The 72089-nt window shown below is 43.9% G+C and overlaps 2 protein-coding genes across 2 annotated transcripts; one reads left to right on the plus strand and one right to left on the minus strand.

Annotated features, from left to right (window-relative positions):
- Positions 1–7693: 7693 nt before the first annotated feature.
- LOC144479525 (phospholipid hydroperoxide glutathione peroxidase-like) lies at positions 7694–30252 on the minus strand. The gene is made up of 8 exons (XM_078198307.1): positions 30179–30252; positions 24992–25082; positions 15926–16020; positions 12731–12875; positions 11577–11728; positions 11289–11313; positions 10635–10694; positions 7694–8049 (listed from the first exon to the last, which is right to left on the minus strand). The coding sequence occupies exons 2-8, from the start codon at positions 25076–25078 to the stop codon at positions 8017–8019; spliced, it is 597 nt and encodes a 198-aa protein (XP_078054433.1). The 5' UTR covers positions 25079–25082; positions 30179–30252; the 3' UTR covers positions 7694–8016.
- A 22199-nt stretch (positions 30253–52451) lies between these two features.
- On the plus strand, positions 52452–66233 carry LOC144479524 (DNA-directed RNA polymerases I, II, and III subunit RPABC1). Its single transcript, XM_078198306.1, has 8 exons — positions 52452–52617; positions 55083–55257; positions 55995–56110; positions 59715–59795; positions 61247–61305; positions 63928–64006; positions 64101–64174; positions 66093–66233. Exons 1-7 carry the CDS (start codon positions 52561–52563, stop codon positions 64164–64166), a joined length of 633 nt encoding a protein of 210 aa, XP_078054432.1. The 5' UTR covers positions 52452–52560; the 3' UTR covers positions 64167–64174; positions 66093–66233.
- Positions 66234–72089: the final 5856 nt, after the last annotated feature.

A 72089-nucleotide genomic window follows, 5' to 3' on the forward strand; every position in this document is an offset into this window, starting at 1 on the left:
TCTCTTTTCCATTTGGTGGAGCAATTGAGCTAGCTCAATACCAGCAACAGTCCAACCTCAGCTACTTGTCCACACGTCAGAACAAAGTGAGTAAAACCATGAGAAACAGGAGGAGGGAAATTTAATGTCCTCTCCCATTTTTAGTTTGATGGTGGGGATAATTTAATCAGGTAGAAAGATGTGGCGATTCTGCCGCTTTCCTACCTCTGTCCCAATTAAATATGTGGTGGTAAGACCAATGGATAGCCTCCCTGCCTCGCTATTAATTGATGCCCATAATTGGGCAATGGTATTAACCCAGCAGGCAGGGGACTTGCTATGTGGGAAGCCAGAAAACGGTGTTGCCTTTGCTCACGTCCTTCTTTCAAAGGCACTGAGTGCCTGATCGAGGGACCTGGCATTAGGAAGGTTGTGCTCACTGCGAACCATCCTCTGCCCTTGCTGCCAATCCCCTTCCCCCTGCAAGCCCCACTTCACAATCCCACTCGCATCATCACTCATCCATGGCCTGGGTCTCTGGTGGATGTAGTTCTCACAGCTACCTTTCTCATTAGTGGCATTGCCAAACAGTGAAGAAGCTGGTAACTCTCAGTAGTTAAAGTTTGTTTATTAGTGTCACAAGTCAACTTACATTAACACTGCAATCAAGTTACTGTGAAAATCCCCTAGTCGCCATACTCTGCCGCCTGTTTGGGTACACTGGGGGAGAATTTAGCATGGCCAGTACATCTAACCAGCACATCTTTCAGACTGTGGGAGGAAACTGGAGCACCCGGAGGAAACCCACGCAGATGTGAGGAGAATGTGCAGACTCCATATGGACAGTGACCTAAGCAGGGAATCGAACCCAGGTCCCTGGCACTGTGAGGCAGCAGTGCTAACCACAATGCCAGTGTACTGTGCCACCATGCGGCCCCTCTCTGAGACTTCCTTCTGATTGGTACTTAATGAGGCAAACTTCCCCAAAAAACAGATGACGAGGCTCTTGCCAACAAGGCAGCCAAGACCCCAACGTCACCATTAAGGACCACCCAATGTATGATGAGTAACATTGGGTGCAGCATCCACTGACAGTTACTAAGGGGGCATTCACAGGAGTGCCATTGTTCTGAAGTAAATTGGAAATTTAGTGTGGCGATTGCGGCTAGGTAAACTAGCAAAAGCCACCTCAATTTTAAAATGTATTTCTGAAGTTTTGTTTTATTGAAGCACTTGAACCAAAAAACGAGATTAGTATTTGCGGATCCATCTTTAGGAACTCCTGACCAATTTATTATTTGTCATTTGTTTTACCAAGTCAGACAAAGGAACTAGGTATTATCAAACAATTCCCATTGGAATGTCACAGAACTCTCTCTCTCTCTAGATGCTGCCAGATCTGGTGAGTATTTCCAGCATTTTCTGTTTTCATACTCGAGCAGCTTCCACCCTGTCCCCCGTCGGAAATGCTGCCCTGTTTGCGTTAGTGATTATTTATCAAAACTCGTTGCATTCTGGGGTAGTGCCGGTTGATTGGAAAACGGCTAATGTTACGCCGCTGTTTAAAAAAGGAAGGAGACAAAAGGCGGGTAACTATAGGCCGGTCAGCTTAACGTCTGTAGTAGGGAAAATGCTGGAATCCATTATTAAAGAGGAGATAGCAGGGCATCTGGATAGAAATGGTTCGATCAATCAGACGCAGCATGGATTCATGAGGGGAAAGTCGTGCTTGACGAACATGTTGGATTTTTATGAAGATGTGACTAGGGCGGTTGATGGAGGAGAACCGGTGGATGCGGTGTTTTTGGATTTCCAAAAGGCGTTTGATAAGGTGCCCCATAAAAGGCTGCTGAAGAAGATTAGGGCACACGGAGTTGGGGGTAGTGTGTTAAAGTGGATTGGGGACTGGCTATCCGACAGGAAGCAAAGAGTCGGAATAAATGGGTGTTTTTCCGGTTGGAGGAAGGTAACTAGTGGCGTGTCGCAGGGATCAGTACTCGGGCCGCAACTGTTTACCATTTATATAGATGATCTGGAGGAGGGGACGGAGTGTAGGGTAACGAAGTTTGCAGACGACACAAAGATAAGTGGAAAAGTGAATCGTGTGGAGGACGGAGAAGATCTGCAGAGAGATTTGGACAGGCTGAGTGAGTGGGCGAGGATATGGCAAATGGAGTATAACGTTGATAAATGCGAGGTTATACACTTTGGAGGAAATAATAACAAATGGGATTACTATCTCAATGGAAACAAATTAAAACATGCTACCGTGCAAAGGGACCTGGGGGTCCTTGTGCATGAGACGCAAAAGCCCAGTCTGCAGGTACAACAGGTGATCAAGAAGGCAAATGGGATGTTGGCCTATATTGCGAGGGGGATAGAATATAAAAGCAGGGATGTCTTGATGCACCTGTACAGGGCATTGGTGAGGCCGCAGCTGGAATACTGTGTGCAGTATTGGTCCCCTTATATGAGGAAGGATATATTGGCATTGGAGGGAGTGCAGAGAAGGTTCACCAGGTTGATACCGGAGATGAGGGGTTTGGATTATGAGGAGAGGCTGAGGAGATTGGGTTTGTACTCGTTGGAGTTTAGAAGGATGAGGGGGGATCTTATGGAGACTTATAAGATAATGCGGGGGCTGGATAGGGTGGAGGCGGAGAGATTCTTTCCACTTAGTAAGGAAGTTAAAACTAGAGGACACAGCCTCAAAATAAAGGGGGGTCGGTTTAAGACAGAGTTGAGGAGGAACTTCTTCTCCCAGAGGGTGGTGAATCTCTGGAATTCTCTGCCCACTGAGGTGGTGGAGGCTACCTCGCTGAATATGTTTAAAGCGCGGATGGATGGATTCCTGAGCAGTAAGGGAATTAAGGGTTATGGGGATCAGGCGGGTAAGTGGTACTGATCCACGTCAGATCAGCCATGATCTTATTGAATGGCGGGGCAGGCTCGAGGGGCTAGATGGCCTACTCCTGCTCCTATTTCTTATGTTCTTATGTTCTTATGTTTCTGGCAGATTTTGTTTTTGCTCATAAGAGAATGAGATGTGAGAGGGATGGACAGTGAAGCACACAGGCAGGGATTGGAAATTTGTTGGACCATTTTAAACTCAGTGCTCAGGACAGGCGGATCCGATTTTCAATCCAGGAACAGCCATGGCCTGATGCGTGTTCCACAACTTTATGGTGGGGCATACTTGCTTGTGAAGAGTAGTGTGTAGAACAGTCAAAAGATCAAGTCACGTTACATAAAAAGATAAAATGCTGTCTGAGAATTGAACACAATCTGTTCCAACTGTTTCAATAGTTTGTTAACATAACCCTAAGTGCTATCTTTATAACATTATTAGTACTTGACTGCTTTCTACAAATTATCGTTATCAAGTTCTGTTTGATTGACAGCTCAAAGAGGTCAGTAAAGGATTAGCTGCATTTGATATGGAATTGTGATAAAAGTATGTGAGAGGATCAAAATGTAGTGAATGGGCTTTCATGAATGGAACTTTTTTTTAATATAGTGAACTCTCTAATATTTAAAATTTCTGTTTTATTTCATGTCAGTATGCCTCCTGAGCTATGCCTATGGTGATTACTCGGTTGGCACAAAGGGCATCAGGGCAAAAGGCAGAGGGCATAGGGTTGGCATAGGGTCTATAAGTAGTCATGATTTTTAAATTAATTTATGGGATGTGGGTGTCACTGGCTGGAGCAGCATTTATTTCCCATCCCTGATTGTCCACAATAAGGTAATGGTGAGCTGCCTTCTTGAACCGCTGTATTCCCTGTGCTGTAGGTACACCCACAGTGCTATTAAAGAGGGTGTCCCAGGCTTTTGACCTGTTGACAATGAAAGAACAGCAATATATTTCCAAGTCAGGATGGTATGTGATTGCCTCTCTCTGTAGGTGGTTGGGGTGCCAATCAAGCGGGCTGCTTTGTCCTGGATGGTGTCAGGCTTCTTGAATGTTGGAGCTGCGCTCCTGATTCATTTCTTGTAGATGGTGGTCAGGCTTTAGGAAGTCAGGAAGTGAGTTACTCGCAACAGGATTCCTAGCCTCTGACCTGCTCCTTAGCTCGGTATTTGCCCGGCTAGTCTAAGTTTCTGGCCATTGGTACCCCCAAGGATGTTGATAGTGGGGGATGGTTAGATCCTCTCTTGCTGGAGATAGTCATTGCTGGCACTTGTGTGGTGCAAATATTGCTTGTCAGCCCAAGCCATGTCTTGTTGCATTTGTAAGAAGTCTCACAACACCAGGTTAAAGTCCAACAGGTTTATTTGGTAGCAAAAGCCACTAGCTTTCGCAGCGCTGCTCCTTCATCAAGTAAGGAGCAGCGCTCCGAAAGCTTGTGTGGCTTTTGTTACCAAATAAATCTGTTGGACTTTAACCTGGTGTTGTGAGACTTCTTACTGTGTTTACCCCAGTCCAACGCCGGCATCGCCACATCATTGTTGCATTTGGACATGGACTACTTCAGAATCTGAGGAATTGCAAATGGCATTGAACATTGTGCAGTCATCAGCAAACATCCCACTTCTGACTTATGATGGAAAGAAGTACATTGATGAAGCAGCTGAAGATGGTTGGGCCTAAGACACTACCCTGAGCAACTCCGCAGCGATGCCCTGGAACTGAGATGACTGACCCCCAACAACCACAACCATCTTCCTTTGTGCTAGGTACGAGTCCGACCAGTAGAGAATTTTCCATCTCATTTCCTTGACTCCAGTGATGCCACACTTGGCCAAATCTTGCCTTGAAGTCCAGGGCAGTCACTCTCACCTTTGGAGTTCACCTCCTTTGTTCACGTTTGAACAAAGGGTGTAATGAAGTCAGAAGCTGAGTGATGCAGCACAACCCAAACTGAGCATTAGTGAGCAGATTATTGCTAAGCAGGTGCAATTGGATAGCATTATTGATGACCCCATCCATCACTGCACTGATGACCAAGAATTGACTGAAGGGGCAGTAATTGGCTGGCTTGAATTTGTTCTGCTTTTGTGCACAGGACATATCTGGGTAATTTTCCAATTTGCTGGATAGGTGCCAATGTTGTAGCTCTACTGGAACAACTTGGCAGTGAGCATAGCACGTTCTGGAGCATGAGTCTTCAGTACTATTTCTGGAATATTGCCAGGGTCCATACCTTTGCAGTGTCCAGTGCCTTCAGTCATTTTTTGATAGCTGGTGAAATGCATCAAATTGGCTGAAGACTGTCATCTATGATGCTGGGACCGCAAGAGGAGGCCAGGATGGATCATCCACTCAGCACTTCTGGCTGATGATTATTGCAAATGTTTATATATTGCACTGACATGCTGAGCTTCTCTATCATTGAGGATGGGGATATTTGTTAAGTCTCCTTCACCAATGCATTGTCCACCATCATTCATGACTGCAGTCCTGCCACATCCAGCACTCCGATCCAATCCAGTGGTTGTGGATCGCTTGGCTCTATCACTTGCTATTTGGCACACAAGTAGTCCTACATTGTAGCTTTACCAAGGTGATGAATGTGCGGGGGTGCGCAACAATCATGAGCTGACACTCTGCATCAGCGCCAGAAGAGAAGAACGTGGAGATTTAGAGGGAGGTGATGGCCTAGTAGTATTATCACTAGACTCTTAATCCAGAAACTCAGCTAATGTTCTGGGGACCTGGGTTCGAATCCTGCCATGGCAGATGGTGGAATTTGCATTTGATTTAAAGGTGGCATGGTGGCACAGTTGTTAGCACTGCTGCCTCACAGTGCCAGGGCCCCTGGGGTTTGCACATTCTCGTGTCTGCGTGGGTTTCTTCTAGTTTCCTCCCACAGTCCAAAAGATGTGCAGGTTAGATGGATTGGCCATGTTAAATTGACCCTTCGTGTGAGAGGGACTAACAGGATAAATACTTGGGTGGGATTGTTGTTGGTGTAGGTTTGATGGGTCGACTAGCCTCCTTCTGCACTGTAGGGAATCCTATGATTAGTGGGGAGCATGAGTTGGGTGGAGCATAAGAGGGTAGGCATGACAAAGAATGAAGGTGTGCCTTGCTATGTTGCAACACCTATATGCATGTCTGATCTGTACATGTTGTTGGATCTGACTTCAGCTGACACCCAAAGTGTCACGCTGCAATGTTGATATTTCCACCTTGGTTGGATGTCATCCTGTGCTGTCCCTTATGACATTTGTTTGAAAGGACTAGGTTATGACCCTCAACATGATGTAAACTGAAGGTGGACCTCAAGGAAGTTGAACAGGGAGGGTGGCATCACCGAGAGATTGGATACCTGTCCTGAATCCATTGGTCAGAAAGGTTTGAATATTACTGACACTGGGTAAGCTGCTAGCCTTCCCCCCCACAGAAAAGGGGTTTATTAAGAAGGGCTCAAGCACAAGGTGCTGGTGAGGTGGCAGTGCCAATTGGTGCCTAAAGGAGGAAGATAATGATCATGGGAAGAGTTTTCTGGCACTCGAGAGCAAAATTGCTTATTTGTTTGCCTATTTGGGCTCATGGGCTACAGGTACCTCAGGAAATCTTACACAAAGTGCAGCAAACTAAGTGGATGGAGAACAGCAGCAATTTGTTGGAGTAATTGTACCCCTCCCGACATTGAGATATCCCAAATCCTCCACCTACTAACTATGTAACTTATGTCAGAATTCTCACCCATTGGCTCTTTTTGGATGGATAGAACTCTAGAGTAAGAAACTAGTTGCAGTTTTAGTGGGCATGGAGCTGGAAAAAGAGACAGTGGTAACCAGTGTAAAGAGAAAGAAAAGCACTTGTGCTTCCCTGGACTCCCTTGCCTTTTAACACAAAGCTGCTGCTGCCTCCCTGGTGTGTTTCCCATTGCCAGATAAACCTGGCCATCCAGGATTAAAAAGTGAAGCAGTTTCAATGTACCTATTTGCTGGGAGAAAGTTGTCCCAGCTCCATTAAGCTCAGCCCGCGTGGGTCAAAGTCAGGTTGGAGATAGGTCAGTCTCACCTGACCCAAATATCTATTTTTAGGGATAACCACAGAACTGAAAATTGACTTTCTCAAAGCACCAAAACAGGGCTAAGCTGAGTTTGCAAAGCATTTGCTTGAGTGGTTTTCAAATGATCCACTTTAACCAAATTGTTCAGCCATGTGACCCCAGGCCATTCACTGGAGGCCTTGGCACTGTTTGTAGCTGGTATTACTGCTGCTCTACCTTGTCATGGCAAATTCAGATGCAAGATCCTGGCTGGTAGGGTTATTGGCTTTTGATGTCTTAGGCCCTCACTCTGATGACTGATTATGGGTTACATGCAACTTTTCAACTGACTAGAAAGGGAGAGCAAATTGGCACCAATGGGGCACACTGACTGATTTGTCTTGTGGTCATACTGTATACTGCAGAAGAGAACAGGGTCAGGAAATATTTGCAAAAGAATTTAACACCCACTTTGAAATGTTTGCAGCAGGAGGAGCAAAAGTTAAAGCTTTTCCCACTAATTCATCCAAAACTAGACAAAGAGTCTAAAGGTGACAGGATATGGTTGAGTGTTAGCAGCAGAGTTTGTAGGCTGCCCACAGCATCACCAAAGGCCAAAAATAGATTGTGAAAATTCATGGTATATATGATGCAAGGGTGGGAAGAGAAACCATGCTGGAAGTACTTTGACCAGAATGCAATTGACTGGAGAAATGTTTTTTGTACTTCTTCGGATTATTTGTGTAGCAGTTGAAACTTATTTAACAAGATTCAAAGCAATAGAAATACAATTTTTAATTTCATAGCCAAACCAAGAAACATAATCTGGCAAGAATATTTTAATTGCCATAAAACAAGAGAACAAAGTGATTCTATACAATTAGGGTTAATGGAATATACAGCAACAATTCGGCCAAGAAACTCAATGTACAATCTATAAATCAGAATTTCCTCCAGGTATGCACATTGCATTTGTCAGATCCACTTCTCCACATGTTAACAGGTTTAAAAGCAGACCGTCATTGTCCTGTACTGAAAAACTGATAAATCAGTAGATAGAGTTTAATTTCCACCAGCTGCTTGTATTAGTTGTTTATAGGTATGTCAAGATATCCTTTTCAGCCACCTGTTTGAAATAAAGAAACTGTAAATATAAAATGCATCAGAAGCCTTTATCAATGCTTGGCTGAGCTCCAACAAGACTGACTAAGCATTCAACCCTATGGGCAATGCTTGCACAGCTAATGGGGAAAGAATTGCTGTGGAGATTGATTTTTCTTTTTGGCCCAAAAAGCTTAAGAGGACTAAATCAATGGATACAAAAGGATGCACAAGTGAAATGAGGTGCACCAACCTGGGTTGTGCCAGTATAGATAGGCCTTCTTACCATTCACCCAACTTGGGGAGGTAGTAGCCATGATCAAGTCCAAATTATCAGGCAGAAAGTCAGTTCTATGTGGACAAGAAAATGGCCCAATTTGCAGTTCTCAAATGGAGGGTGAAAATCTGACCCCATCAGACAGCGCAGACATGAAATGGGCAAAATGTGGAAATTGACTTTCTGTAGAAATACTGACAAAAAAAAATGCATGATGTATTACTACCCTAACCCCTCAAACAAAAGCACATCACGCAAATGTTGGCTTCCAATTTAAATGGAAAAACTCCCAAGATACATTCAAATGAAATCAAAGTCAACCTCAGTACCTCCTTCAGCCAATAGTAACCAAAGCTATTGTCCATCAATATGGACATGGAATGTTCCCTCCACCGAGGGAAGCAGCTGTTTGCTGAAAACGTCCCCACAAAGGCTGCTGTCAAGACCTAGCGCCATCTTCAAAACAGATTATAATCCCCATCTAAAAGTGGGATTATACTGAACCAGTGTCTAGGTTTTATTACAGTCAAGATATTCATTAGATCTCAAGCCATGTACTGTTCACAATACCTGATCTTCAAGGTCCTTTTGTTCTTTCTAGTTATTTGTTCTGGCCCTTTGCCTGTTGCTCTTTGTCCCTCACTGCACTAAGATCCTCAAAGAAAATTTCCTACTTGAGATAAAGCCAAAGCTATGATATCTAACATATACACTAGTGTATCTCTGGAAGTGATATAGAAAAGTTTCAAATGCATATGCTACTCTGTAAACACTAGAAAGGAATTTAGTGCCAATTCAGAGATGAGTAACACTGCAAAGGTCCTCAATGCCTCCTAATGGGGAAATGGACATAAATAGTTTCCACATTAAATTACACTCCCATATATGGAGAAGTAGTTCAAAATCTAAGAATGCACCACAACTGATAATGGAGTATTGACACACCATGGCTGTCACTCTTCAGTATCAGATGCTGTTCATTAGAAAGCCTTGGGTGGTTTCATTGGCAATGTAGGGAATTTAGAGAGATGTCCCAGGTCCATTGTGATGAATCTTGATTATTAGGGGGAATACTTTGGGGGGGGGGGGGGGGCGGGGAACAACTGGGAAGCTGCAGTTGGCTTTAGTGCTTTGGAGTGGAATTGAGGGAATGACAAAGCAAAAAACCACATGCAAGAATTGCTCCATCACAGTTCCTGTTGGAGAGGGGAAGAACTGGTGCAGGAACAGCTATCAGGTGATGCAGCTACATCAGTCACTGGACTCCTACATGGATGACCATTTGTGGTTAGCCAATGCCCATAAAACTACATACTTAGCATAAAACATTGGGTACAAAAGGCAGAACCATCCCAATTTAGCAACACTGAATTACACAAGATGCCATTGTCCCAGTTTTAAAAATTGCTGCAGCAGCAGCATTGTGGGCACTGCTGATATAGCAATGGAGGCTTGGTGTTCAGTGATGAATTAGAACTTTGTAGGTGTTGGGGGAAATAGATGGTACCTGGGGGTCAGCGAAGGAGGCTGCCCCCAGCCAGTGGCATGGGCACTTTGCCTCTCCACTGCTGCCCACCCCCCACCAAAACCAGTAAAATTAGGTCACCTGCACCAGCAAGGAAATGTTAAATCCAGCTCAGCATTTCTGTTTTGCTGATTAAAAAGGAACAGGAGCATAGCATGTTCAACACTGTCGATCCCAAACAGGCTAGGCATTCTAATTGAAAGCATCAGCCGTATAGATATGGATTATTCTGCTTCAGCTGACAACACAGGATTAAATATTGTTCTGCAAATGTTTTTTTTTAAATAAAGAGACCACTTTAGATAAGCATCTAAACCACTTGGCAATACACAATTATGCTTCTTGCAAAAGATAAGCATGCTAAAAGTAATTGGGAACACAAACATGGCAGCCATTTTAAAATGGAGTACTAGTCAGAGGCTTCAGCATTCACATTCCTATTGAACAACAAGCAAGGTGGACAGCACAGTGGGTTAGCACTGCTGTCGCACAGCACCAGGGACCCAGGTTCGATTCCCAGCTTGGGCCACTATCTGCGTGGAGTCTGCACATTCTCCCCATGTCTGCATGGGCTAGGTGGATCAGCCATGCTAAATTGCCCCTTGGTGTCAGGGGGACAAGCAAGGCAAATGCATGGGGTTATGGGGATAGGGCCTGGGTGGAATGTGGTTGGTGCAGATCCGATGGGCCAAATGGCCTCCATCTGCACTGTAGGATTTTATAATTTAGTTGCTCTTTCAGACCAGCTGTACAGATTTGGTCTGACACCCTTTCCTACAAGTCATAGAAATTGGTTCAATGAACTTACCATAGGGTCATCCATGGGAGAATACCTTTTGACAACCTGACCTTCTTTGTTGATCAGAAACTAGAAGGGGAGGAAAAAAATGAAATTATGTGATCATATGCAAATTCTGCCTCACAGACAGTCAGTACATGTGGAAACAGAGCTCCACCTCACTATATCTTGTGCTCCTCCCACGTTGACGTCAGCCATCTTGTCCTGGATAAGCAGAGGTTTCTCCTCTCCTCCACAAACTCCACTCACTGGCCTGGCAAATCAGATGATCCTTCAACCACATGTTGTCACCAAGACAACCTATTTCAACCTCCATAATATCACTTGATCCCCGTCTAAGCTTTTGATGTAAAGCTCTTATGGATGCTAATGTTACTTCCAGCACATGTCCTATCTTCTATCAAACCCCATTCACCCACTCTGCTTGCTGATTAGCTATATTGGCTCCTGGTTAAACAATGGATGAAAATTTTAAATCCTTCCGTGGTGTGTAATCGTGTCCACCCATTGGAGGTCTCTGTTGAGCATTCAGTTTTGGTTGGTCTTTGGTGACTGCCAGGCCCCATGCTTTGGAACTTCCATCTGACCTATACGTTTTGGATTTTTATTGCAAGTTCTATACAGAAAGATGTACATGCTGACAAGAGTAATTAGTGTCCATACCTTGGTGAAGTTCCACTTAATGGCACTGGGAAAGAAAAAAAAAAGTTTTAGCTTCTTTGAAGACACTGCTCAGAATTTGATATTAGTGATAAAATATCCAAGAACTGGATATCTCAAATCTCAAGGGACTCGAGATGTCACTTAAAGTTCAGTGTCAATTTTATGCTACAACTATCCTGTCAAGGTATCCAAAGTTGACAGGCCTAAGAATGACACTGTCCTGAAGTGTTGGTGGGGGGGTGGGTATTTATAATTTGTCACCTCCCCATGCAAGAAAGTGATTCATACTTTCCCAAGAGCCCTTTTCCTTTGGGCTGCTCCTTCATCCATTTCCAGAGGGGATGAGCATTGTTTCCATTTACATCGATTTTACTGAACATGTCAAACTTCACATTGTAACCTTCTGCAAATGCTTTAATGTCTGCTTCACTTCCAGGTTCCTGAAAATAAAAAAAAGACATTTCTAGATGCATTTGTTCAGTGACAAATCCAAACTTTTTTTTTAAATAAAAAAAAGATCAGTGCCCCAAATGTATTGGTTAAATTAAAGCTTTAGGTTCATGCCAAGTATTTGCGAGTGTATGCAGATAATGGCCGTGAATCTCCATCCCACTATACTAACTTTTTAGCACAGTGGGCTGGAAGGTTCTTGCATGTGTTCGCACCCCGCTAGCTGGATTTCCAGCAGTGTCAGCTCCACACCGGAGATTGGCTGGGGAGGCACAAAAACCATTTAAATAGTCATTTTAAATATCATTTGAATGTGATTAGTGGGCCCGGGACTGAAATCTCTGCCCCCTACGGGATTACAGTAGGTCCCCACTTTTGGGGATCCAGCAAGAAAGACCCTGTTAGAGTGAACTGGGGGAGGGAAGGAGGGTTGCGATTTGGGGTCCCCAAGAGGGTACTCTGGGCAGTACCAGCATGTGCTGCCTGGCACTGCCCATCAGGCATGTGTGCCACTGCCACTGAGTAGGGATTGGAGGGGGAGGGGTTTGGGGCTGGCAGCAATCAGGCTGTTGGGGGGGTGCCCCTCGGAAAGCTGGCAATGTGGGGCCACTGCGCATGCGCTGACAGATCGGCGCGTGCAGAGGCCTGCTCAGTGCGATGTTGCCGGCCTTGCCAGCAGGAACAGGCCTTGCCCTATAAAGGATATTCATGCTAGTGACCTCTGCAGTGCAAAGTGTGGGAGATTCATCTTGGCTCCCCCTCTGAATAAAAAAACAGCATGAATTACTCCAGTTTTCACACAAATTCGAATTTGTTTGGGAGCATTCTGGCCAATATGCCAGCATGTGTGGATAATTTTTTCACTTCAACAAAACATGAAAGCACAAGCTAATGAAATCCATCCATTATTGGGAAATTCCCCACTCAAAACTGGTTGCAAACACACAAGAGCTCTGCAAATATTACACGTTCAACATTTTCCCATAGCTTACCTGCTTGCCAAACTGATTGCAGGGGAAAGCCAAAATCCGTAAACCTTTCTCAGCATACTGGGTATACAGTTCAGTAAGCTGTGTGTAGTTTACGGCTGTCTTTCCTCATTTGGAGGCCACGTTTGTGATGATGCAGACAAAATCCCTAAAAACAAAAACATGAACATACAAGACTGTGGCTGATTTGTTTGGGAGTGTACAGGCGATCATAAAATTACAAGCACGAAAATACAGCCGTTATTGGTATTTGCACAGCATCAAAACACTTGGGACCTTGACTGAAGTACAAGGAGCAGATTTTAAACAGCCAGGACTTGCATCATAAACTGCAATTTTGCAATGCAAGAGGATTTTGCAGTGCAGGATTTCTTATCTGCCATGAAAAACAAATGACCACAGTATTTGCAATAAAGCTCTACAGATCTACACCAGAAGCAATCTTTTTATCTTCAAAAAATTGCAAATTTTACAGAAATCTAGTTTCATGACCAAGTAAAATGTGAGAAATAGTTTGAGATAAGGTCATGTGCAGCAAAAGGCTGACAACTCATGCTTTGCTATAGACCAATTTCACCACTTGTGCCCAATGCATTAAATTTCCAAGATGGCGCCGGAGTGAGGTGACTTCTTGCGAGCTGTGCCCAGCATATCTAATTCTTTTACTTACGTTCTATGCTTCTAAAACTTCTAACTCTTAAACTCTGCACTCGTTTTTCCTCTATGAATGGTATGTTGTCTGTATAGCGCACAAGAAACAATACTTTTCATTGTATGTTAATACATGTGACAATAATAAATCAAATCAAAAATTTGGATGCTAAATGTTAAAGCTTTACACTCTTGGGTTTAATCAAGGTTGATCAAATGCCTGTGTTTTGATTTTTGAAATCCGGTCTTTGTCAGTAGGTATAGAACAATTTCTTGGAGGCGATTGAGGTCCACTATTTAATTAATCCAGTCTCCTGCAAATTTCTTTGCAATACAAATCCTTTTCAGTTACTATAGAATCTCTTTCGATCACCATTTCAGGTCATACATTGAAACACCCCAGTTCTTCTGCCAATTATCTTAGGATTCCCAAAGTGTGGTGCTCAGAGCCAAGGCCTTAGCAAAAAACTTTTGCCAAGTACGTATGCCTGTCAAACAGCACTTGTACTGCCACTGTCATAGATTAGCATGCGAATCCCACTTCATGGCAATTGCATTTGCCATGGTTCTGCCCTAGTTCACCAGTCTAGTCCTCCTGAAGTCTGCTACCACCCTCCTCATTGCCAGTAATATTATACAGAATGCTGCCTGCTCAGGGACTGCAGTGGATAATGGATATCTGATGTATTTCTGACTGCAATACCTCCAAGAGTCTTGTGGATGAGGAATGGTTTGAAAGTCTAGGACAGCACGGTGGCAAGTACTACTGCCCCTCAGCACCAACGACCAGGTTAAATTCCGACCTCAGATGACTGTCTGTGCAGAGTTTGCACGTTTGCCTAGTGGGCTTCATCCCACAATCCAAAGATGTGTGGGTTAGGTGAATTGGCCATTGTTAATTACCCCTTAGTGTCCAAAGATGTGTAGGTTACAGGGATAGGGCCTGGGTTGGATTGTTGTCAGTGCAGACTTGATGGGCCGAGGGGCCTCCTTCTGCACTGTACGAATTGTAGGATACATTAGCTCACACCCGAAATAAAAGAGAATACCTCAGTCAGAAAAAGCCCAAATCTGTGGTTGAAATCCAAAAACAGACCAATGTCAATTGAAGACTGCAACTTCATTGAGAGTTTTCAGTTAAACCCAATAGCACTGTTGCATTCATAATAAGATGGAGAAGCACAAGGTCTACCACAGGAACTGTAGAGTTAGACTTCAAAAAGGCACAGGAGCAAAATAACTGACCTATAATGACTTAAAAGGATTGTCTCTTATATTCAAGCCTGATGAGTTCAATTAAATAACCCACAAGTAGGTGGCTAGTGGTACAATTTGTCAGGATCTATATTAGATGTAGATTTGAGTGAGTTTTGTGCAAGGGTTAAGTTAGATTCACGTTAACATGCATGCATGGGGATTTGGGTTTCAGTTCAAACTGCCTGCATTGCGCTTTTGAGTTTGGTGTGAAAAGCAATCAGAGCTTAATGACTAAGTTAGAAAAGACCTTTGCAGTGTAGTTGCAAGCTGGACTCATGACCTGTGATAAGGGCACTGCAAAAAAGCTGACCTCCCAAAATAACCAAAGTCTAGGAACCAGGGAGTTGAGACAAAGAAATAGAACGAGAAAGTGAACACAGTCCTCAAGGAGAATTGAAGACAAGGAAAATGCTCTTGCTGAAAGAAGGTAATGTTTGAAGACATATTACATACAGTCTGTGAAGCAGTAGTGTTCGATTGGTGTGGCTGAGCACCCGAGGGTTTGCACGGAAACTTGAATACACATGGCACTCCAAGGCAGAGGAATACTGAGAGTTGGAAATCCTGGAAATGGATCCTTGCTAAAAACATTTGGAAGATTCTAAAGCATGTGTGGAAAGCCAGAGGGCACAGTGTAATAATCATCTTGGGGGCGCAGGGGGGGGGGGGGGGGTCAGGGAATTTGAACATAAGTTTGACTGGATGGCATTAGCCACTTAATTTCAAAGTGGGATGCGTCTGACCACAGTTGGCCTCTAGGGACAGTGTGTTTACTGACATTAAAGCACAAGATATATTTTGTAACTGGTTATCCTCAAATCTGCATACATTCGAGAAGGAGTAGTTTATCCATTGTTAAAAGCTAATCAGCAGTCCAGAGATATTGTTCATCCAGGTTTTCAAAAAAAAGTCTTAAGACAGGGTTCCATTCTGGGACCTTCCTGTCCAATCAACTGGGATCCCAAATAGTTTTGATTTAGTTCTTCATAGGAAAATGAAATATTTGTTCTGGCAGCTGCGGGTTGCATTAACCTTCATAGTGTCCATAGAACCCCCAACAGTGCAGGAGGAGGCCATTCAGCCCATAAAGTCTGCACCATCCCCTTGTGTTTGACATGGCCAATCCACCTAGCCTGCACACCTTTGGACTGTGGGAGGAAACCAGAGGCTAACCACTGCCAGATCTTTTATACAAAGGGGTTTGAAATTTTAACATGTGAGCAAGCTTTTAAAGCAGGTAAGTATTTAGTGAAAAGAAATGAGTTGGAACAGTACACTTGTCCACTTTACCTGTATTTTTCCAGAGATACCTCATTGCCATCTATGTCCTTGGCACTAAACTCATAAATGGATGTGGCTTTATGCCAGTCTTCTGGTTGTGCACTCTGAAAGAAATGATAAATAAAAACATGACAAATACCAGCTAAGAGAAGAATATGAATATCAGATACATTTGTTCCCACAAGCATTAATGCATCAGCCAGCTGAATCGGGTAAGTGATGTGGTTGTTGCATTTTGATAAACATGTTCAGCATTCCCCAATGTATTTCCTCAGTGATAAATGGATCTATTGTTCAGGCAATAGATACCCCAACAGTTTTAAATCAAAAAGCTTAAAGACCTATTTTTGGGGGATTTTGAAGGTAGTAAATTTCTGGCTATAGTATTTCTCCAGGGCCTTGAGGTGGCACCTGTATGTTGTCCAACTTTGAACTGTTCAGAGTTGGGGGGACAACTGCCTTGTAAGAGGGTCTGTCGCAATTGTCAAAGATTCTTGTCCTGAGATGTCCGAAGGTGGCGTTTGCGTATTGGATATATTATGGACCTCAGTGGTCAATGTCAGCCTTCAATGAGGTGTGGCTCCCCAGGTAGGGGAGGGAGGGTTACTCAGTTGATCCTGATTTTGGAGTGGGGGTGGGGAGAGAGTTTGGGTAAAAGGACTTAAATCTTGAGGTGGAGGCCAATACAGATTCTTCAGTATGCTTCTGCGAAAGGTGTCAAGCAGGACTTGGGAGATTCTCAGTACAGAGATGGCAATGGAGCAATATTAGTGTAGTTTTCTTGGAAGTTCATTGATCCTGCAGATGATGTCCGCTCCACTAGGAAGCTTATTTTTGACAAGCTAAAGGATGGTGGCAAAGAAGATGGAGAAAAGAGTGAGTGCGAGGACTGTTAGGAGGACATTGATGAATTGCTCTTGGACATCAGGCCTTCGACAGGGTCTGCCATAGCATTTCCTGAATAGTGAAAATCATGTCCGCTGTTCAGTTTCGGGAAGGATTACTTCAGAGCGAGTGGGAGAAGGCGGCTAATGAGGAATCGGGTGATTCCTGGTAATGGAGAGTAGGGATATTACTTGGTAGTTCCAATCTACTTTGGTCTCCCTTTCTTGAAGCTGGTGACAATGACAGCAGAATGTCTTCTTTCCCAGATTGTCAGGAACAGCTGATGGATTGAAAGTGATTTCCCATTTCAGAAGCATTATAAAGAAATTTCTCAGAGGGTCTAAGAGTATTTGACACTTCTTCACTAGAGAGCAGTGGGGACAGGGTCATTGAATATTTATAAAGGGAGGGGTAGGATAATTCTTGACTAACAAGGGAATCAAAGGTCAATGGGGGACACGGGAGGAAAGAAGAGGTAGACAGAATGGAGTTGGCCACAATTTTGCTGCATGGCAGAGCAGGATGAGGGGCTAAATGATCTGCCATATGTTCACTTCAGGTTCAGATATGATAAGAGGAGATAAATCATCATGGTTCATACCTTCTCCAAATTGCTGGAGGGGACTTCGCAACTTGACATACAAATTTATAGAATATCCCAGCCAATTCCACTCACTACCTAGTTCAATTGTAGCAAGATCAATGAATTCAGAATCAAGCCTTTGGGACTTGGTGGCCATTAATAGATAGCTATTGCTTTCACTGTTATGCGAATGAAGACTTAATGTTTACTGCAAAAATTTTTAGTGACAACTGCTCAAATCTGCCTTCCTGATTCTGCTGAAAGAGGGTTGAAACCAAAACAGGAAGGTTTTGCCGAGTTACAGGAACTGCACATTTTAGATGGAATTATTTCCTCCCACACTGAAGTAACAGAAAGATCACTCATTTCAGTCTGCAGACATCTGCAAAGGAAGATCACCCCAGAAAGAATCCTAGCTGCAGCCTTCAGTAAGTTTCCTGCAATCTTTAATCATTACAACAATTTTCAGACTCCTTGTCATTGAAGAGTGGATCAGCTACTTCAGAAGAGGAGCACATATAATATTTGTATCAAGAGAGATGGAGGCTTTGTATTTAACTTGAGGATAACCCATCATTACCAAAGGATACAAGCTCATTTGCAAGTCTGAAACTCATTACAAGGAATCAACTCCATTCCTCCAATGCAAAATTAGACAAATTAAAAGCTAGCCGATCACCCACAACATTGCCCACAGAAGATCACCACAAACACTCTTCGAATGCACTAGCGACACTGGGAATGGAGATCGGCAGCTTAGGGTCATGTTGTGACCATGTTAGAAAGGTACATCGAGTGTCTTTAAGACAGAGATAGATAGGTTCTTGATTAATAAGCAGATCAGGGGTTATGGGGAAAAGGCAGGAGAATGGAGATGAGAAAAATATCAGCCACGGTTGAATGGCAGAGCAGACTCGATGGGCCGAGTGGTCTAATTCTGCTCCTATGTCTTATGGTACCCAATCATTTATTTGAACCAAAATCAGATTCCACAGTAAGCACTGCTACTTTAAAAAGCCTGCCCATGAATGTCAAAAATCCTATTATACAGCAAGCATGTTCTCAACTTCATATCTAGATAGCTACCCAGGAAAATCCTAGTTTAACTATAGAGCTGACACCCCCACCCACATCTGAGAAGCTTGGGAACTTTTTAGGATACTATAGCACTCAGCTAGTGCTGTTAAAAAAAGGAGCATGGCTTCTGTGCAGTTTTGCAGGATCCTCCATTGAAGTTAGAGCATTTTCAACATATTCAGCTAAGTGGGGAGTTCTCCCAGTCAATTTATAGGTTTCACTGGTAGATCTCAGTCAGGGCTCGAGACTGGCCCAAGAACACCCAGCTCCTCCCTTCACCACCCAAGGGCAGTTTGAGTTCCTTCTCTAGTAGACTGTCCTGTTGGAAGTATATGTGGAAAGGTGAGCAAAGTCAAATCTGGTAATTGCTTTTCAATAGTTTACTATAAAGCAGAGCTAGTGTGCAAAATAGATCTGCTTGGACCGATATTGCATGAATTCTGAAACCTGAAGTGTCCCAGTCAAACTGCCTTTCATGGTAACTAACCCAAAATCACAAGAGAGAAAATAAAAGTTAAGGGTCAGAGTCACCCAGTAGAAACAGGCACTCAAAAACAAGCAAAACCTGCCAGTCCACAAGGAACAGCAAGGTGGATATTACACAAATATCTTTAACAAACAGACCACATTAGATTCAGTAATAAATCATTAAGATATGAAATTTCAAGGTGATGAGAAATATGTTTAATGCCTTTAAGGCAAAGTAGTTAGGGCAGCAGGTTGACAAATAGGGATGCCTGGTCACACCTGAACATGTACGCTCCGAAAGCTAATGGCATTTGCTACCAAATAAACCTGTTGGACTTTAACCTGGTGTTGTTAAAACTCTTACACCTGAACATAAAATGTTTCAGTTTATAAAATGAGTAATTTTTGCATGCCTTGCAAAAAGAACAAAGGAAAACCAAGCACTCAGTCAGGCAGAGGCCTCAGGCAAATGGTGATGCCATTGATAGAATGCAGATATTAGGTTCATGACCGAGCATGCTTTACCATTTATGTTATGACTATTGCGATTAGCAAGAACATGCTAAAGTCAACAAAAACTATCCACTTGCCAAGCTCCGACAAAGAATACTATGTGGGCAATGAAGATATCATCCAGTTGCACTGTTTATGCCCAAGCACGCTTTAAAATCACATTAGACTGTATTGTGATCAGTGTGAACAAGAGTCCAATGGCCAAGCTCTGACAAAGAACACTGGGCAAGAAAGATTAAATCACATCCATAAATATTTGCACAAAAAGAATGGCTCGTGAGCCACAAGAACATTTGCAGGAGACTCCTGTGCTTTTGAGTGACTCCTGAAGTGAAGACAGCATCAGGAATGGTACAGTGGACAATTCCAGTGTTCAGCTTTATCCACAGCTCCTTTAAAAATGAAGCTCATGCCTATAGCAGGACACCCACCATTAGACAGACAAGCAGTGGGCAAGATTCACATCACACAACATTTCAAGAAGCTCAGCCATTTAACACCACCATTGTCAAGTTCCATCAACATTTTTTTTGGGTGACACCATCTTAGAGAACTAGACCAGATATCACTTTCTAGAAGACTGGAATGGAAACTAGAAACTCTTCAGCAAGTAGTTCCTATGTTAACTCGGGCAACTATGACAGAACAAAAAAGAACAACAAGTATTGACCATATTCCATGAACATTTATTGTTGCACAAAAGGCTCAAGTTATGTTCACTGGTACAAAAATAAAATAAGTCTCACAACACCAGGTTAAAGGCCAACAGGTTTATTTGGTAAAGCCACTAGCTTTTGGAGCGCTGCTCCTTCATCAGGTAAGTGGGAGTTCTGTTCACAAACAGGGCATATAAAGACACAAACTCAATTTACAAAATAATGGTTGGAATGCACATCTTTACAGGTAATCAAGTCCTAAAGGTACAGACAATGTGAGTGGAGAGAGGGTTAAGCACAGGTTAAAGAGGTGTATTGTCTCCAGCCAGGACAGTTAGATTTTTGCAAGCCCAGGCAAGTCGTGGGGGGTTACAGATAGTGTGACATGAACCCAAGATCCTGGTTGAGGCCGTCCTCATGTGTGCAGAACTTGGTTATCAGTGGAGAGAGGGTTAAGCACAGAAGGACAGCCTTAAGTCACACTATCTACAACCCCCACGACTTGCCTGGGCTTGCAAAAATCTAACTGTCCTGGCTGGAGACAATACACATCTCTTTAACCCATGCTTAACCCTCTCTCCACTCACCTTTAAGACTTGATTAACTGTAAAGACTCGCATTCCAACCATTATTTTGTAAATTGAGTTTGTGTCTTTATATGCCTTGTTTGTGAACAGAACTCCCACTTACCTGATGAAGGAGCAGCGCTCCGAAAGCTAGTGGCTTGTGCTACCAAAATGAACCTGTTGGACTTTAACCTGGTGTTGAGAGACTTCTTACTGTTTACCCCAGTCCAACACCAGCATCTCCACATCAAAAATAATAAACAGGCTGGATTGGGGAAGTAAACTGAGCCATATGACAAAGGGTCAGCTGTGGTTCACTTTCCTTACTGTTAAAGCTACTGCTACCATCAATTCTATATTCATCCACCACAGTTGGAATTAGAGTGGTTCTCAAACTGGATGCAAATAGCAGTGGCTACTCGTGCATTATCTATTAGAATTGAAGAACAAAAATTCTAAACAGCCACACCTCATCACTGGCACAACAGCTCCCAGTAAAGTTAGTACAGGACAACCACAAAATCAGAAGAATCACAAGGAAATCATGCAACAACATTCCATGCTGAACAGCAATGATGCCTTTCTTGCAAATCCTCAATACTTCAGTGAAGCTGGCTATCATATAATTCAGAACTTTGGTCCAGAAATTTTTGTTAAAACCTTTGCAATGAAAGCTGGCCTAGATTTGATTTAGGAGGATTGGGATTGCCTTTGGACCATTTTGAGAGACTTTAAAAAAACACCTGTATCCAGCCAACAAGGACAAGCTGCCATTTTGTCCTAACACCATCTGAAAGAATTCATTGTGCGATTTGAATTCCTGATGCCAACTATGCAACATTAGTACGTTAACCACTAGCATTGTAAAGTAGCCACTTACAGAAGTATCTCATGGGTGGTTTTGGGAAGCAAATGCATCATTTTGCCAAAACCCCCTTCCAAAACAAACTGTCCTTGACCAAGTATAGTACTGGGATTAATCCTGCTCGAAATATACTCAAGGCAAATGTGCAAATGGACAAATCCAATGAAATTAGAGCCGAAATTACTGACCATTTGACTGTTAACAATGGTGGATCAAGGTACGGGGATGCCAGAATTAGGTACAGAGGCTATCAGTAGCCATTTTGTACATCAAGTGAAGGGAAACTGGTTGTATTGTGTACTCCTGCCAGCACTAGAGTGGCTAGTGTAGCACTGGGCTCAGGCACAAAGGCAGAAATGCTACTGGCGTGGACCCTGGATGATGCCGTTTCCATCTGGAACAGGCAGAATTCCTGCTGGAAGGAAGGATAGAGGTTGTTTTCCCATTCCCCCTGGACTGGCCATCCATTTGAAGTCAGAAATCTGTAGTATTTTGATACCTTATGTTCTTTTGAACGCTTTGTTCTCTAAACAGTAAACATCAATTAACTAAGAAAATTACAGCAGAGGAACAGGCCCTTCAAGCCTGCACCAACCATACTGCCCGATCGAACTAAAACCCCCCTACCCTTCTGGGGACCATATTCCTCCATTCCCATCCTATTCACATATTTGCCCAAACACCCCTTAAAACTCACTATTGTATCTGCTTCCACTACCTCCCCTAGCAGCGAGTTCCAGGTACCCACCACCCTCTAGAAAAACTTGTCTCATACATCTCCTAAAGAACAAATTAAAGATTTTCCTCCAGCTCTTTCTTTACCCCTATCCAACTTGTGGACAGTTCTTACTCAGTGTTATTTCTCCCAAGCTGTTATATTATCCATTTTACTTTAATTTTCCTCACTTTGTGAGGATGTGCAGTGTGTTTACACTGGGAATCGAACCCAGGTCCCTGGCACTGAAGCAGCAGTGCTAACCACGGTGCCACCATGCTGTGTGTTGTTTTATTTTAGAGTAAACTTTGACATTCGCCAATTTAGTATCGGAGTTATGATGTGGAGATGCCGGCGTTGGACTGGGGTGGGCACAGTAAGTAGTCTCAACACCAGATTAAAGTCAAATAGGTTTATTTGGAATCACGAGCTTTCAGAGAGCTGCCCCTTCATTAGGGGAGTGGCTCGTGATTCCAAATAAGCCTTCAGACTTCTATCCGAGTTATCTCCATTCAATCCAAAGGTTGTCCCCCTGCTTGCTATCTACACTGGCCAATACTCAATTTTAAAATACTCAAAGTCTTCCAGAGCTTCACCTCTTATTGCTAACCTTTATGAGCCCTGCAATCTTGGGCTGCTAATTCAAGCTTCTTATACATCCAAATTAGGGACAGCACGGTAGCACAGTGGGTAGCACTGCTGCTTCACAGCTAATAGTCTCACAACACCAGGTTAAAGTCCAACAGGTTTATTTGGTAGCACAAGCTTTCGGAGCGCTGTCCCTTCATCAGGTGAGTGCAGGATTTGGTTCATAAATAGAGCATTACTCATTTATAAAATAATGGTTGGTATGCACGTCTAAACAGGTAATCAAGTCTTTACAGGTGCAGATAATGAGAGTGGAGAGAGGGTTAAGCACAGGTTAAAGAGATGTGAATTGCCTCCAGCCAGGACAGTTAGTGAGATTTTGCAAGCCCAGGCAAGATAGTGTGACATGAACCCAAGATCCTTTTGGCTAAGATAAAGTGTAGTATCAACATGCTGTGCTTGGTTGAAGTCATTAGGTTACATTTAAGCTTCATTTGAAGTAATTTTTAAAAGCGGCATCTCAGCCTTTTGGCTAAGATGCAAATGAGATCAAGCCTTGGAGGAGGAGTTATTCCTCCTCCAATCAGCTTGGATCATGTAGATCAAGCACAAGACAGGAGGAGAGAGCCCTGTCTTGTCAGCTTGGTGTGGAGATGCCGGCATTGGAAGCAGTCTAACAACACCAGGTCAAAGTCCAACAGGTTCACCCGGCAGCAAAAGCCACACAAGCCCTCGGAGCCCCAACCTGAAGGGGCTTGGGGCTCCGAAAGCCTGCGTGGCCTCCGCCACCAAACAAACCCGCTGGACCCCAACCTGGTGTTGTCAAACCCCTTACTGTTGTCAGCTTGGATCAGGAATGTCTCAACTTGTTGGGACGCTGAATTGGACTAAAAATACAAAAACTATCTACCTACTACCCACCCCAGTAGTGGAGCATCAATTTATCTCCTTTCATCTTGAAAGTAATTTTAAATTTGGCAGTTTTAAAACAATTCAGTTTAAACTATATAACTTCCAAGTTTACCAGCCAGAAATAGCCACTAACCACAAAATTAAATGCTTAACTTCAATTTCATTTTAATAGATGGGGAAAGAGGATAAGCCCTGAACAAGTAATATCACTGCAACAATTCAAAATTTAAGAATTTGAAATGCTAGTCGCAGTAGTTTTGGAAAACAATTTACACACATGGAAAGGGACCTTTAAAGTGATGTGGGCGAGATATATTTTTCCTCGGATGGTGATGGCTAACACGAGGGGACATAGCTTTAAATTGGGGGGTGATAGATATAGGACAGATGTTAGAGATAGGTTCTTTACTCAGAGTAGTAAGGGCGTGGAATGCCCTGCCTGCAGCAGTAGTGGACTCGTCAACATTAAGAGCATTCAAATGGTTATTGGATAAACATATGGATGATATTGGAAGAGTGTAGGTTCGAGGGGCTTTAGATCGGTTTCACTGGTCGGCGCAACATCGAGGGCCGAAGGGCCTGTACTGCGCTGTAATGTTCTATAACTCAGGTTTACATGTCACAATATAAAAATCTACTATTGTGTTGGACCAAACTGCTGATAGCATTGCAAAAAAAAAAAGCAGCGTTTGTCCGTCAGCTTCACAGCACTGTTCCGGTTAGAAACCGGCAAGAGCTTTAATATAATGAATGAAAACGGAACAAAAAGGAGACTTGGATCCAAGGACGGTCCGGTCATTGTGATTGAGAGAGTGTAACCCATAATTTATTAAACCTGGGACTACCATACTGAAGTATGCGATTTCTATAGCCGTCGTTAAGTCATGTTAGTTAATTTATGCTGCAGTTTTAAATGCATTCGGCATGAAAGTGAATCAAGTGCAGCAGTGGCGGTGGGTGTGATGGTATTTTTGGAGGTGACTGGGCAGCATTAACAGGGCCCCGGGGTTGGTGGATATGCAGCTTTCGCAATGCGCCAAGATTTGGGGGAAATCATGCTTGGAGGAGGGGGAGGGTACAGGAGAAAAGGTGGGGGGGGAAAAAGATATTCTCCCAAATATCAATACCACCCAGACAGGCTGCTGGGCGAAGCCGCCTTTCACAAAGATTCTTTCTGCCGCTCGATACAATTCTTGCCACCCGCAGTGATTTCAAACATGGCTACATCATGTCGCATAAAGACTCACCATCGCTACTATCCGCCTCTGCTCCTTGATCGTCGCGAAACTCAAGAGAAAGACCCGCTTTATGAAGCCGCAGCTGGAATTGATCATGGCCCTGTAACAACACGAGAGAGTGAGTCACTGCGGGGAGGGACCAGAGACACTTCAACACGCCTCCACTGTCAGTCTGCTGCCTCCTGGGCTTGCAGAATCTCACTAGCAGTCCTGTCTGGAGACAATACACATCTCTTTAACCTGTGTTTAATGCTCCCAGTAAGAAGTTTAACAACACCAGGTTAAAGTCCAACAGGTTTATTTGGTCGCAAAAGCCACACAAGCTTTCGGAGCTCTAATAATTGGTAGCAAATAGCTTGTGTTTACCCCAGTCCAACGCCGGCATCTCCACTTTAATGCTCCCTCCACCCACATTGTCTGTACCTTTAAGACCTGGCTGGCTGGAGGATTCGCATTCTAATCAGTATTCTGTAACTTGACCCACAGCAATGCTACCGCGGCACGGTAGCGCAGTGGTTAGCACTGCTGCTTCACAGCTCCAGGGACCTGGGTTCGATTCCCGGCTTGGGTCACTGTCTGTGTGGAGTTTGCACATTCTCCTCGTGTCTGCGTGGGTTTCCTCCGGGTGCTCTGGTTTCCTCCCACAGTCCAAAGATGTGCGGGTTAGGTTGATTGGCCATGCTAAAAATTGCCCTTAGTGTCCTGAGATGCATAGGTTAGAGGGATTAGTAGGTAAATATGTAGGGATATGGGAGTAGGGCCTGGGTGGGATTGTGGTCAGTGCAGACTCGATGGGCCGAATGGCCTCTTTCTGTACTGTAGGGTTTCTATGATTTCTATGATGTTGTGCCTCTGTGCCCTGTTTGAGAGCAGATTTCCACTCCATCTGACGAAGGAGCAGCGCTCCGAAAGCTTATGGTATTTGCTACCAAATAAACCTGTTGGACTTTAACCTGGTGTTGTGAGACTTCTTACTGTGTTCACCCCAGTCCAACGCCGGCATCTCCACATCAAGTCTGCTGGCCCACAGTCATCGGCACAACTTGTTTCCCCAGCTAACAAAAGGCTTTTTTCAAATTATAACATCTGAAAGCAGATGCTATATGTGGCGTTGGCAGAGACTTTTTACAAATGTTTAACCACCTGTTTCAGATTATGCCATTAATTTTTGGCATGGATTATATTCCGCAAGATAAGAAATAGGAGCAGGAGTAGATCACACAGTGGACATGACGGAGGGTGCTCCGTTATTCAATAAAATCATTATCCAAAATAAAGGCAAAATACTGCAGATTTTTAAAAAACCAATTCATGGGACATGGGCAGGGCCAGCATTTATTGCCATTTCAGAGGGGCATTTGAGAGTCAACCACATTGCTGTGGGTCTGGAGTCACATTGTAGACATGATGTGGAGATGCCGACGTTGGACTGGGGTGAACACAGTAAGAAGTCTCACAACACCAGGTTAAAGTCCAACAGGTTTATTTGGTAGCAAATAGCTTATGGTATTTGCTACCAAATAAACCTGTTGGACTTTAACCTGGTGTTGTGAGACTTCTTACTGTGGTCACATTGTAGGTCAGACCAGGTATCTCTTTTAGGGTACGAACTTAATGAACTAACTCAAATTAACTGAGGGACAAATTAAAAGGGGGCAGACCAGGTAAGGACAGCAGATTTCTTTCCCAAAAGGACATTAGTAATGGGCAATGGCTTCCTGGACATCATTAGACTTTTAATTCCAGATCTTTATTGAATTCAAATTTCACCATCTGCCCTGGTGGGATTCAAACCTGGGTCCCCAGAGCATTACCCTGGGTCTCTGGGTGACTAGTCTAGTAACAATACCACTATGTCACTGTCTGAATGCTGGAATCTGAAACGAAAACAGAAAATGCTGGAAAATCTCAGCAGGTCTGACAGCACCTGTAGGGAAAGAATAGAACCAATGTTTCGAGTCAGGATAACATTCAAAACCCCAGGCCTGTTACATAACATTGAGTGGGGGTCAGTTCCAAAATCATTCTGTTCCCACCACAAAGGTTAGGTTAAAATCGGGGTTACAGTGAGGGCTGTAAAGGGGAGATTTTATTTGTTCTAATTGCCTTCTTTAAGAATATATTGCTCATCCCATGACTTCTCATAGTTTATAGCAAAGCCATTGCTCGGCAAATCACATTGCTAAATATATTGCAAGCACAAACCAGATAACGTTTTGCTTTCAATCATTCATTATGCTATGTTCAAGTCTATAGTTGAGCAGCAATTTAGTGATTATTCTGGGTTATTATTTTGCTCTGCTGTCTTTTATTATGTTTGTTCCCTTAGAGGACAGGCCAGCACTCTGAATTAGCTCAGTTCTTGTGGCCTGAGTTTATACAGGAGCCAGACAGTGGTTAAAAAGCTTCAATCTCTGCTGACTAAAAGATTTACATCAATTAATTCGGCTGGTTCCATCTTGAAGCCTAATGGATACAGTGTACAGAACAAAGCAAATCCTGCTGCAGAAATTATCAACAAATTGCATGCAAATCCAGAAAAACCAAAGGGTTAATTGTATAATTAATAAAAATAACTGCTCCTGTGGGACCTTGAAAATGTATCATTAATACAATAGGAAGTGCTTTTCTGATGTTGCAGATAAGGCAAAAAATTTGCTTTGTTCTGCAGATGGAGATGGTGGCGTAGTGGTAATGTCACTGGGCTAGTGATTCATGGGTTCAGATGAGGGAGGGATTTAAATTCAATCCAGTCTCACTAATGGTGAACTTGAAACTACTGTTGATTCTCGTAAAAACACATTTTGTCCACTAATCTCCCTTTAGGGAAGAAAATCCGTCATATTTACCTGGTCTGGCCTACATGCGACTCCATACCTACAACAATATGACTCTTAACAGTCACCTGAAATGAGTTAGCAAACCATTCAGTTCCAGGGCAATCGGGGATGGGGAACAGATGCGGGCCTTACCAGTGACAGACACTCCCCGTGAAAGAATAAATTTAACAAAAAGGAGTGTTTTTGTGAAACCTGTTTAGTTTTTATAAACAATTAAGTTAGATTAGATAGCTTTATCTAAAGGGGAGGGGGAGGGGGAGAGAGAGAAGAGAGGAGGAAAACTTAGTCAGGATTAATTAAAGGACTCTTAAGGGGCCTGTCCATTTGGGATTGCAATCGTCCCATTTTTTTCTGGAGAGCCTGAACATGTACATATTAGTGCACAGATGTTGGGCTTCCTGTGGGGCCCAAGTAAATTTCTTTGAGTTGTTTTCATACCAAATTTGTGGGGGTCAACCAGGATGGCATGGCCGCTGTTCCTAACCTTGTCATCCATGGTCACTTTCCATCACATTGGATCTCCTAGCCTTCCAAAGAACTGCCTGCTGTCTTCAGTAAGACTGCGGCAGTGTCCAACATGGCCGCCACCTGTGGCTCCAGGCAGGTAACTCCTGCCTCCTGGAGATGGACGGCTCCTCTGATTTGGATATTTGCATTCATATATCGTGTTGTGACAGCAATGCAACTGAAGCGCAGGGTATAGACAAATCTAAGCTAACACTCCGGCGTAGCGCTGAGGAAATGCTGCACTGTCAGAGGTTTCACCCATCTTCTTACTCAGATGAACATAAAAAGATATTTAATGCACGACTTTGAAGAAGAGAAAAGGACTATTCTATGGCCTGGCCAATATTTATCTTTCAATCAACATCACAAATACAGAATATCTGGTCATTATCATGTTACTGTTTGTTGGATTACAAGGTGTATAAATTGCCTGCCACATTTCCGACATTACAACAATAACAAGGCTTCAAAAGTGCTTTATGGGTTGTAATATGCGTTGGGATGTCAGTCGGTGGTGAAATGCAAGTCAGTCTTTCTTTATGGCACAAGCACGCCTATGTGAAGGGTAAAAATGCAAAATGCTGACTCTAGAGAAAAGAACTGAAGTAATCCATTCGGTTCATGGAGTCCGCACCAACTCTCTGAAAGAGCATCTTACCCAGGCCCATCTCCTGCCCTATCCCCATGCATTTACCCCACTAATCACCCTAACTTACCCATCCTGGGACGCTAAGGAACAATTTCGCATTGTCCATCCACCTAACCTGCACATTTTTGGACTGTGGGAAGAAGCCGGGGCACCCAGAGGAAAACCACGCAGGCATGGGGAGAACGTGCAAAAGCTTCACGCAGACAATCACCATAGGCTGGAATCGAACCCAGCTCCCTGGTGCTGTGAGGCAGCCGTGCGAACCACTGTGCCACCGTATTGGGAAAAAAAAACAAAAAAGATCCATCATTTTGTCCAAAGATCCATCATTTTGTCCAACGTGTGAACGTTCAAAGACTATTTCCTCGGGTGGATGGAGCTATTACAAGGTGGCATAACTATAGGGTTCGTGGTGGGAGATATAGGAAGGATATCAGAGGTAGGTTCTTTACGCAGAGAGTGGTTGGGGTGTGGAATGGGTTGCCTGCAATGATAGTGGAGTCAGACACTTTAGGAACATTTAAGCGGTTATTGGATAGGCACATGGAGCACACCAGGATGATAGGGAGTGGGATAGCTTGATCTTGGTTTCAGATAAAGCTCGGCACAACATCGTGGGCCGAAGGGCCTGTTCTGTGCTGTACTGTTCTATGTTCTATATATCACACTAACACTGCAAGTGTAGGGAAGATTACAGACAAACTTGATGCAATCTTCTCCTGATGCGTGCGCTCTCTCAGCAGAAGTTGCTGGATAGCAATCAGGATGGAATCACTGGCTTTCTCCACATTCCACCCCCTCCACCAACCATAATCCAGGGGCATAGAGGTGAATGGCATCAATCCTTTTTACCTTCATTGAACAGCACAGACCTCAGAATACCCTGGGCTTTCCTTAATTTGTGTGGCTCACTTAATCCCCAGATAAACTTACTGATCCATTAGAGCAATTGATGCATCTACAAACTTCAGCAACAATAATATTGTAGTCAGAATAAGTACGCATGAGTCTTACAATCATTTCTAATTTTTTCCAGTTGCTCATTAGTGATGAAGGAACTGGTGATAGCTTGTGGATAACTCCCCTGGCCTTCTTCGAAATAGGGCCATGGGATCTTTTAAATCCAACTTAAAGAGCAGATGGACTCAGTTTAGCATCTCATTTGAAAGGCTAAAATTAAGAATGTGAAAAAATACTTGCCAATGATCTCCTCGGTAGTAGCTCACAGAGAAAAAATACTTATTTGTATAATTTTATCTGTCACTCTGAAGCATATTATTAAGGGACAGTTGTTATCCATGAGATAAGCTTAAACCAGTAATCTAAGGCAGACAGCTTGTTGTACAACCAAAACAGCTGCTACTTTTGGTGCAAGAGATTTTTATGGTGATAATAATTTTACAAAGGTGATGTTAATGCAATTGGAACCCTCAGCACAGACTACCATTTAATAATGCAATATTGCAATTTTATGAGGCTGTCACTCCTACTGTACACCTTGCCAGTGACGAGCGAAGCCCAGACAATCTGGACTAATATGTTGTAGCCCTGTATCAACTGCTCGCAACTAACTGGATTCAGCAAAGACATCAAGCTTCTTAAAATTACCCCCAATGTCCGGGTTCCCTTAAACCCCATTAAAGGGGGCGGCACGGTGGCACACTGGTTAGCACCGCTGCCTCATAGCGCCAGGGAGCTGGGATTGATTCCCAGCTTGGGTCACTGTCTGTGTGGAGTTTGCACGTTCTCACCGTGTCTGCGTGGGTTTCCCCCCACGGTCTGAAAGATGTGCTGGTTAGGTGCATTGACCTGTACAGGCGCCGGAGTGTGGCGACTAGGGGAATTTCACAGTAACTTCATTGTAGTGTTAATGTAAGCCTTACTTGTGACTAATAAATATATAAACTTTTTTAAAGACTAAAGTTTCAGTCACACTTTACAGTTTGGCAGTTTTGATCCAAACTGTTCTAACCTAATAAAGGTAGGATATGTAGCTAAGCTATTTAATTAACACTAACTAAATCAATTTGCCCTAATTTTGCTTAATTCTTATGTATCTAAAACCTGGTATTCAAGTCACAGACAAAGCCAATAGAGATCTGGAATGAAACAAACCAAGCGACGGTGATATATTTCCAAATCAGGATGGTGAGTGACTTGGAGGGGAATCTCGAGGTGTTCCCATGTATCTGCTGTCCCTGTCCTTCTGGATGATAGTGGCTGTGGGTTTGGAAGGAGCTGTCTAAGGAGCCTTGTCAAGTTGCTGCAGTGCATCTTGTTGATGGTACGCACTGCTGCCACTATTGGTTTGTGTTGGAATGAGTGAATGTTTGTGAAAGGGGATGAAATCAAACAGGCTGCATGTCCTGGATGGTGTCCAATTTCTTGGGTGTTGTTGGAGTTGCACTTATCCAGGTAAGTGTTCCATCACATTCCTGACTTTTGTGCCTTGTAGATGGTGGACAGGTTTTGGGGAGTCAGGAGCTACTCACCACATGATTCCTAGTCTTTGACCTGCCCTTGTAGCCACAGTATTTATATGGCTAGTCCAGTTCAATTTCTGGTGAATGGTAACCCCCCGAATGCTGACAGTGTTGGTTTCAGCTATGTCGATGCCATAGAATGTCAAGGGGCAATGGTTACATTCTCTCTTACTGGAAATGATCATTGCCTGGCACTTGTGTGGAGTTAATGTTACCTGCCACATGTCAACCCAAGTTTGGGTATTGTTCATGTTTTGCTGCATTTGGACATAGACTGTTTCAGTATCTGAGGAGCCACAAATGATGCTGAACATTGTGTGATCATCAGTGAACATCCCAACTTGTGACCTTATGATGGAAGGAAGGTCATTGATGAAGCAGCTGAAGATGGTTGAGGCTAGGATGCTACCCTGAGGAACTCTTACAGTGATGTCTTGAAACTGAGATGATTGAGCTCTGACAACCACAACCATCTTCCTTTGTGCTAGTAATGATTTCAACCAGCGGAGAATTTTCTGCCTGATTCCCATTGATTCTATTTTTGCTTGGGTTCCTTGATGTCACACTTGGTCAATGCTGCCTTGATGTCAAGGGCAGTCCCTCTCACCTCACCTCTGAGTGAATTTATAGAGCAACATTTGATTACTGAGGTCACAGTCTCAATGTTTGAATACTCCAGTAAGTGCTTTAAAATCAGCACTGGATACAGAAACTGGAAAAACAACAACAGCAACAAGTTGCATCTATTTTTAACACCTGACATAGTGAAACATCAACAAGGTACTTTACAGAAGCAGGATCATTGAAAAATCGGCACAGAGTCAAAGGAGATATTCAGGCAGCTTCCTCAAAGCACTTTAAGCAGCGTCTTCAAATAGAAAGTGATGGAGAGGCACAGAATTTCTGGGAGGTAATTCCAGAGCTTGGGGCCTGCAGGTAGAGTCACCAATGGCGAAGCAAATTAAGTCAGGAGTTCACAGGGTGTCAGAATTGGAGATGTGCAGACCATGGAGGATTGTGGAGGTGGAGGAGGTTACAGAGATGGGTTGGAGTGAGATCATGAAGGAATTTGAACAAAAAAATGGGAATTTTGAAGTCAAGATGGTGAACCCGAAGCCAATATGATCAGTAGCAAGGGTAATAGCTCAGCATGGTTTTGTGCAAGTTAGGATATGAGCAGTAGAGTGTTGGAGGAGCTCAAATTTATGGACGGTGGAAGATGAGAGGTTAGCAGAAAAACATTGGAATAGTTGAATCTGGAGGTACAAAATTGTGGATGAGTGACTTAAAAGCAAATGATTTGATTTATTATTGTCACATGTATTAACATAGTGAAAAGTATTGTTTTTTGTGCGCTATACAGACAAATCATACCGTTCATAGAGAAGGAAACGAGAGAGTGCAGAATGTAGTGTTACAGTCATAGCTCGGGTGTAGAGAAAGATTAACTTAATGCAAGGTAAGTCCACTCGAAAGTCTGACAGCAGGAGGGAAGAAGCTGATCTTGAGTTGGTTGGTACGTGACCTCAGACTTTTGTATCTTTTTCCGAACGAAGAAAGTGGAAGAGAGAATGTCCGGGATGTGTGGGGTCCTTAATTATGCTGGCTGCTTTGCCGAGGCAGCGGGAAGTGTAGACAGAGTCAATGGATGGGAGGCTGGTTTGCGTGATGGATTGGGCTACATTCACGACCTTTAGTAGTTTCTTGCGGTCTTGGGCAGAGCAAGAGCATACCAAGCTGTGATACAACCAGAAAGAATGCTTTCTATGGTGCATCTGTAAAAGTTGCTGAGAGTCATAGCTGACATGCCCAATTTCCTTAGTCTTCTGAGAAAGTAGAGGCGTTGGTGGGCTTTCTTAACTATAGTGTCGGCACAGGGGGACCAGGACAGGTTTTTGGTGATCTGGACACCTAAAAACCTGAAGCTCTTGACCCTTTCTACTTTGTCTCCATTGATTTAGACAGGGGCATGTTCTCCTTTACGCTTCCTGAAGTCCATGACAATCTCCTTCATTTTGATGACATTGAGGGAGAGATTATTGTTGTCACACCAGTTCACCAGATTCTCTATCTCATTCCTGTACTCTGTCTCGTCATTGTTTGAGATCCGACCCACTATAGTGGTGTCATCAGCAAACTTGACAATCGAATTGGAGGGGAATTTGGCCGCACAGTCATAGGTGTACAAGGAGTATAGTAGGGGGCTGAGAACACAGCCTTGTGCTGAGAATTATCATGGAGGTAGTGTTGTTGCCTATCCTTACTGATTGTGGTCTGTGAGTTAGGAAGTTCTACAAAATGATTTGAGGCAGGAAGGAGATGGGCAATATTAGAAAAATGAATGTAAGCGAGAGGATATGGGGTAGGAAGCTCAGCAAAAGATTAAAAAACCTGAGGTTGCAAACTGTTGATTCAGCCCGATAAAGCGACCAGGGATGGAAATTATCGAATGTTTAACTGATGGAAAAAGGTCTGTTCACACAGTCCTAGATGCTGGCCTAGAAATCTAACATTAAAGTAGAAAGGTTAAGAGGAAGTGGTTTGCTATTGTAATGCCTGTGCAGTCAGGGGAATACTTCTGTCCCATGTTTACAAACAATATTTAGACTTCTCTGGAAAGAAGGTCTGGAGTGAGATGCAGTGGTATTTGTCGCGGTTCGTCCCGAGCAGCTCAGTGACGCAGGACTCTGTGCTCTACGGGCTGTTTCTGGGGACGCACACCGAGACAAACATCAACTGCTGCTGGAGGGTCATCAACTCGGTGAAGGACGCGCTTTGGTCCGCCCGAAACTTGCTGATCTTCCAGCTGAAAGAATTGTCCTCAACCGAGTGTTGCAGACTGGCACATTCCAAGGTCCAGGACTACGTGCTCAGGGACGCGCTCAAGCTTGGGGCAGCCGCCGCCAAGGCACAATGGGGAAAGGCCACCGTGTAAAGCGTCTCAACCGAGGCAGACCGAGGGCCGGGTAACTGCAGAATACCCTCGGCCTGCGTAACTGTGTGCCAATCTGAAAAATAACAGCACACAGTAAACTCTGATGATGTACATAGTTTTAAGGAATGAAATGTAATGAATGTAATGTTCTGTAAATAAGCAGTGTGTTGTAGGGTAAAAATGATTCATTTTTTGCACTGTTTGTAACTTTTGGATCTGTCGTTTGCATTTGTCTTATTTGAAAGTTTTTTTTTTAATAAAGTATATTTTTGAAATTAAAAAAAATTTAGACTTCTCGGCCTTTTGGCTAAGATCAAGTGTAGTATGGATTGGATGCTGCACTTGGTTGAGGTCATTAGGTTACATTTAAGCTTCATATTCATATGAAGCAATTTTTAAAAGCGGCATCTCGGCCTTTTGGCTAAGATGTGTGAGAAACGAAGCTCACTTTGCAAATAATTTACTCCAAGTCCAATTCTGAAGTAGCAGACACTTTTATTTAAACGTTCTTGCAAGAGCGGGTGACCAGCAAGTAGGCACACCCTTTGAGTATATCTCATATATTTTTATACAGTTTCTTTGTATCTCTCAATCCCTCCCCTCCCCACAATTGGTGGTCTTGTTATCTTATACCACCTATCATAAGCCCTAGGTTTACTCCGCCTTTGTTTACTGCCCCTGCTACTCAAGTCTTTCAGCCCCCGTTCATATTTACTTTGTCCCTTATTTGGTTGTTCCCTCCCATCCTTATCTCCCATTTTCGCGCCACTTTTTGTGTGAACGCCCAGTGTACGTGACAAGCTGCAGCACTCGGTTCAGCCAGTTGAACTATGACCTTGTTCAACAGAATTCAGTCTGTCCATACCTTATCAGTCGTCTTGTGATTCTCCTGCAGAAGCAACATTCTTATCTGTTTTTCACAGATGCAAATGAGATCAAGCCTTGGAGGCGGAATCCTCCCCCTCCTCCAATCAGCTTGGCTCATGTAGGTCAGGCCCAAGACAGGGTAGAGGATTGCATGCCCTGTCTTGTCAGCCTGGATTGGAAATGTCTCAACTTGTTGAGACTCTGAATTGGACTTGATTTGATTGAATTGGAAAAGTATTTTTTTTAAATTTAGACTTGTCTTTTGCTGGTAGGCATAGGTACATTGAAGAGTCCTTAACGGGACAGGCCTGAGCCACTCAAAGAACAAAGAACAAAGAACAAAGAACAATACAGCACAGGAACAGGCCCTTCGGCCCTCCAAGCCCGCGCCGCTCCCCGGTCCAGGATTGAATCCTGAATCCAGGATCCCCGCCCAATTTTCCAGCCTATCTACATACCAATATCCTATCCACCGAGCTGTCCCTCACAGCTACGATGCTTTGTTCATTACAACCTATTAACTTACCCCCACCCCCCCATTCCAGACCATGTGATCTCCAGGGAGAGGCGAAAACCCAGAGTGAAAAACCCCAGGGCCAGTATGGGGAAAAAAAAATCTGGGAAATTCCTCTCCGACCCCCTGAGGCGATCGAAACGAGTCCAGGAGATCACAATGGCCCCGATCGGAAAATGCTTCCCAACCCTAGTCATTTCCACTTCCACGAACACCATATGAATTCCCTGCCCCCGAGACAGGTTCCCAACTATCCGCAGTCTCACTCTGTACTGGCACCAGCAAGATGATCGTAGAATGAAGCCTTGAAACGAGAAACCAGGAACAATTAGCCCGCGCCGCTCCCTGGTCCAAACTAGACCACTCTTTTGTATCCCTCCATTCCCACTCCGTTCCACTCATCAGGAACCAATTTTGAAAAGAGGTCCTTCAACAGACTTTCGACCCACTGACATATTCAGTGGGTGGCGGCATCTATCAGCATATCTACAAAATGAGCACCAGAATTTTGCAATAATTCTAACAGCTGCACACTACTAAAATGTTACATTTTGTGCTCACTTTACAGTCAAAACACTTACAAATTATACTGCTCTGTATCTGGCCTGGTGCCTGTTTCATTTCATGACAGCAATGATAAGTACTATGGGGAGACTTAGTCCTCTGAGGGATCAGTACAATTAGGCTTGTTAGTGCTTCAAGGACAGAACATAACACATGTTAAAACAAATTGGTGAAACATATTTATTTGAGTTAAGCTTTGTGATCAAAAATATATTGACAGGAAATGTGAATGTTTCCTTCAGTTTGTACAACATCAACAGCCTATATTCTTCCACCCTGGGAAGATCCAGTTTGCCTGCAGGAAATTGATAAGGGGTTGTACATGCTGAATCACAGATTGGTTGTCAATTTGTTCCATTGCTTGCAGACTTTCTCTGCAACAAGGGTGGTTATCAGAGTGAAGCAGGACTTGCCCCTCCAGGCAGTTATAGACCAGTGGATTACAAGAGGAACCTACACAGGGGGGGTCCATAAGAGGAGGTTCTTGAGTGCTAAGGGGATCAAAGGTTACGGGCAGAATGGAGGTTGAGAAATTTATTGGGCATGATTGAATGGCAGAGCAGACTCGATGGGCCAAATGGCCTAATTCTGCTTCTACAGCTTAGGTGTTATGGTCTGTCAGACGCCTTCAGGTGGAGAACTTGGAAGCCCATGTAGCATTGTTACCTCTGCTGCATGCTGAGCATGCTAGGAGGATTCTGCATCTTTTAAGGGAGAATCTTGAGGAAGAAGCTAAAATTATGAAGGATGTTCCAGGCTGGAAGGTTAGCGAGAGTGTTTACAACACTGATCGCTGGTCCCGCCATTGGTGTAGGAGCTGTATAACCTACGACCTGAGGAAGAATTCCTTCAAGCAAAGATCGGATTCCAGTGGTACGTGTGAGGACTTTGACCAAGGATCTGATGTTTGCCTCTCTAAAGGTCATCTTTGCAAGAACTCTTGTTTCAAGTGTGGTATTGTTAATAAAACTGATGTATGCATTTGGGGGGAAGAAAGGATAATATGAGTGGATGATTTACAAGCTTTTAAGATAATTGTTGTAGGTAAAAATACCTCCGAGTCTATTCGTCAGTCAAAATATAGTGGTTTATTTGCACAATTGTGGGAGACCATCCGATGTCTAACATGGCCTCAGACTTCTCAGCAAATACAGGTTAAAAACATATATTTATACCCCCCCCCCTGTCACGTTCAGTTTCCCAGGCCTCACAGGTTCCCAGGCTGTGGCTTGTCTTCCATCGTGTGAACCTTGCTGCCTTGGCGGTTTCTTCACGGTTGTCTCAAGGCCGTGACTGTTGTCCTCTGAACACAGGTGGGGTATCTTACTAACGTACAAGGTTACAGTCTCGTACAAACAAGTTAACTGGCATACAACAATTTATATATGTTCGTCAGTACTTGTATAATGTATATTGGTACAGGTTATGATGAATATATATGAATGTATCATTATACAATCACAGAAGGCCTCCGTGTAGGCTTCTACTGTTACATAGCGGTACGTATTAAAGAATACAAAATGGCGGGGTTAGCCACATTCTGGAACAGATTAGCCGGGCACAACATATTCTTGTATACCACAGCTGCTACCCTTATCTGTTCTTGGATACATGAGCATGAAAACACCCTAATGTAAATATGAGTTCTACAGTGTTTCTCACACCATCTCTAAATAGCACAGAATTCACTTTGACACTTTGATTATTAGAATTCATTGACCCATTCCCGTCTTCACTCCCCCCCTTTTGGTCGGGTGCCAGGTGGTCCGCACATGGCCCCATGACCAATTCAGAACCAAAGGTTACCAGCATATGGGCCCAGCTCCTTTGTCAGGAGGTCCGCCCCCTCTGCCTGTACACTTGCACCCGGCATAATTCGGGCTGTTGCCGTTTTACAGCAGGTGTTCAATAATGCCATACAAACACAGCAAGCAATTACAATTACAATTAATACAATCAATCCATGCATCAGGTACACCCCCCACGACCCGAACCATTGCCCCAACCATCCCGGAGGGTTATAATTGTGATACTGGCTCCCCTCGTCCTGTATTGTTTTCACCACGTGTTTAATATGATCTGCTAAGCGAGTTATATTCTCCGAAGCATTGGAAATATACGTACAGCATTCCGAGCCAACTATGGCACATGTTCCTCCCTGGGAGGCGAGCACGTAATCGAGTGCCAATCGGTTCTGTAACGCCACAGTCCGAATAGCTACGACCTCTGCTGATATCTCTGAGACGGCCGTGCTCACCTCCTCGAACCCGTCCTTAGTCTCATTCGCAATTCTCTCTAGGGTTGAGGCCATCTGTATAAGTTCTTGTGCTGCCTTTGCCGTCCCATGAAGTGGGTAGGCTCTCATGAAGAACCGTTCTGTCTCACTAATGGCTCGCTTAGCCCTGAGCAGGTGTATCTCGGGGTGGTCCCGTAAGTCAGTGTAATGGTGAATATAAGGCACCACATATGCCAAATAACACGATCCTGCCCAATTCCAGGGAAGCCATGGATAGACATTGCTTCCACAGATAAAATAGGTACCATTATATGCGGTCATCTCGCTTACATAAGCGGCGGAGAGGCTAACCGGGACGGTGGCTTTGGGGCACTGGATGGTTACCTGTATCATGGCCCAAGCGTCATTAGTGATATCAATCTGCTGTATACAGTAGCTACGGCCAACAGGTATGGTTCCATTTCTTATCAGGCAGATAGATCCCCTTTGTTGATTTTTCACAACGAAGTAGGGTGGGGAACCTGATCTGTCGTAGCTGGGTTGGTAATGTTTCTTAAAGGACGATAAAGTCACACAACATCATTGTTGCTAATATTAAACGTACCCTGCATAGTGGTACCCAATGGGGTTTTGAATGTCAGTTTCCTTGTCCCTTTCTGGGTTCCATTCTGATTTAAAGCCCATTCAATTACTTCCGGAACTGATAAAGGGATAGGGAATAAAGGTATTCCTCCCTTTCCTCCGTGCGTGGGAACGTATGAACAGACCCAGCACTTGCTCAGATTCGATTGTGATGCATACAGATAAGACATATACACAAAGGTGTTCATACAATAGACAGAGCCATCGTTACAGAGATGTTCACTGTGTCCCATCCCTAAATTCTCATAGTTCCATCTATACTTTCCCGCTATGGCTAACAGGGCCAGGGTTGTGAGAAGCAGCATGAAAAGCATCTTATCTCTTACTAATAACCCGCACGACCGTTATACAATGGTCCAAAGGCTATACCGCCTGCGCGCAACTGTCTGCGAATCTGTTCAGCTTGCTTGGAGGTCAGTCATTGCCTGTACATTCCTGCAATGGGAGTATATCACATATTTGCCCAATTAGTTTCAGCATATTCTTTCAGCTGAGTTTAATGCTTAATATTGCCATATACATTTCCCTCTTATGTCTATACAGGCACAGGTATCTCCACTAATTATAACTTCATACGGCCCATCCCATTTCAGTACAAACCCTGATTTGTCAGGTAGTGTTTTCACTAGGACGTCCTGCTGTTGGGACGTCAGGGAGCATTTCAAGCTCTCTCTCCGTCTGTTATTTCCTGATTGTCTTTTACCAATTTGCGCATCCATTTTAGTTGGGTGCTTAGTTCCAAAACATATCTCCTGATTTTATCTTTTAGTGAACCTACATCAGTCCCATCTGTTATGATGCTTTCTGGTAATTGCATCACCTGTCCTGTTATTAGCTCATAAGGGATTCATCCGGTTGTCCGGTTTGTGGTAACCCTTAATCTCATTAGTATGGTGGGCAATACCTTTGGCCACAAAAGCCAGTGCATTATACATTTAACGACATACCCTCCCTTGCATAGAAAGCTCAGTGTAAATCAAATTACACTTTGCACATCCATTCATTTGGATATAATTCTATCAAAAGACATCGCTTTCCTCATTACAATCACATGCCATACAGCTCCGATCTTTATATGATGCATTCTTACATTATATCTAATTTGATCATTTGTTTGTCCACATTTGAAAGTGCGCTGTTAAAGCAGAAATGACCCTTCTATAGACAGATTGTCTCATAAGGTAAACAACAGTGTTTCGTGGTCACAGATGTGTATGCTGCCAGACACAGCTCTTTAAAAACACAGATAACCGAATGAGCTATCTGTTGTGTTCAGTCGAATGCTGCAAGATTTTTGAGTCTGGCTGCAAAGCCAGTCTCCAACTCTTTCTCCATCTCTCTCTCAAGTAATCCGGTTTCACTTCCTGTCATGTTAATGTTAATTGTGCAAGTTATTACAAATTATGGCGAAGAATGGCTGGATGTTTGGAATAAATAGCCTTTTCTCCTACAGAATTATGTTTTATCAATACGCAATATATATAAATATATAAAATTGGTTAAGGCTCTTCAGGATTTGATTTTCTCGGGTATATCCAAACACTCTTAATTTAAGCCGGTTCCATTTTTAAACTGCTCCAGATCAGAATCCCTGCATTTTAGAACAATAACAAGCACAATACATATAACAATAACAATAGTTACTTGATTAGAAATGTTTTGGTTTGATTCCTAGCTGGCTAGGTGCTAAAACCTTGAACAATATGCAATCCCAACGGTAATATATAATTTGAACATCATACAAGCCTTGAATGCCATATTATTATCATGTTATTTAGAACTAACTGGCAACACAAGTTCCAACAATTCATGGTGTTCGATGGTTAGCAACTAATGCAGATTAAAAATGCTCAAGGACAACATCTGTATCTGTATTAACAACTGAGGTTTTAACTGATTAATCTCTGCTGTAACTTGGAGTAATCAGAACTACGATTTACTAATTTGATAGACTTTAAACTGACTCATAGACAGTATATACACCTCATTCTGTTGTTCCTGCTTTTCTATTTCATTTTCACAAAATTACTTACTTTTAACTTCTCGACTATACTCGTATACTTTCAACTTCAAGGCAAGGAAAGAGCACATGGTCCTTCCAAGGTCTAACTCCTTTCTTAACATTGAAACAGTGAAGCGAACAATAACGCAACCACTTTGTTAAACACACAGATATACATGGAAGCTTCCAACATTTATTCAGACTTAACATCTTAAACTGGGATGAAAGTAAAACGCTTGAGAATACAGAACGTTGATTAACAGTCGGTTTCATTCTGCTGTTTTCCAAACTGTAAATTCTGTAAAACTAAATTTTTGTAAAACAGTAAGTAAATTCAAGAAATCGTATCACTTTAATCTCTAACAATTTGTAACGAACACTTCCCCAGCCTTTTCTTATCTCATTTATTCCACTGCATTATTTCCCTCCTCTCTAATTATATTGATTTGTCAATTTGGTATTATAGGTGGGCACTCCCTTTTAGCCCGTCTGGCATTTAATACAGTTTCATGGTTGATCCATGTAACACATTTTAATTAGAATGCATTATGGCAGTCAGTATAATAATTCCCAGCATGACACACGCACTCCCATTCTACCTTATGTAACTCCCTTCTCTGTTAAATTTTGACTCTATATCTTAAAATTACTGCAAATCTTATAACACGAAGACCCATCTTGTCAGCAGAGAGGCGGAGGGGTAAGTTCACTCAGCTGAACATAAACAAGTGATTAATCATCACTTCAAATACGCAGAATAATTCTTTCTATTTATCTTTTCAGTTTCAGTTTTATCAAGAATACATTTTCAAATTTAACAAAAACCTGATCCAAATAATCCATTTATTTTTATCACTTTTAAATATCCCTACTAAATTAAGACATTTACACTTTCTTACAGACTCTCCGGTCTAAACTCAAAAGGTGCATAATTAATTATTTCTACAGCTCTGCCTTTGTAATCAACACAGGCAGATACAAGATAGAATCTACTGTGTGCTTAAATGGTTAACTCTCCTTACGGCTCTTCAGATGTAATGTAATGCTATTTTTCCCACATTCCCCAAATCTCTGTCCGATGCACTATCGTAAAATTTCAACTTTGATCTGCTATACCCTATTCCATCACATGAGGCTCTCGATCGCACACTTTCACCTCTCTCTCTCTCTTTTCCTTTGTCAAGAGAGGGAGAGAAACTTACAGCCTGCTGATGTTTAACCCTTTACTATCACGCTTCAAACTAACCAAGTGAGCCTGATTTGAGTTCCTTCTGTCTTTGCAGCGGCACCGGCGCTGGTGTCTGTCATATTTATCGGGGCAATGACGGCTACCTTAGATTTCTGGTGATTATCTACACTGGGTTGAGTCCACCACTCCTGTCCACCCGTATCGATATTGTGGAACAATATTGGCAAGCCAGATACCTCTTTATCTTTTCTGTGTTCGGCTTGCCATACTAATCCTTTCCTCTCGGTCTCATCTTTCCTTTGCAGTCTTTCTTGTTCAGCTCTGTCTCTTTTCTCTTTCTCATACCTCTCACATTCCCACTTCAACCTTACCCAAGTCTTAGGGTTGCCCTCATTAGCACATACACTGATCCCTCTTCTGTGTGCATTCTTCCCCCTCTTAATTGTTTTGTTATGGTAATTCTGCTCCAATAAGTGGGAGCATTCCCTAATACTCTCTGAATCTCCCCTCTGAATCTCTGTTTTACACCGGGTGAAGGGTTTATAATTAGCTTTTGGCCGCGCACCAGTTCCCCTCTGGGTTACTGGCGCTAAGTAGTATTCCAGTGCTTCCCACTCCTCTGGAGGAGCGGTTTGTCCCTGTTGTGTGGACTCATTCAGAGGTAGAGGAACAGTTTCCCCTCCCCATTGTTTTTCTTCTAAGACTTGGTTTCGTTTCTCCAATTCTCTTATCCTGGATTCTAACTCTCTAATTTTTTTGTTATCTTGCTCAATTAGTCCAGCTAACTGATGTATTAACACTACTCCTATCTTCTTTGTCTTGGTTTCTCTTTTCTTTATCTATCCACGTTTTCTGCTGCTCTAAGGTCTGGGACGTATCCCAGCCATCCTTTTGCATCCACTTCATTAATGTTTTTTTCTTTGTCATGTACAGTTTAATGAGAGAATCTGCAAATTCCCTCATTACTTCATTATCTGCCATTTCGCAGACTTCACTACCCCCCTTTGGAGCCCTACAGTGCCTGACAAAGTGACCCAGTTTCCCACAATTATGGCACACACCTTTTGGTTTAGCTCCTCCACTGTTTGCACTAACATTTTCCTGTTTTATTTGTAGATATGGTTTGTCATCTGGTCCGTCTCTAATTCCAGATGCCCATTCTACTAATTCATCATAAGTCTGGGTATGGAGAACTCCTATTTTAAGGATTTTCTGGTGAGCTGGAGACAGCCCGTCTTTAAATGCTTGTAAAAAGGCTCTATCTGTTCGGGCAGTTTTGGGTATTCCCCAACATTCTTGGTATACTCTAAAGAGTCGCTCCCCAAATTCGGAGGCTCTCTCACCCTTTGTTGTTTAATATTGGTAATTCTGGACCAATTGGTTGGCGCATTACCCGCTCCGTCACTCATTAGTCTCCACTTATCCTGTGGGCAAGTGGCTCGTACCAACTGGCGCATATCCCACAAATATAAATGGAGCCTTCCCAGGGATGCCAAAACTTGTTGTCTTTCTCCTGGGGTGAAGGGTTTATATCGGGCAGTGGGATTCTGTACTGCCCCGTCCCGAGTTATGGGAGCGAGATCATGGATCTCTTCCTCATCGGGGTCTCCCACTGGTGCCGTGGCGCCAGGGTCCTCTAAAAGTTGGTTGCACTTGTCTAATTCTTTTTTCGCTTTGACATCAGCCCATTTCTTACCCAGGACTGAGACCTGTTCAATTAAACAGGCCAATTGGTGAACTAAGAGAACTCCAATTTTCTTAGTTCAGTTTGTCTCTTCTTTTTCCAACCATTTCCATTGTTGGTCTAGTGGGTGGTCTAAATTCCACCCCCCTTTGTTCATCTGTTTAATGAGTTTGTCCCTCTTAGCCATATATTCATGTATCAGGGACCCCGGGCCCCACTGTCCTTGTCCCGCCATATCATTGATAAGGTTATACTCACCACCTTGGAGTCTTCTAATCTCCTTTCTTGCTCTCCCCCTCCTAGGTTTCTCTTATCCGAGTTTGGTGATACCTGTCAGGGGTGATCAGATCCCTCCGCACCACCACTTACACAATATTTTTATTAAGCCGGCTTTCACATGAAGGCTTGTCCTTCAACTCCGGCGATCACTCAGACAGTCTCTATCTATCACTCACGTCTGAACATCACACCTCAGGCAACCCTGACACCCATTTCAAGTTCCTAATATCAGCGTGGGAGATTTCGCCTCTTAACAGTCAGTTTAAGGCAGGGTGCCAGAGTCAATTGCCTCCTTGTCCGTATGTGCTCAGTTCAGACACTCTCTCATCACAGATGATTACCCACTATATTTTGACCCACTTCATCAAGTTCAGTAATCTATTCCGGTGTCCCAGTCGTGACCATTCGACCGGACCCGCAATCAGATTTCCCGGGTGTCGGCACCATTTGTTGTAGGTAAAAATACCTCTGAGTCTATTCGTCGGTCAAAATATAGTGGTTTATTTGCACATTCGTGGGAGACCGTCCGATGTCTAACATGGCCTCAGACTTCTCAGCAAATACAGGTTAAAAACATATATTTATACCCCCCCTGTCACGTTCAGTTTCCCAGGCCTCACAGGTTCCCAGACTGTGGCTTGTCTTCCATCGTGGGAATCTTGCTGCCTTGGCGGTTTCTTCACGGTTGTCTCAAGGCCGTGACTGTTGTTCTCTGAACACAGGTGGGGTATCTTACTAACGTACAAGGTTACAGTCTCGTACAAACAAGTTAACTGGCATACAACAATTTTTTTATAGAACAAACAAAGAACAAAGAACAATACAGCACAGGAATAGGCCCTTCGGCCCTCCAAGCCCGTGCCGCTCCCTGGTCCAAACTAGACCATTCTTTTGTATCCCTCCATTCCCACTCCGTTCATATGGCTAGCTAGATAAGTCTTAAATGTTCCCAGTGTGTCCGCCTCCACCACCTTGCCTGGCAGCGCATTCCAGGCCCCCACCACCCTCTGTGTAAAATATGTCCTTCTGATATCTGTGTTAAACTTCCCCCCCTTCACCTTGAACCTATGACCCCTCGTGAACGTCACCACCGGCCTGGGGAAAAGCTTCCCACCGTTCACCCTATCTATGCCTTTCATAATTTTATACACCTCTATTAAGTCTCCCCTCATCCTCCGTCTGTCCAGGGAGAACAACCCCAGTTTACCCAATCTCTCCTCATAACTAAGCCCCTACATACCAGGCAACATCCTGGTAAACCTCCTCTGTACTCTCTCCAAAGCCTCCACATCCTTTTGGTAGTGTGGCGACCAGAACTGGACGCAGTATTCCAAATGCGGCCGAACCAACGTTCTATACATCTGCAACATCAGACCTCAACTTTTATACTCTATGCCCCATCCTAGAAAGGCAAGCATGCCATATGCCTTCTTCACCACCTTCTCCACCTGTGACGTCACCTTCAAGGATCTGTGGACTTGCACACCCAGGTCCCTCTGCGTATCTACACCCTTTATGGTTCTGCCATTTATCGTATAGCTCCTCCCTCCCTACATTATTTCTACCAAAATGCATCACTTCGCATTTATCAGGATTGAACTCCATCTGCCATTTCTTTGCCCAAATTTCCAGCCTATCTATATCCTTCTGTAGCTCCTGACAATGCTCCTCACTATCTGCAAGTCCTGCCAATTTTGTGTCGTCCGCAAACTTACTGATCACCCCAGTTACACCTTCTTCCAGATCGTTTATATAAATCACAAACAGCAGAGGTCCCAATACAGAGCCCTGCGGAACACCACTAGTCACAGGCCTCCAGCCAGAAAAAGACCCTTCCACTACCACCCTCTGTCTTCTATGACCAAGCCAGTTCTCCACCCATCTAGCCACCTCCCCCTTTATCCCAGGAGATCCAACCTTTTTCACCAGCCTACCATGAGGGACTTTGTCAAACGCTTTACTAAAGTCCATATAGACGACATCCACGGCCCTTCCCTCGTCAACCATTCTGGTCACTTCTTCAAAAAACTCCACCAGGTTAGTGAGGCATGACCTCCCTCTCACAAAACCATGCTGACTATCGTTAATGAGTTTATTCCTTTCTAAATGCACATACATCCTATCTCTAAGAATCTTCTCCAACAACTTCCCCACCACGGACGTCAAGCTCACCGGCCTATAATTACCCGGGTTATCCTTCCTACCCTTCTTAAATAACGGGACCACATTAGCTATCCTCCAATCCTCTGGGACCTCACCTGCGTCCAGTGACGAGACAAAGATTTGCGTCAGAGACCCAGCGATTTCATCTCTCGTCTCCCTGAGCAGCCTTGGATAAATTCCATCAGGCCCTGGGGATTTGTCAGTCTTTATATTCTCTAACAAACCTAACACTTCCTCCCTTGTAATGGAGATTTTCTCCAACGGTTCAACACTCCCCTCCGAGACACTCCCAGTCAACACATCCCTCTCCTTTGAGTACCGACGCAAAGTATTCATTTAGGATCTCCCCTACTTCTTTGGGCTCCAAGCATAATTCCCCACTTTTGTCCCTGAGAGGTCCGATTTTTTCCCTGACAACCCTTTTGTTCCAACGAATATGTTCGTCGGTACTTGTATAATGTATATCGGTACAGGTTATGATGAATATATATGAATGGATCATTATACAATCACAGAAGGCCTCCATGTAGGCTTCTACTGTTACACAGCGGTACATATTAAAGAATACAAAATGGCGGGGTTAGCCACATTCCGGAACAGATTAGCCGGGCACAACATATTCTTGTATACCACAGCTGCTACCCTTATCTGTTCTTGGATACATGAGCATGAAAACACCCTGACGTAAACATGAGTTCCACAGTGTTTCTCACACAATCTCTAAATAGCACAGAATTCACTTTGACACTTTGAGTATTAGAATTCATTGACCCATTCCCGTTTTCAATAATTGAATGCACTAAAAATTGTCAGGTGTCTATGTATATGATAGTGATTACGTTCACACCTGCACTTTATTACATTTCATTTTTGGTGCTTGGCTTTTCTCATTATCGAGTCTTCAGTGGTTCACTTTGTGTAGCAACTTTGGTACACTAAGGGTTTAATATAAAGCTATTCATGCAAATGTTTATGTTTGCACCTGCAACTAGCTTTAATAGTCATGAGCAGGTTCCTTAACATAGTGCAATCTTCACAAATAAGTGCCCCTGTTTATTTGTTTATATTTCACTCACAATTTCATCTTTCTTTAGTTCAGAATCCTTTCAGATATTGCCGTAGGTGCAACATATATTATTAATGCTGATAGGAATGTCTCCCATGTCTGATGTATCCTCTGGTTTGTTGGTTGAGTTTGCCCTTCTGCATCACAGTGGACCATTTGCCACGCAGTCTATGACAACTTATAGCTGTTTCTTCAATGAACCTTCCCTTGTGTTTTTTGTAATTACCCTCCATTTGTTTCCAAAATCACAAGTGGATTGGCCCAATGTAATATTAATTAAGTGCCTATTTCATTTGCTCATCTTTGAGGGTGCAATCCCACTGGCTACATAGTTGTACATTAGGGATAAGAGCAGAAATTGTAAGGTACCATTGACAGAGAGGAGCGTTGCTAGACTGATCTTGTTCTGAACCCTGGTTTGTTGCGAGATGTAACCTTGAGTGAAGCCATGCAATTTCTGCCCTTGCATACACTTGACATTTCAGAAAGCATGCAGACTAAAGATGAGTTCCTGAGAGTATGTTAAAATTGAGAGAAAGTATTAACTCCATTTAATACATGATCTGTGCACTATCCATTACACATGACCTGCTAAAGTTCTTGACACAGCCAATGTAAGCTGACCAGCATGGGTAAAGCTAAGTTTTGGATTAAGTATTTTTGAACTTGTACTCAACGTAAAAAAAAAAAACATTTATATGATAGTGTAAGGGAATGCAAAGGAAAAAATACAGTTCAGAAATCATTATCAGGTGAAGGGCCACTAACCACAAAGGTGGAATAATATGGGTGGGGTGGAGTCATGTCTCCCTTGAAACCAGTTTGGTGTGGAGCCTCTCATTAGGGTGGAATGAGGCTTGGGACCTCAGCAATTGGTAATTTACATTTCTGACATAATTGTGAGAACCGAGTATAATAATATATCTAAATGTGCTGATGGTGCAGATAGGTTGGAATGTAAGTTGCGTTGCAGGTACAAGGAGGCTGAAAAGGGATAGGTTAAGTGAGTGGGGACAAGAACATAGCATCTGCAAGTCCACTTTGGCAGGAAAGATTGAAAACAGAATATTGCTTAAATGCTGGTATTCCGAGGGATCTGGTGTTCATGTACATTAGTCACAGAAAGTTAACATGTAGGTACAAGAAATTAGGAATGATCTGGTTTCAAATTAATTGATGTATGAGCCATAAGAAGTCCTATTGCACTTATGTGGGGCCTTGGTGAGACCGTACCTGGAGAATCATGCACAAGTTTTGTCCCCTTACATAAGGAAGGTTATGGTAGATTTGAAGGGAATGCGATGAAGGTTCATTAGATTAATTCCTGGGATTGTCTTGAGGAGAGATTGACAAGACTGGGCCTATATTCCCTGGAATTTAAGAATAACAGGGAATTTCATTGAAACATAAAAAATTCTTAAGGCTTGAGAATACAGATGTCGGAGGATGTTTCCCCTGGCTAAGGAGTCTAGATGTGGAGATGCCGGCGTTGGACTGGGGTAAACACAGTAAGAAATTTAACAACACCAGGTTAAAGTCCAACAGGTTTATTTGGTAGCAAAAGCCACTAGCTTTCGGAGCGCTGCCCCTTCGTCAGGTGAGTGGGATTTCAGTTCACAAACAGGGCATAGAAAGACACGAACTCAATTTACAAAATAATGATTGGAATGCGAGTCTTTACAGGTAATCAAGTCTTAAAGGTGCAGACAATGTGAGTGGAGAGAGGGTTAAGCACAGGTTAAAGAGATGTGTATTGTCTCCAGATGCAGCGAAAAACCGCACCGACCTCCTCAGAAGACAAACACGGGACACGGCGGACAGAGTACCCTTCGTCGTCCAGTACTTCCCTGGAGCGGAGAAGCTACGACATCTTCTCCGGAGCCTTCAACATGTCACTGATGAAGACTAACATCTCGCCAAGGCCATCCCCACACCCCCACTTCTTGCCTTCAAACAACCGCACAACCTTAAACATTGTCCGCAGCAAACTACCCAGCCTTCAGGAGAACAGTGACCACGACACCGCACAACCCTGCTACAGTAACTGCTGCAAGACGTGCCAGATCATCGACACGGATGCCATCATCTCACGTGAGACCACCATCCACCAGGTACACAGTACTTACTCTTGCAACTCGGCCAACATTGTCTACCTGATACGCTGCATGAAAGGATGTCCCGAGGCATGGTACATTGGGGAGACCATGCAGACGCTACGACAACTGTTGAATGAACACCACTCGACAATCACCAGGCAAGAGTATTCTCGTCCTGTTGGGGAACACTTCAACGGTCACGGGTATTCGGCCTCTGATCTTCGGGTAAGCGTTCTCCAAGGCGGCCTTCACGACACACGACAGCGCAGAGTCGCTGTGCAGAGACTGATAGCCAAGTTCCGCACACATGAGGACGGCCTCAACCGGGATATTGGGTTCATGTCACACTATCTCTAACCCCACGACTTGCCTGGACTTGCAAAATCCCACTAACTGTCCTGTCTGGAGACAATACACGCCTCTTTAACCTGTGCTTAACGCTCTCTCCACTCACATTGTCTGCACCTTTAAGACTTGATTACCTGTAAAGACTCGCATTCCAATCATTATTTTGTAAATTGAGTTTGTGTCTGTATATGCCCTGTTTGTGAACAGAACTCCCACTCACCTGATGAAGGGACAGCGCTCCGAAAGCTAGTGGCTTTCGCTACCAAATAAACCTGTTGGACTTTTACCTGGTGTTGTGAGACTTCTTAAGGAGTCTAGAACAAGTGATCACAGTCATATAAGGTGTTTTCGTGCCCAGAGGTGTGGATGCTCAATTTAGTTGAATACGTTCAAGAGAAATGTGAAAACTTGCATTTATATAGCTCCTTTAATAAGCCTGAAATATCTCAAAGCCCTTTACAGCTGATTAAACACTTTTGAATAGTCATAATGTGGGAAAGATTGGTAGAAACTAGAAGCAGGAGTAGGCCACTCGGCAAGCCCGCCCTGCCACCCATCCTGATCATGGCCAATCACCTAACTCAACACCCTGATCCACCCCTCCTCCCCCCCAATACTCCCCCGATTTCCCCCCGGCCCCAAGAGCCACATCCAACCTCCTCCCGAAATCAGACAATGCCTTGGTCTCAACCACACCTTGTGGCAGCGAACCCCACACATTCACCACCCTCTGGGCAAAGCAACCTCTCCCCACCTCAGCTCCAAAAGGTTTACCCCCAGCTCCGGATGCTCCCCACCACTGGGAATGTTCCCTCCAAATCCACCCTATCTAACCATGCCAGAATTTCATAAGTTTCTATGAGATCTATGAAAGGAAGGTCTGCAGAGTGGATGAGCAGACTGGTCAGGGCACCAGGGTCCAGGAAGCCATTCATACAAGAGCAAACAGGAATATAATGGTGATAGGGGACAGTATGGTGAGGGGGATTGACACTGTTCCCTGCAGCAAAGGGCCAGAGTCCAGACTCTGTTGCCTGTCCAGTGCCAGGATTCGTGACATTTGCTCGGGGCTGGAGAGGTACTGGCAGTGGGAGAGGGAGTCAGTACGATCAAAGCTGATCTTCTACCCCAACTGCCCCGTGGTCCATGTAGGTACCAAAGACATAGGCAAGATAAGGAGGGAGGTTCTGCACAGTCAGTATGGGAGACCAGGTACCAAATTAAGAAGAACCTCAAAGGTTCCTCAATTATTGCCTGAGCCACGTGCAGATTGAAGGATGCAGGACACATGCAGGATGAATATGTGGCTCAAAGACAGGTGTGGGAGAAGTGGGTTTCAGTTCTTTGGGCACTGGCACCAGTGCTGGGGCAAATGGGGGCTGTACCATTAGGACAGTCTACATCTGAGCTGTGCTGGACCTGACGTTCCAGCGAGCCTCATAACTAGGGGAAGTAGAGAGCGTTTTAAGCCAAACAGTGAGGGCAAGGGATCAAATCTGGGAAATTGTACAAAGAGTAGAGACAAGGCCAGGGAGAAAAGAACCAACGTGGAAAATGATAAACAGACCATGACAGGAAGGGACAGAGAGTACAAAGATCGACAGATAAACCTAGATCCTACAAAAATAATAAAAGAACAAAACTAAAGGCTCTGTATCTAAAAGCACATAGTTCATCTCGTTTGTTTCGAATTCTATTAGCACAATTGAAATAGTTAGTATGGTCTGATAGCCATTACAGAAACAGGGCTACAGGGTGACAGAGATTAGGGATCTGAATATTGAAGGATATGTGACAGTTAGGAAGACAGAAAATTAGGAATCAGTGGAGGGGTGGCTCTGTAAATTAATGTATTAGATGTTGTGTATTAAGTAAATTAGGCGTTTGAGGATAGTGTGGCAAGGTGCAGTTGAGGTAGAAGATCAGCTTTGATTGTACTAACTGGTGGAGCAGGCTCGATGGGCTGAATGGCCTCCACTTATTTCTTATGTTAAATCTAGAATGGCAATCAGGAGGCTAATGAGTGTGAAATGTAATGACTAAACTAAATATCATCGCCAGGTTGAGATTTCGCAGAGAAAATACTATAATGAGTAATTGCAAACTAATGCGAAGGAAATAACACCTTATCATCAGGCAATTTTCCGCCATTTTATATTCCACTTGCCCAAAGTCCCGCTGGCGCTGGAGGGCACAACCACGCATGCGCACTCCTGCGCTGTGCCTGCTCAACCACGCACGCCACTCGGACGCCGTGTTAGCTGAATCACTCATGCGCACTCGGGCGCTGTGCCAGCTCAGCCACGCATGCGCACTCGGGCGCCGTGCGAGCTCAACCACGCATGCACGCGGCGCTGATGCGCCCTGCGTAGACGGGTCTGTCGTTGGCGAGTGTCTGTGGTGTTGACGTCACAGATATGTAGGAGCGGATATGGCGTCACATAATTGCGCGACAGGAAACAACGTCACAAAGCGGCGCGAGCGAGGGACGGGCCGACAGGCCGGGAGCGAGCCATGGATGATGAGGAGGAAACTTACCGACTGTGGAAGATCCGCAAAACTATCATGCAGGTGGGCCAGAGGGGAACGGCGCGGCCCGGCCCGGCCCGGCCCGGAGACCTTGAAGCAAGCTCAGTGTGAGCAGGGGGAGGAAGACGGGTGATGGGTGTTAGCACTACTGGGTAACTGGCTGGGTCTCTACTCCATGGAGTTTAGAAGGATGAGGGGGGATCTTATTGAAAGTTACAGGATACTGCGAGGCCTGGATAGAGTGGACGTGGAGAGGATGCTTCCACTAGTAGGAAAAACTAGAACCAGAGGGAACAACCTCAGATTGAAGGGACGGTCCTTTAAGACAGAGATGAGGAGGAATTTCTTCAGCCAGAGAGTGGGGAATCTGTGAAACTCTTTGCCGCACAAGGCTGTGGAGGCCAGGCATTGAGTGTCTTTAGGACAGAGATAGATAGGCTCTTGATTAATAAGGGGGGGGTCAGGGGTTTTGGGGGGAAAAGGCAGGAGAATGGGGATGAGAATCATTTCAGCCATGGTTGAATGGTAGAGCAGACTCGATGGGCCGAGTGGCCTAATTCTCCTCTTGTGTCTTATGGTCACTAAGTTAAAGTTTATATTAGTGTCACAAGTAGGCTTACATTATCACTGCAATGAAGTTACTGTGAAAATTCTCTCATTGCCATACTCCGGCGCCTGTTTGGGTACACCTGAGGGATGATTTAGAATGGCCAATTCACCTAACTAGCACGTCTTTTGGAGTACCACAACCCCCACTGTTTACTCTCTTCTCTCTCTCTCTCTCCCCCCCCCCCCCCCCCCCCCGGCTTCCCCCTCAGCCCCCCCCCCCCCCCCCCCCCCCCCCGGCTTCCCCCTCAGCCCCCCCCTCCCCCCGGCTTCCCCCTCAGCCCCCCCCCCCCCCCCCCGGCTTCCCCCTCAGCACCCCCCCCCCCCGGCTTCCCCCTCAGCCCCCCCCCCCCCCCCCCCCCGGCTTCCCCCTCAGCGCCCCCCCCCCCCCCCCCCCCGGCTTCCCCCTCAGCGCCCCCCCCCCCCCCCCCGGCTTTCCCCCTCACCCCCCCCCCCCCCAACCCGGCTTTCCCCCTCACCCCCCCCAACCCGGCTTTCCCCCTCACCCCCCCCAACCCGGCTTTCCCCCTCACCCCCCCCAACCCGGCTTTCCCCCTCCCCCTCACCCCCCCCCCCCCAGCTTTCCCCCTCACCCCCCCCCCCCCCCCCGGCTTTCCCCCTCACCCCCCCCCCCCGGCTTTCCCCCTCACCCCCCCCCCCGGCTTTCCCCCTCACTCCTCCCCCCCCCCCCCGGGCTTTCCCCCTCACTCCCCCCCCCCCCCCCCCTGCCCCGGCTTTCCCTCTCTCTTCTCCCCCCCCCCCGGCTTTCCCTCTCCCCCTCCCCCCCCCCCCCCCCCCCGGCTTTCCCTCTCCCCCCCCCCCCCCCCGGCTTTCCCCCTCGGCTTTCCCCCTCGGCTTTCCCCCTCACAGGCAGCCTCCCCCTTTGCCCACTTCAATCTCCCCCTTTATACTGTCACAGGCACTCCCATCTGTTGCCCCTGACAACTACCCTCTTTCTCCTATTTTCACCCATCACAGCCACCCCTTTCTCCTGCCTTTGCCCTTCTCTGCCACCCCCTGCCCTTTGATCCTCACAGGTAAGTAAAGAGATTAGTACTGTCCTTGTACTGTAAGTGCAGTCCCACCAATACTTTGTGCATCTGTAGAAAAACCTCTAATTTTAGACTCCGTCTCAAAGGCCTATATTCCATTTGTCTTCCTAGTTGCTTGCCAATATCTTGTATTTCACATTCAGGGTCTGCCAGACCTCTACTGTAGCATTCTGCCCCCTCTGTCCATTTAAATAATCTGCTTTTCTATTGTTCCTGCCTCAACCTTGCACTTTCCTGAACTATATTCTCATCTACCAACCTTTTACCCACCTGCTGACCCTATCTACATTCCTTTGCAGACTTTTTATGCCCTCCTCACAATTTGTTTTTCTGCTTATTTTGTATCATCAACAAATTTGGTTACAACACTGTTTAGCCTTTCTTCCAAGTCATGTTGATAGCTTCTCAGTAGTTGGGGTTCTGATGCCTGTGGCACCTCTCTTAGTTTTCCAACTTGTAAATAACTCATTTATCCTGATTCTGCTTCCAAGTAAACTCATAGTTTTGACCACTTTAATTTTTTATGTGTTAGCTGGAGTGCTAACTGTCAGTCAACTGACTCTGAAGTAAAGTTTACCCCTCTAGATAATCTCAACTTCCTACCAGCGTCACACCAGCCCCAGATTCAATCTGCATATACATGCAACTGCAGTGTCAGCAGAGCCAATCTGCTTTGCACTAAAGCTACTGTCGGACTCTGAATTTACGTATAAACTATCAGAAATAAAACTTTCCACGTTCTTTCATTGGCTGTGCCTGCTGTGGTTTTAGAATGATCATGGGACAAATACAAATGCATCTCAAGGGAAAAGTTCTTAAAAGGAATTCTTATGCTTCTGTAATTCACAGCTTTGCCATGATCGTGGATATTTAGTGACACAAGATGAATTGGATCAGACATTGGAAGAATTTAGAGGTCAATTTGGTGATAAGCCAAGCGAAGGGCGGCCACGACGTTCAGACCTGACTGTGCTTGTTGCTCATAATGATGACCCCACTGACCAGATGTTTGTTTTCTTTCCAGGTACACCAACTGAATTATTTGGGGTTTTATCTTTTTCCCCTCGGTTTTGGGATTGAATGAATTGTAATCCTGCCAGTCAGCACTATTGTCATCAGCCTGGGGAATGGGGAGAAACAGCACTGTTGACCATAAGCTGATGCAGGTGTTAGTTTATAGTTAAGCAGCCAGGATTGAATGCGAGAAGGGATATCTGCATGAATGTGATATCTTCATTGTATAGAGATTACTAGCCCACTTTTCGCTAGAGTCCATACCTAGGGCAGAACATGGTGAAGGACGCTCACTGCCTAGTTTCTGGAAGGCCTGCCAAGCCACATTCTGACAGATCTGCCAGCCAATCGAAGGCCAACTGAACCACTTGTGTGGTCAAGGCTGCTGTTGGAAGAATAGGCACTGGAGACCCAGGATCGCTGAGCGACCCAGGCCGCAGTTAAGTAATTGCGAGGGAAGGCTGGCTGGGTAGGGATTTCAGTGTGGGGGAGGTGTGTCACTATCAAGAGCAAGGGGTTGGTTGTTAGCAGGATACCACCGCCACAACTTGTGTCCATGTAGTTACCTTAGTGCAATTATCGTCCTTAAAGAAAAAATCATCGTATAAATTTTCTTTTGTTTGCCAGTCATACTGTGTGCTATGCCTTGATAAAGTAGATGAATAACAACCCAAATTGTTGCTTTTGAAACTAATGAACTGTCTGGGCATGTTTGAGACTGATACAAAATTATTCCTGTGTTATCAGAGGAACCAAAAGTTGGGATCAAAACCATTAAAATGTACTGTCAACGCATGCAGGAAGAAAATATTACCAGAGCCATCATTGTGGTACAACAGGGGATGACACCATCAGCAAAACAGGTAAAAGTGGACATTTAATTAGCTTTTTGCTATTAATGATTTTCTTTCTATGGGCTCGGGTGGAGGCAGTGGTGTGGTGGTATTGTCAGCTAGCAACCCAGTGACTCAGGGTAGTGCTCTGGGTATTTGGGTTCGAATCCCACCACAAATGGTGAAATCTAAATCCAATAAGAATCTGCAATAAAAAGTTTAATGACTATGAAACCATTATCGGTTGTTGTAAATACCCATTTGGTTCACTGATATCCTTTATGAAGAAGTATACCATCCTCCCTCTTTTGTGAGAGGGAGGTCATGCCTCACTAACCTGGTGGAGTTTTTTGAAGAAGTGACCAGAATGGTTGACGAGGAAAGGGCCGTGGATGTCGTCTATATGGACTTTAGTAAAGCGTTTGACAAAGTCCCTCATGGTAGGCTGGTGAAAAAGGTTGGATCTCATGGGATAAAGGGGGAGGTGGCTAGATGGGTGGAGAACTGGCTTGGTCACAGAAGACAGGGTGGTAGTGGAAGGGTCTTTTTCCGGCAGGAGGCCTGTGACTAGTGGTGTTCCGCAGGGCTCTGTATTGGGACCTCTGCTGTTTGTGATTTATATAAACGATCTGGAAGAAGGTGTAACTGGGGTGATCAGTAAGTTTGCGGACGACACAAAATTGGCAGGACTTGCAGATAGTGAGGAGCATTGTCAGGAGCTACAGAAGGATATAGATAGGCTGGAAATTTGGGCAAAGAAATGGCAGATGGAGTTCAATCCTGATAAATGCGAAGTGATGCATTTTGGTAGAAATAATGTAGGGAGGAGCTATACGATAAATGGCAGAACCATAAAGGGTGTAGATACGCAGAGGGACCTGGGTGTGCAAGTCCACAGATCCTTGAAGGTGACGTCACAGGTGGAGAAGGTGGTGAAGAAGGCATATGGCATGCTTGCCTTTCTAGGATGGGGCATAGAGTATAAAAGTTGAGGTCTGATGTTGCAGATGTATAGAACGTTGGTTTGGCCGCATTTGGAATACTGCGTCCAGTTCTGGTCGCCACACTACCAGAAGGACGTGGAGGCTTTGGAGAGAGTACAGAGGAGGTTTACCAGGATGTTGCCTGGTATGGAGGGGCTTAGTTATGAGGAGAGATTGGGTAAACTGGGGTTGTTCTCCCTGGAAAGACGGAGGATGAGGGGAGACTTAATAGAGGTGTATAAAATTATGAAAGGCATAGATAGGGTGAACGGTGGGAAGCTTTTCCCCAGGTCGGTGGTGACGTTCACGAGGGGTCATAGGTTCAAGGTGAGGGGGGGGGGGGGGGGGGGGTGGTTTAACACAGATATCCAAAGGACATATTTTACACAGAGGGTGGTGGGGGCCTGGAATGCGCTGCCGGGCAAGGTGGCGGAGGCGGACACACTGGGAACATTTAAGACTTATCTAGCTAGCCATATGAACGGAGTGGGAATGGAGGGATACAAAAGAATGGTCTAGTTTGGACCAGGGAGCGGCATGGGCTTGGAGGGCCGAAGGGCCTGTTCCTGTGCTGTATTGTTCTTTGTTCTTACCTGGATCAGTCTATATGTGACTCCAGACTCCAGTGATGCCCTCTGAAATGACCCAACAAAGCACTCAGTTCAAGGCTAGTCAGGGATGGGTAATAAATACCATGAATTAATTTTTTAAAAGCTGGAAATTTATGATTATCAAATGTTTAAGTGGGATGGTGAAAAATAAAATCAATCTTCCAGGTGTGCTGATGGTAGTTTGTTACAGTGCACTGAGTCAGAATTGCTATGGTGTAGCCTGGAGCTATGGATAATAATCTCTCTCACTCTTGCTGCCTGCCTTTGGCATGTTAGAATGACTTGCAAGTTGCTACTCTTGGGCTGCATTATAGAAAAAGTTAGTTTATTTATTAGTCACAAGTAGGCTTACATTAACACTGCAATGAAATTACTGTGAAAATCCCCTAGACGCCACACACCAGCGCCTGTTCAGGCACACTGAAGGAGAATTTGGCATGGCTGAATCACCTAACGTGCACATCTTTGGGAGTAAACCGGAGCACCCGGAGGAAACCCATGCAGGCATGGGGAGAACATGCAAACTCCACACAGACAGTGACCCAAGTCAGGAATCAAACCCGGGTCCCTAGCGCTGTGAGGCAACAGTGCTAACCACTATGCCGCCGTGCCACCCCCAAACCTGAAGCAGAGTAGGCCATTCAGCCCTTTTAGCCTGCTCTGCCATTCATTATGATCATGGCTGATCATCAAATTCAATATCCTGATTTCCACTCCACCCCCTCCCCCCCCCACCACCACCACCACCACCAACTTCCTCCCATATCCCCTGATTCCTAAAGCTATATCTAGTTTCTTCTTGAAATCAGACAATGTTTTGGTCTCCACTACTTTCTGTGGTAGTGAATTCCGCACATTCTGCCACTCTGGGTGAAGAAATTTCTCCTCGCCTCAGTTCTGAAAGGTTTATAGAAATCATAGAAACCCTACAGTGCAGAAGGAAGCCATTCGGCCCATCGAGTCTGCACCGACCACAATCCCACCCAGGCCCCCATATCCCTACATATTTTACCCGCTAATCCCTTTAACCTACGCATCTCAGGACTCTAAGGGGCAATTTTTAGCATGGCCAATCAACCTAACCCGCACATCTTTGGACTGTGGGAGGAAACCGGAGCACCCGGAGGAAACCCACGCAGACACAAGGAGAATGTGCAAACTCCACACAGACAGTGACCCAAGCCGGGAATCGAACCCAGGTCCCTGGAGGTGTGAAGCAGCAGTGCTAACCACTGTGCTACCATGCCGCCCCTTATCCTCAAGCTATGACCCCTAGTTCTGGACTCCCCCACCTTGGGAACATTCTTTAGAAATCTACCCTGTGTAACCCTGTTAGAATTTTATAAGTTTCTAATATAATCCTAACCAGTTTAGTCTCTCCTCATATGACAGACCTGACGACCCAGGAATCAGCCTGGTAAACCTTCGCTGTACTCCCTCTATAGCAAGGACATATTTCCTCGGATAAGGACACAAAAACTGCACACAATACTCCAAGTATGGCCGCATCACCGCCCTATATACTGTCAGTAAAACATCCCTTTACTCAAATCCTCTCGCTATGAAGGCCAACATACTACATGTTGTACCTGCGCACTTACTTTCAGTGACTGTTGCATGAGGCCGTAAATGCCACTCAGTGTCCAAACGTGTGCAGGGTAGGCAGATTAGCCATGATAAAGCGGCGGGGTTGCAGGGCTGGTGATGTTGGGCCTGGTAAGATGCTCTTCGGAGAGTCGGTGAAGACCCGATTGGCCAAATGCACTAGAAATTCTACGATGATGATATGCAGCACTTTGGGAAATTATTAAAAAGCAAGAGGAGGTGCTTGCCACAGGAAAGGACGTTTCCTGTCTTCTGAGAATGGATAGCCTGCTTCTACTTTGTGGAGTAGTGTATAATACCAAAGCATTAAAAAGAAATGAGATGCATGACCTGAAGATTATATCCAAATGTTCTTGATAGCAAAATATAATGTGAGCAAAATATTTTAACTTTGTAAAGCTTAATATTTCTATTTGATTTCTTATTTTTATCCAGTCCCTTGTTGACATGGCTCCTAAGTATATCCTTGAACAGTTCCTGCAGCAGGAGCTCCTAATTAATATTACAGAACATGAGGTGAGTTTGGAAAAGCCTTTCTGTGGGTTTGGTGAGTAAAGACGCCATAAGCAATGTTGGGTAACAGTGATGTACCTGCACTGAGAGGTTTAACCTAACTACATCTAGCTTCATTTTTAAAAATGCAGTAAGACCCATTTAATCAAGTCAATTCCAGTTCATTATCTCCACAAGATGTGTGTGATGTGTCCTAATGTAACCTTTGAAGAGCAGAACCAAGCAAATGCAAATCAAGGCTTTATTTTAGTTTCTCGCAACCAAATATTTGCTACTTGCCCAGCAGAATGCTATTTTTTAAATAAAGTCAGAAAATGTTGGAAGCTTTTGTATTGTCTTTAAATGTTCTACACAAGTTCTACAGGATGGCACAGTGGTTAGTATTCTGCCTCACAGCGCAAGGTTCCCAGGTTCGTTTCCCGGCTTGGGTGTCTGTCTATGTGGCGTTTACACATTCTCCCCGTGTTTGAGTGGGTTTCCTCCGGGTGCTCCGGTTTCCTACCACAGTCCAAAGATGTGCGGGCTAGGTGGATTGACCGTGCAAAATTGCCCTTTAGTGTCAGGGGGACTAGGTAGGGTAAATGCATAGGGTTATGAGGAGAGGGCCTATTTGGGAATGTGGTCGGTGCAGACTCGATGGGCCGAATGGCCTCCTTCTGCACTGTAGGGATTCTAATGAAGTATTGTACAAACCAGGAGCATAAGTCTTGATGCAAATAAAGTAAGTTTTCTTGTTTCAGTCACGTTTTTACTTACACTGATCTATTTCTTTAAGAAATAAAGAATCCCTGGTGCTGTGTAGTACTTTAGTGTGCAATGAAAGTACTGGCCTAGCACGAAGTCCTGAAACTGGGAGGAATGCTGATCCAATACCATTGGATTTTGGTGAACCTTTCACTAAAGTTAAAATGTCTCTCCAACAAGAGAGATTCTTCTGATGCATCCAATTCTCAGTAAGATTGCGAGAACCATACCCAATCCATTGGCTATATTACAAATACCCTAGAGTGCGTGGAAGGTACTTAACCTACAGACTTGTACAGTGAAGTATACTGTAAGTATCCTTAAATGCCCTAGCATCTCCACATCACAATTTTACTACACAGAAAATAGTGAGATGATCTCATAAAAAGGGAGGAAAGACAATTCGGAGTAAACATGTCAATTCTAATTTGGGTTATGTTTATATACATTGAACAATATTTAAATCTTTGAGTTTTTAAGAGAAGTAAATTTGGAAATGTGAAATTGCATTAGTTATTCACCCCCAGCCATGATCAAATGAACTAGTATGGAATGTAGTTTAAGTGACTAGTCTTTCTATTGGTATAATTAGGTATTCATTGGAAATTTAGTTTTAAAGAAATGGGAACAGAATATGTAAACTATGCTGTCAGGCTTTCTCAAGCAAACCCAGTTTCTGTAAATGAATTTAATCCAGTTATGTACATTAGCTTGTTCCAGAACATATCGTCATGACCAAGGAGGAAGTCACAGAGCTGCTGGCACGATAGTATCCTTTCCTGATATGTTATATTGATATTTCTAATGTTTCAATTGATGGTAATGCTGCTTTTTCTGTGGTGTATTGAAATTGCCTTTCTATAGGCTATACCAACAATGTGAGAAGCAAAGCAGCTTGAGATTTGAACTTTAGCACAGTACAGTGACTGAGGTTTGATTCTTATTCTGTTTGCAATTATAGGATGTTTAAAAGTCTCATTGACATACAGGTTTACTGTGTAAAGTTGGTCTTTGTGCTACCCTTTCATAACCTCTGACATGCTACTGTTTCGTATTTTCCCTCTTGCAGCACCCCAATGATCCCAGACTACATATTGAGCACTGTTTCCAGAACTTCTAAACAGGAACTTGTGGTAAATCCTGCTTTCCCACAATCCAAGAGACACCCTGTCTCCCCCCCCCCCCTTCAGGGGGAACATTTCACCAGAGCTTGGTGCTTCTCTTTTTAAAGCAAGGCTAAGACTTTGAACTTACCATGTGAAGTGGATTTTGAAACTGGAGCATTTTCAATACTTATTTTCTCTCCGCCCTTCCCCTTCGAAGGTGTAGACCCCTGATTGGCGGATGTTTTGATGCAACCCTTTCTGCTATCTTGATCAAGTGCCTTTTATTCTTGTCAAGTGGTGTCAATCTCGAGCAGAAGCACTGACTGGATAAATGGCCACATCAGGACAAGGCAGTTATTTGCTCAGTTGATTTCAACTTCCAATCTTAATCACCAAATAGTGGACCAGCAGTGAGCAATTTTCCCATTCCTAACTCCACTAAACTCGGGTCAGTTCTTGCACTGCTGCTCCCTTAGCAGAAATCAAATTGTGGATCACACTTTCTTCTGTGTGCTCAGTTAGATCTCTGTCCTATCTTTCCCATCTCTGCTCCCCTAGGACAATAAGCAGCTCCACATTTTTAAATAAAGTCCTCACTTTAACTTGCCTTACTTTAGTCGTTTTTGATTTAACGTTGTATTTTTAATGGGGTCGGTATTCGCACTTGGCACTGTGGATACGCATTAACGTTGGTTTGCACTCGGTGTGATGTAGGGTCACATGACCCCCAACGGGCACCATTTTGGAGTGGCCTCTGCCGTTCCCCAACCCTCCTGCGCTCCAGTTTTCTGGGCAGAATTGTATTTCTCAATACAAGATAGAGCAATGTTATTGGCAAACTCCATTGACCAGGCGAGTTGTGTTTCAGTTGCCCAGAACACTGTCTGCTAGAAAATGGGACCCTGCAACTTGGAGCTGCTCTCAGTCTGTAGGTTGCTTCCTGCATCTTGTTGCTCTATCTCCTGTGTCCTCGCTTATGGTGAAGGTTCGGGAGAGGGAAGCAGGAGGCTCGCCACCGACTGGGAAGGTTAGGGAGCGTGATCAGCGTAGGGCTGGGCAGAGGTGAAGAGCAAGAGGCAAATAGGAAGAGTCAGCATAATCTTTTATAAAGGAATTTAGTTATGTGTAGTATTAAACTTGCAGGGTATGTGTTTTATTTTCTCTGGGGCAGGTCCTACTAAACCTTTTACATTAGTTGTAATGGGAAAATCTGATTCTCTAAACATTTCGTTTAAAGTTGTACTTTTTAGAAATGTAACTACAGCAGTAAGTGAGGAATTGTATGAAGATCAAAAGACCCACATTATGCACCACTACCTGTGTATCAACCCTACCACTGCTGAAACCCTGATCTGTGATTTGTGACTCAATCGCCTTCGCCCCAATTCCTACTGGCTTCACAAATTGCGGTTTGATCAAAGTTCTGTTACCTACATCCTGTACTACATTAAGATCTGCCACCCAGCACCCCTGTCCTCATCATTAGCTCCCCATCTCCCAGTACATTGATTTCAGAATCTTTGGAGTGGCTTGCGAGCATGGTACCTCGCCACATGTCTCCACAGACTTCATGTCATCCAAGACACAATCTCCATTGCTCCAACTGACTTGCTTTGCACCCCAATCCTTCCATTGCATCTTCAGCAGGTTCTTCAGCTACCTCAACCTTGTGCTTTGCGAGCACTTTTTAAGTCCCTTTGCCTGCTACCACTCTCAGGTTCCAAGAAGGCTTTTGAAACAGAACGCTTGGATTTTTGTCTTGCCACAATCCTGGCTCTTTTCCCACCACTGCACAGTATACTTCCTTTCTTTATAAATTCACTTTAACAAAGCATTTTGGGACATTTTATTGCATCACAGATGCTTTAAGATTGCAAGTTGGAGCTTGGATAAATTTGCTAAGCTCGCAGGGTACCTTGTTAACTGCAGCCAAAACTTTCCTTTAGTTTCTGGAGGAATGAAAAATATGCTAGCAGACACGCTCCATCCAAACCCAACTTTTGGTACCTGCTGTAATGAATATAGTTACTCTTTGATATAATTTAATACCAGCTTTCCTGTTAGTCCTGTAGAAATGATGAGACATTATGCTCAGGGTAAGGCAATTGGCTTCAAATTAAGTTAACTTCCTGATTATGCTACAGCTGAGATTGTTATTTTAAATTTTTTAACATGACAGAGGGAAAATTGTTATAATGCAATGGAAGTTTACCTGTTGGTTCAAAAAAAATTGCTGAATATCTGCATTTTGCTACTCTGTTATATGCCTTAAGTATGTTCACCAGTAAATTAAAGGAGAGCCAATTGCCAAGAATACAAGCAGGTGATCCTGTGGCACGATACTTTGGATTGAAGAGAGGACAGGTTTGTTGCAATACATTGTACAATTCTTGAATCGACACGTCCCATCATTGCTACTGGTCTGAGACATTCGAGTGGAACTCTTTTTCTGTTATAGGTGGTTAAGATTATAAGACCTAGTGAGACTGCAGGGAGGTACATCACCTACAGACTTGTACAGTGAAATATACTGTAAGTATCCTTGAACAATATTTGACACATGTCCCTATTTTGTTTCTCATGCTGGTTGATCCCCATATACAACAGGTATTTGTAATCATGGAAAAAAGCCAATGGAAATAAAGATTACAAAACTATATTCTATCTGTCTCATAAGCAGCACATTCCTCATCAAAAATCGGTCTATCTTGGTCTTGAATATATTCACTATTGGAACATTCACAGCCCTCTGAGGCAGTGAATTCTAAGGATTCACAATCCTCTGAGTAAAGACATTTCTCCTTCCCTCAATCTTAAATGGTCAACCCCTTTACTCTGAGCCTGTCCACTCCTGCACTTGTTCTAGGTTCCTTAGCCAGTGGAAAAACCTCTGTCTAACTTGTCCAAGCCCCTTTGTTGCGATAAGATTAATTCCCATTCTTCTAAACTCCCAAAAAGTATAGGCCCGATTTACCCGGCTTCTCATCATGAGACAATCCCCTCATTCCAGAAACCAAGTCAGGGAGTCTTTGCTGTACCACCTCCAAAGTAAATTTAAAGTTTATTTATTAGTGTCACAAGTAGGCTTGCATTAACACTGCAATAAAGTTACTGTGAAAATCCCCTAGACGCCGCACCCCGGTGCCTGTTCAGGTACACTGAGGGAGAATTTAGCATGGCCAATGCACCTAACCAGCACGTCTTTCGGAATGTGGGAGAAAACCAGAGCACCCGGAGGAAACCCACGCAGACATGGGGAGAACGTGCAAACTCCACAAAGACAATGACCCAAGCCAGAAATCGAACTCGGGTCCCTGGTGCTGTGAGGCAGCAGTGCTAACCATTGTGCCACCATGCTGCCCTTAGATTGGAGACCAGTACAGTTGCGTGGTCTCACCAAAACCTCTACAATTGTAGCAGGACTTCCTTATTCTTGTACTCTAATTCCCATACAATAACGTCCACTGTCATTTGTCTGCCTTAATACTGTCTTTACATGCATGCTAACTTATGAACACCTGTATGTAAAGTAAATTGAAACCCTGTAAAATTGTGCTGTGATCTAGATCTTCCACTCAATGACACTTGTGTGTGGCATATTTTATCATATAGGGTGGTTGACCAAGATGTTGCAATTCTAGACATTAACTAGATGTTCCTCTCGTGCTCCATCCACATCAAAGCCTACTTCTCTAAGCCATTGTTCATACCCTTGAAATTGGACTGTGTTTACACAAGTAATGTCCAGTAATGCGTCATTGCTTACAAGTCAATCAAAACCTTATTACTATATCCATCTTGATAGTCTTTGCATAACTGCCCAGACTTTGGATAATAAAAAGCAAAAGTTTCACCAGGCTTTGGTTCAGATTATCAATGATGAACCTAACTTCTAAAACTAACAAGTAAACAGAAATGCTTCAGAACTTCTAACTTGCAGTCTTCATGGATGCTTCCCTTTAATAGAAGAGTAAAGATGAAGTAGTCCCTGTGCTAAATGGATGCATAAATGTTCCCAGAGTTGATTTAGTCTGATCCTAATTTTGGAATTCATTTTGCTTCAATCAGATTCAACTGTAACATCAGAAAGTCTAGTCACAATCTATTGATTCAATGGGGTACAAAGTATATTTACCTCCTTTTGGAATGCTGAAAAGTTGACTTTTAATTGAATGTAATTTTACACATGTATCCATTAATTGCTTCTAAGTAACTATAGAACCCTACAATTCAGGAGGAGGCCGTTTGGCCCATCGAGTCTGCACCGGCCACAATCCCTATTCCCATAATCCTATGTATTCTAGCTAGTCCCCCTGACACTTGGGGGCAATTTAGCATGGCTAATCCACCTAACTCGTGCCTCTTTTGACTAAAATTAAAATCAGTTTGAATTTGGATGTCAAATATAAAGGAAAGGCAACTCCGTAATCTTTCTCTTTTATTTCTCTAGGCATGAAAATTACAATGATCGAAGAAAACCAAGCTTCAACTGTTGCTGCTTTTTTTTTTTACTGATTCCGAACTTGGGTGAAGGGTGGTCCTTTCAGTTCACTTAGCCAGTTTTTTTTAAATAAAACTATTTATAAACCTCTTAGTCTCATTTTTTGCCCAAGTGTTAGAATTTTTGTTGATCAATACTTACTGAGCAGCAGAAACACACGTGTTTTTGTTCTTCCCTAATCAAAGGGGTTTGAGTCATTGATTCAGGATAGATTGTTTCGGAGTCGGAAACTGGGGTCAACAACTTACAATGGCCATTAAGAGAATGAGGGGACAAATTGGGCAAAGTTTCTTTGTACAAAGTTGTAGGAGGGAATGGTTTGCACTGGAACTAGCTGAAGTAAAGGGAATGTTGAATAACAACTTTATAATAGTGCTTTTGACATGTTTCACTGGAGCATAATCAGACAAACTTTCAGAGCTTGGGACCTAGATTGCTGAAGGCACATAAAGGAGTGGAGGGTTGTACAAGAAGTTGGAATGCATAGTTCTTGAAGGGCTATAGAGCTGAAACTATTTGATTCAAGTACTTATCTCTGCAGCAATACAGGGCAAGGGTAATAGGATTAGTTTTGGATTGCTATTGCGAAGAACTAATAGCAAATGGCCTGCTTTAAGTATCTTTGGTGAAATAGGAAGCCTAGCTAATTTTTGATTAATGCAGCACCATGCAGGAAGCACTGACCAGTACCTTTTGGGAATTGTGCAGCTTTCAAATTTAGTTGTATTTTGGATACGTGTCTTGGAGTCATTACAACACAAAAGGAACCCAGTCACCCACTTGAGTCCATGCTGATTAACATTTCAGGCCTATGATCTTTCATCAGAAAAATATACAAAAGCACCAGCACTGTCAGGTTAAATATTTTAATGCTGATATTTGATTTATAAATATCTGAGTGAAGCACAAACACAAGCGTGGACATGTTTGGGGAAGAGGGTGGGGATGGTTTGGTTGACGTATAAATCTCTCTTCAGCTACGCAAGTTGCTGACCATGGACCTACATTAATCTTGCTCTCAACTTCATTATCCAGTTTGAGAGACTCTTTAGAATGATTGGTCTTTGTCTACCTTGCTCTTTTTCCATTGATCTTCCTCATCAGACTTTTGAAATCATGGTTTATGTGTTGTAACTTTGGCTGACTCTCCCTGATCTTGATCAGAGTTCTTTTGATCTCAGATTTTACTAGCATCTCTTCATTTGTAGTGACTTGTCCAAGAAATCTGAATTATTCACTTCAGAAGCTGTAACACTGTGGCCTCTATTGCTTCACTGATTGCCCAACACTCGCTTCTGGATGTCAGAATTGGAGTGATGCATTCCAGGATTTTCAGTTTTGTATCCATGCCAAATTTGAAGTTGATAACTTTTTCAGCTTTTGAAATATGTCTCCACAGCTCGGTATGGCTCCTGTTCTGCCCAAGACCGCAAGGAACTACAAAAGGTCGTGAATGTAGCCCAATCCATCACGCAAACCAGCCTCTCATCCATTGACTCTGTCTACACTTCCCGCTGCCTCGGCAAAGCAGCCAGCATAATTAAGGACCCCACACATCCCAGATATTCTCTCTTCCACCTTCTTCCGTTGGGAAGAAGATACAAAAGTCTGAAGTCACGTACCAACCGACTCGAGAACTGCTTCTTCCCTGCTGTTCTCAGACTTTTGAATGGACTTACCTTGCATTAAGTTGATCTTTCTCTACACCCAAGCTATGACTGTAACACTACATTCTGCACTCTCTCGTTTCCTTCTCTATGAACGGTATGCTTTGTATAGCGCGCAAGAAACAATACACTGTATGTTAATAAATCAAATCAAAGAGTCATACAGACTCAAAACATTAACTCTGTTTCTCTCCACAAATGCTACCAGACCTGCTGAGTTTTGTCAGCATTTTTATTGTTTTCCTTCCTATCTTTGTGTCATCAACAAATTCAGCAACCATATGTTTATTCTCATCATCTAAGTCATTAATATAGATGGTAAAAAATTGAGGCCTAGACACTCAACCCTGTGGCACTCCACCCAGTACATTTTGCCAACTTGAGAATGGCCCATTTATGAACAAAGCTTTTATCCAACCGAATACGTTATCCTCTACACCATTTGTAACAAACATTTGTCTACCTTTTTTATCATTTCATTCTTCACTGTGACCTGACATTCTAGTATGATTGTCTTGTTGGACACTACCAGGCATTTTGTTTCCTTACGATTCATGCTCAGCCCTTCTCTCACTCTCACATTCCGATTTAGAATCTTGCAGCGTCATTTGAGAGTCAGCGATAAGAACAGTGACACGTTGACCCAGGATGGACCTTAATCTCTCCAAGAATGTTTTGCTATACAAGCTAAGTAAATCTGGAGGGAAAATACACCTGTCTGATTCAGATATTCTCAATTTTATTGTGTGTTCCCAATAAAGATTTCTTATCACTCTTAAAATCTTTGCCGTTTGGGTCAAGAGTATTTAACACGTTCACCAGTTTGCCACGTTTCGCCCTATCAAATGGCCTTACCCTCATCAATAAAACGGATGAATGCATTTTTTTTTCATCTCTTTGGCTCTTTCTAGTCATATGCGAACCATGAATGTAACATTTCTCATTTCTTTATCTTCTATAAAACCGCAATGAAAAGCTTAAATTTCTGGCTTTATCTAGTTCCTGCCCCTATTAATCAGTACTCGAGGAAGGATCTTGGTAATGTGACTGATAGTGGAGTTCACTTTCAATTGCTCCAGGCTCTTTAAGAAGCGCAATAAATATATAATTACTCTTAAATCTGCTGAGCTTTATCCTATATTGTAAACTCCATTAAAGGTGAGAACCAGTTTGTTTGTTCCAAAAGTCTTCTGAACTTTTAATTTGTTCGGTGACTACTTCATCTGGGTCCTTACGTTGTGCTATTTATTCCTCTGGCACAGTGGTTAGCACTGCTGCCTCACAGTGCCAGTGACCCGGGTTCAATTCCTGCCTCGGGTCACTGTCTGTGCTGAGTCTGCACGTTCTTCCCGTGTCTGCGTGGGTTTCCTCCGGGTGCTCCGGTTTCCTCCCACAGTCCGAAAGACATTAGGTGCATTGACCATGCTAAACTCTCCCTCAGTGTACCCGAACAGGCGCCGGAGTGTGGCAACGGGGAGATTTTCACACTAACTTCATTGCAGTGTTAATGTAAGCCTACTTGTGACATCAATAAATGAAGTTTAAAAACTTTACATCTTGGTACTATATACATACTACTTGCCTCAGGTGCTCTTCGTCCTCTGAGCACTATTGATGGTACTAGTTGGTGAGTCCACCAGAGGGCATGTTAGAGCAGTTCTGCAGGCTGTCCCTTTAACAGCATTACCACAAATAACAAGTGAATAATGTTACCAAATGGATTCTTCAGATGATACAATTTTGTTTTAGCGGTTTCACACAGTTTTTCAGATTTTAGTAGCATTAATAAAGATAGTGACCAGGAGGTTTTGATTATTGACTTGAGTCCTTAAAACAAAAGCAAGAGCAAGAATCAAATATCTGAAAGTTGCCAGTGATGGGCAACCTGCAGCCCGAGGGTCACATGTGGCCCATCTGGATTCTGAGTGTGGTCCTTGAGATATTTTTTTGACCCTTTTCCAGGCACAGGGCGACCAAGGGGGTCGTCTGACCCGACTGTCTGACTCTCTCAGGCAGCTATATTCGCGACTGGAGAAGCAACATGCGGTGTCCGAAGGCACTGTGGAGACTTTCCGTACCCATTGGGCACCGTAGGGACTGGGGTGCATCATCAACCCCCTTAATCACATTGTGGTTTAATGTTTTATATTTCCGATCTGCTTTGTCTTTTGTTTTGGGCGGCTCCCTCTTTGGGGGCTTCCCCTTCCTGCTTAGTCCCCGAGTTTGTTTAGTTTATTTGGTGGGCATAAAAAGAAATTCCCACGCACAGGGTTGCCACATTCCACTGTGTAGTTGTTTTCCTACCGGTTTGGCTGAAGCGATACGCATGTAAAGCAAGGGCGAGTGAAGTGAGGTGCGTGCTGATTGCTCACAACACTGACTGAGAGAGCTGTGCGCTCCCTCCTCATCCAATCATAGAAATCCTACAGTGCAGAAGGAGGCCATTCGGCCCATCGAGTCTGCACCGACCACAATCCCACCCAGGCCCTAACCCCACATATTTACCCGCTAATCCCGTTAACCTGCGCATCTCAGGACTCTAAGGGGCAATTTTTAACCTGGCCAATAAACCTAGCCCGCACATCTTTGGACTGTGGGAGGAAACCGGAGCACCCGGAGGAAACCCACGCAGACACGAGGAGAATGTGCAGACTCCACACAGACAGCGCCCCGAGCCGGGAATCGAACCTAGGACCCTGGAGCTGTGAAGCAGCAGTGCTAACCACTGTGCTACCGTGCTGCCCCAATCAAAGTGTAAAATATTTATTTTGTTCTTACCATTTGAAGTTGATGACAATTCTATTAATATATGAATGATTAAGCATTTTCTATCATTTGTTATGAAATATTTGGTGTGGATTGAATATATTCAATCTTATTCAATAATTAGTAAACAAGCCCGATTTCAATCTTGCGGCTGATTGACATGAAGGAAGCCGCACCTGCAGCCCAGTCACTAGCCTAGGTTGCCCATAACATATTATCCATACATTTGATTAAAATAAGATCATTAAAATGCTCCATATTAAATTCCTATCTGGATTTGAACAAAGCATTTGAACTGTTCAGAAACAACAACGACTTATATTGATATGTGGTCTTTATATCCCAAGGCACTTCACATTATAGGAACATTATAAAACACAGTTTGACACCAAGCCACATAAGGAAATATTAGGTCAGATCATCACATGCAAGGTCAAAGGGGTATCATAAGACATACGGCAAAAGTAGGCCATTCAGCCCATCGAGTCTGCTCAGCCATTCAATGAAATCATGACTGATCTGATGTGATAACCCTCAACTCCATTTTCCCGCCTTATCCCCATAATCCGTGATTCCCTTTCTGATTAAAAATCTGTCTATCTCAGCCTCGAACATTTGATTTGATCTGATTTATTGTGATTTATATAAATGATCTGGAAGAAGGATCTGGGGTGATCAGTAAGTTTGCGGACGACACAAAACTGGCAGGACTTGCAGATAGTGAGGAACATTGTCAGAGGCTACAGATGGATATAGATAGGCTGGAAATTTGGGCAAAGAAATGGCAGATGGAGTTCAATCCTGATAAATGCGAAGTGATGCATTTTGGTGGGAATAATGTAGGGAGGAGCTACACGATAAATGGAAGAACCATAAAGGGTGTAGAGACGCAGAGGGACCTGGGTGTGCAAGTCCACAGATCTTTGAAGGTGACGTCACAGGTGGAGAAGGTGGTGAAGAAGGCATATGGCATGCTTGCCTTTATAGGACGGGGCATAGAGTATAAAAGTTGGGGTCTGATGTTGCAGATGTATAGAACGTTGGTTCGGCCGCATTTGGAATACTGCGTCCAGTTCTGGTCGCCACACTACCAGAAGGACGTGGAGGCTTTGGAGAGAGTACAGAGGAGATTTACCAGGATGTTGCCTGGTATGGAGGGGCTTGGTTATGAGGAGAGATTGGGGAAACTGGGGTTGTTCTCCTTGGAAAGACGGAGGATGAGGGGAGACTTAATAGAGGTGTATAAAATTATGAAAGGCATAGATAGGGTGAACGGTGGGAAGCTTTTCCCCAGGTCGGTGGTGACGTTCACGAGGGGTCATAGGTTCAAGGTGAAGGGGGGGAGGTTTAACACAGATATCAGAAGGACATATTTTACACAGAGGGTCGTGGGGGCCTGGAATGGGTTGCCGGGCAAGGTGGTGGAGGCGGACACACTGGGAACGTTTAAGACTTATCTAGATAGCTATATGAACGGAGTGGGAATGGAGGGATACAAAAGAGTGGTCTAGTT

This window comes from Mustelus asterias, chromosome 26 (assembly GCF_964213995.1).
Source record: "Mustelus asterias chromosome 26, sMusAst1.hap1.1, whole genome shotgun sequence".
NCBI classification, from domain to species: Eukaryota; Metazoa; Chordata; class Chondrichthyes; order Carcharhiniformes; family Triakidae; genus Mustelus; species Mustelus asterias.

Coding starts and splice junctions, on each gene's coding strand:
- LOC144479524 (XM_078198306.1), top strand. CDS start 52,561: ATGGATGATGAGGAGGAAACTTACCGACTGTGGAAGATCCGCAAAACT. Junction 56,111..59,714: donor TGACACCATCAGCAAAACAG/GTAAAAGTGGAC, acceptor ATTTTTATCCAG/TCCCTTGTTGACATGGCTCC. Junction 59,796..61,246: donor TTAATATTACAGAACATGAG/GTGAGTTTGGAA, acceptor TATGTACATTAG/CTTGTTCCAGAACATATCGT.